This window comes from Melitaea cinxia, chromosome 1, assembly GCF_905220565.1.
Source record: "Melitaea cinxia chromosome 1, ilMelCinx1.1, whole genome shotgun sequence".
NCBI classification, from domain to species: domain Eukaryota; kingdom Metazoa; phylum Arthropoda; class Insecta; order Lepidoptera; family Nymphalidae; genus Melitaea; species Melitaea cinxia.
In genome coordinates this window covers 14,845,173-14,906,120 of record NC_059394.1, presented here as the reverse complement: position 1 = coordinate 14,906,120, position 60,948 = coordinate 14,845,173, and the positions used below count along the sequence as shown (strand labels likewise).

Here is a 60,948-nt window from a genome sequence, read left to right as displayed (position 1 = left end):
TATAAATCACGTTGTACAGTTTTAACCATTCTTATCTAATCCTTATTAATATAACCCTACTTACTTACCTACTTGACGAAACTTTAGTTAAACAAAATTATAAATAAAGAAACTTATGAATATCCAAATAAATTGTCTTACAAATACTTCAAAATATATATCTCTCGCAGTCATAAATACTAAGACAGAGCGTGTTCATATAAAATAAAGTATTATATTAGTAGAGATCTCATGATTCTTAGCTAGGTTTTACTTTAATTTAAATAACTGTACTAATTAAAAAATATACAAGTGTAGATATATCGTGAATCATATTTGTAAGCACAGTGTGTGTATCGTTATAGATCTTCCACGCTTCGATATACTACTATGTTTATAGTCTGTGGTACCGCGCCGCTAGCGCTGTGCAGACGGGGGCGACCTACTTCACGCCCGCTCGATGGTGAGCGCTGCCCGCCCGCCCAGAATAGACGGAGCACGTGCGTCCGCCGCGACAAACGTCGCCGGTCGCGTGCGGCCCCGCTTCTTTGCCGCCGACTACAACTCACTTCTGACGTGCTACGACTAGAAACATCTCTTACCAACAAACTCCACACAAACCGCGTTGTGATTCCTAGTGTTAATAGTTGCATAGTTTAATAAGTGTTTACCGCACAGATATACGACTTTTTGCCTTAGAAAACACGATGCTTATTATCTTTAAATAAACGTAATTTATTTATAACCTCGTCGAGTTAGAAAGTAAATATTTGTATCTGCTTTCCTATCGTAGTGGCCTTGCTTGTTATCTCGCACCAGTGAAAGCTTACTGTCACTTTTTCTATAGTTGTGATCGTGTTATCCCTGTGAAAGAATATTTTAAATAATAAATTATCAGAGTTGTTAAATGTTTTTAATATATATTTAGTGATAAGACGAAAAACAAAGATTCGTAACGATGTGCCTTATCAAATAATATTTTTATTTACGAAGTAAAAAGCTGTAATACGAGGTTTTTGAGTGCGTTTAAATTTGTGTCAGCTTCTAAAAATGCACTGTTACAAATTCTTCGTCCTGCTGCCCCTACTTCTGCTACCGGAACCGGCGCCTGCTTGGAAAACTGACACGTATGTAACTTCATTTTTAAGGTAGAAAGTTTAATCATTAAAAAAAAGACAGAAAACTAAACAAATTGGGACTTAACAACATTAAATAACATTTAAATGATAATATTATTTGCCAGGTTTGTTTTATTAGTCTAGTGCTATAATTTTGTATATATATATATATATATATATTTCGTTACACTGCCAATAATAATATATTAGACGGAAAGCCAGAAAACAGAAGAAGTCCGTAAGAATCGATTCTCGTAAATACAAAAATAAACATGGATTTGGCATTCTACTGTTGAAGTGTAGCTATAAACTTACAAAAGATGGATTACAGATGCTTACGTTTCGAGATTGCATTTATGAAATTTAAAAAAAAAAAAAAAAATTAAAATATTATTTAGTTACGATAGAGATGGTTTTTACTTAGGTAGCATAGGTAAAAACGAAAAAAAAGTTTAGATTGTCTTTTGTTTATAGGTATAAATTTTTCTCTATCTCGTTTAACTTAAGTATTGTTAAATTTTTCTACCTTGTATTTAAATTAAACACAAAAATTTACGTATACCTAATAACGGTAACAACTAAAGTAAGCAATTTAAAATCATCGAAACTAGAAAATACATATAAAAAGTAGAAAAAAGATATTTTGAGCCCTTTACTTTAAAAGCCCTTTAATTTAGTACATGCAAGCTTAATAAATTTAGATGAGCATTAATATTTTGAACCTGGGACTTCATACGTTAACAATGATTTAAACTTATATTAAGCTCTTTCAATCGAAGAGTTAAAAGAATAATTACCGAAAAGCAGCAGCTACATTTGACACTGAATCATCAAAGTTTTGGGGATATACTAGTCACTTAAAAAATACATTTATCACGAACTTTTGTAGGTTAAGCTTTAAGATTTATACGGTAAAAGATCGTTATTATGGTTACACTAAACGAGCTGCTTGGTTTTATAGATATGTTTACTGTTCCACCCATAATGAGTCATAGCTCGATAATGTATATTTGGTTTACTTTTCTTTATAGCCTTTCTAAGGCAGAAATAGTTTTTTATTATGTGACCCGTAGATCTTAAGCTTAGCATGTAAAGGTAAACAAAGTTAAATTCTACATGAAGCACAATTTAAAACGTCTTTTAAATAGTTATTACCTATATATTTATGGTTATTTTTGTTTTTAATGTAACTTACATTTAAATAATATTAAATATTGTTAGTTTATAAATCATATATAGTTAAATCATGATGTTTAATATTAAAAAAATAGATATACTTTTTTTCAGGGTCAAAGAATGGGCAAGAACGTTAGGTGACGAATTGTGGCGATTGAGTGAATCATTGACGGAATCCGACCAAATAAGAATTGTAAGAACCGAATCTGCCTTTTTATCTTTAACACTCGATACCTTTTATTTTTAATCCTACAATATGTCCTGTGACGAAGATAATGTTTGAGTAAAATACGAATAGAATTGGTAATATTTCAGAAATACAAACAAATGAATGCGAGTGTTAAGAAAAAGGATGGAAAACAAATATTGGAATCATCGCTAAGATCAGTCAGTACGATGCTCACAAGAAAAATTAACGCTGTCAAGGTAATTTGATTTTTAATTTTATTAATTTTTACCTTTAATAAATTAAACAAAATTTCATGATTATATTCTTTAACTCAAATGATTAATTTACTTACTTTAATTCTGTTTTCATCAAAATATTTGGTTCACAGTGCATTCACGCGACGGCAGAGCGTTTAGCAGCTGAGTTTAATTACACTATAGTAAAAGACAAAAGTTATGATTTCAAATACTGTTCGGCTAAGTATTCACAATTTTACTTCGAAGATGGTTCAGAGCTTGTTAGAGATGACACAATACCGAAGTTCGCTAAAAACAATTCAAACTATGAGAACGTTACCCTAGAAAAAGATTCACATTTTTATGACATTAGTGTTAATACTAATAAGAGCTGTGTCCATGTACCCACAAATATTTTTTATAAAGGTTAATATTATTCTTCTGATAAACAATATTTTATGCGTTAAATCGTGTATATATGTAGATAAATATGTACATTCTTTATTATTTTCAAGTTTTCTCTTTGCAGAAGATGATGCGCTAGGTGCAATTCTATGGTCGAAAGAGTTAACTGAGACTTTTATAAATAATTACAATTCCGATCCATCATTAGTTTGGCAATACTTTGGAAGCGCCCATGGCGTGCTACGTTTCTATCCCGGAATGCCCTGGAACAAGAACGAAGTCGATACGTATGATTGTAGAGTAAAGTCTTGGTATATAGAAGCAGCCACATGTTCTAAAGACGTGATTATTCTTTTTGACGTCTCCGGTTCTATGACCGGTTTTAAGAACTACGTAGCTAGAAGAACTCTTAAGTCATTGCTGGCTACTTTGTCGAATAACGATTATGTAAACGTATTCAGATTTAATGCGACTACTGCAGAAGTAGTCAAGTGTTTTAAAGGCCTCGTTCAGGCGACGCCGGAGAACCTACTTACTATCATCAATACTCTCGAGCCTACGGACAATGGCAAGAAACATAAAGTTCCGCTAGAGGGTAATGCCAACTTGACGACTGCTTATATTGCAGCTTTTACGACTCTGAAACAGGTAATGACTTTTGTAGTCTTAAGCATTCTTTGTGACATTATTAATAAAACTCACTGCCGACATTTTTTAATACTATAATATGAGGAAATGCTTACAGTACTTAGTTAGTTTTCATTTAGAAAACAGAACTGCTACTTTCAATATAGTAAACTTGATATATAAATAACCAGTATTTGACCTATTTTTTATTGTATCATAAGCGATTACCCTACTTCGCTTCAGCCTGTAATATCCCACTACTGGGTATAGGCCTCTTTCCCCATGTAGGAGAAGGATCAGAGCTTAATCCACCACGCTGCCCCAATGCGGGTTGGCGGGTATATTCCCTACCATGAGTATATATATGAGTAATGATCGCTATCAGGTGTGTATGGTAACAACTGGGACCGACGGCTTAACTGTTCTCCGAGGCACGGTGGGGAGGCTTTACTTATTACTTTTTAAATAAATTTACGTAATGGTGTACTAGTCATAGAAACTATAATGTTATCTTTAGTTATTTCAACTTACATCGCATCGTTTTATGTGACAAGTAATCGTAATCGTAAGCGTATTCAATGTAAAAAAAAACCGTTGAACACACGGAATAACAAAAAGTAAACGATTATTGACTTAAAATATTTCACTAGATTTGGGGGTTCGATTTTTGGGTTCAAATTCTGACAAACTAATTAGATTCGTGATTCGTTTTCCTTTCACCTTACAAAAAAGAGTTATAGTAGAGTTATAGTAGTAAGTAGAGCGGTGTAATGATATTCTCACTCCTTTTCACCTTATATATAACACTAGCTGTGCCCGCGGCTTCGCCCGCGTAGAAATCAGTGTGTCACAAAGTTTTTCCGGCAAACTTACAGTGAAACTATCATCAAAATCGGCTTAGCCGTTCCGTAAACCTTCCTCTTGAAGCCCTCTCTCCATTGGTGAAACCGCATGAAAATCCGTTCAGTAGATTTTGAAGGAATCGATCACATATTCTTTTGGGGGACTTTGTTTTATAATACACTAACTGTCGCCCGCGACTACGTTAGCGTGGTTATGAAGATACGCATTAATATTAAGATGTTTAACGCAAATTATTTTTTTATTTCAGTCACTTGAAATGCTTATCACACTGAGTAACATTTTAAAAGGTGCAATTTAGTATAATTTAATAGTTATTTTTATAACACCTCTCTATAGACCACATTTTTAGTTTTATTTTCACGCTGCAGTATAAATGACCTATCAGGCGAACTTATAGCTGCTGTATATGTTTCATACAAACTATTAACCCCAATTAAACCCCCTTAACGGTGGAATATCACAAAATCCGTTATTAACGGACGTCTACTAACTATAATCTACCTCCCTGCCAAATTTCATATTTGTCCATCCTGGATAGATGGACCATCCAGTGGTTATTGAGTTCTCGTGATGAGTCATATTTTTCTTTTATATATATAGATTACGATGCATTATTTGGACACCTCCTCATCATCTATAGAGCATACATTTTAAATTTCAAGTCTCTTACTTCAAAAACATAGTACGTTCAATAAGGAGCCTATCTGCCAAATTTCAAGCTTGTAAGTGTTATAGCTTCGGAGATTTCGTGATGAGTAAGTCAAACTACCATCCCCCGTTTTAACCCCAAAAAGAAATGGATTTCTAAAGACACATTATTTGCACACCTCACCATTTATAGAGCATACATCTTAAATTTCAAGTCTCTTACTTCAAAAACATAGGACTTTCATACAAACTTCCAACCCCCGTTTTATCCCCTTAGGGCTCGAGTTTCATAAAATCCGTTCTTAGCGGATGTTTACGCCCTATAAGAAACCTACCTGCCAAATTTTAAATTTGTAGCTGTTATAGTTTCGGAGATTTCGTGATGAGTTAGTTAACCTACCATCCCCCGTTTTAACCCCAAAATGGAGTTAATTTCTAAAGATAAATTATTTGAACACTTTCTCGCTATCTATAGAGCATACGCTTTAAATTTCAAGTCTCTTACTTCAAAAACATAGGACTTTCATACAAACTTTCAACCTCAGTTTTACCCCCTTAGGGGTCGAGTTTCGTAAAATCCATTCTTAGCGGTAGTTTTTGCTCTATAAAGAGCCACCTGCCAAATTTCAAGCTTGTAAGTGTTATAGCTTCGGAGATTTCGTGATGAGTGAGTCAACCTACCATCCCCCCGTTTTAACTCCAAAAGGAAGTTGATTTCTAAAGATACGTTATTTGGACACGGTCTCACTATCTATAGCGCATCCGCATACACTTTAAATTTTAAGTCTCCTACTTCAAAAACATACGACTTTCATACAAACTTCCAACCCCCGTTTTATCCCCTTAGGGATGGAGTATCATAAAATCCGTTCGTAGCGGATATTTACACCCTATAAGGAACCTACTTGCCAAATTTCAAGTTTGTAACTGTTATAATTTCGGAGATTTCGTGATGAGTAAGTCAACCTACCATTCCCCGTTTGAACCCCAAAAAGAAATGGATTTCTAAAGAAACATTATTGAGACACCTTCTCACCATTTATAGAGCATACATTTTAAATTTCAAGTCTCTTACTTCAAAAACATAGGACTTTCATACAAACTTCTAACCCCCGTTTTACCCCCTTAGGGGTCGAGTTTCATAAAATCCGTTCTTAGCGGATGTCTATGTTTTATAAGGAGCCTACCTGCCGAATTTCAAGTTTTTAGGTGTTATAGTTTCGGAGATTTCGTGATGAGTGAGTCAACCTACCATCCCCCGTTTTAACCCCAAAAGGGAGTTGATTTCTAAAGATACATTATTTGAACACCTTTTCACCATCTATAGAGCTTTCATTTTAAATTTCAAGTCTCTTACTTCAAAAACATAGGACTTTCATACAAACTTCCAACCCCCGTTTTATCCTCTTAAGGGTCGAGTTTCATAAAATCCGTTCTTAGCGGATGTTTACACCCTATAAAGAACCTACTTGCTAAATTTCAAGTTTGTAACTGTTATAATTTCGGAGATTTCGTGATGAATGAGTCAACCTACCATAACCCGTTTTAACCCCAAATGGGAGTTGATTTCTGAAGATATATTATTTGAACACCTTCTCACTATCTATAGAGCATACATTTTAAATTTCAAGTCTCTTACTTCAAAAATATAGGACTTTCATACAAACTTCCAACCCTCGTTTTATCCCTTTAGGGGTCGAATTTCGCAAAATCCGTTCTTAGCGGATGTTTACGACCTATAAGGAGCCTATCTGCCAAATTTCAAGTTTTTAGGTGTTATAGTTTCGGAGATTTAATGATGAGTGAGTCAACCTACCATACCCCATTTTAACCCCAAAAGGGAGTTGATTTCTAAAGATACATTATTTGAACACCTTCTCACTATCTATAGAGCATAAATTTTAAATTTCAAGTCTCTTACATCAAAAACATAGGACTTTCATACAAACTTCCAACCCCCGTTTTACCCCCTTAGGGGTCGAGTTTCGTAAAATCCGTTCTTAGCGGATGCCTACGTCTTATAAGGAGCCTACCTGCCAAATTTCAAGTTTGTAGGTGTTATAGTTTCGGAGATTTCGTGATGAGTGAGTGATCTTTCGCTTTTATATATATAGAGATTTACGGCCTATGACTTTGCAATCATTATATATTACAAGTATTATATTTTAGCGAAGACTGGAGTGTAATGTAAGCAGTCAACAAGGCTGTAATCAGTTAGTCATGCTGATCACGGATTACGTTCCTGGTAACCTCACAGAGGTGTTCGAAGAGTACAACAGGGAGGTAGTCGGAAACAAGACTTACATACCTGTCAGAGTGTTCACTTATCTCATAGGAAAGGAAGTCACGAACGTTCGGGAGATTCAATGGATGGCTTGCTTGAACAGAGGTGTTTTTTTATAGATACCTTTTTATTGATCTTTAAATAAGTGTCTTAAATTAAAGTACATTTAATTATTTGTGTATGTATACACACACACACTCACTTCAGCCCATCGCAATCCACTGCGGGACACAGGCCTCCACAAGTTTGCGCTGAAAATGGTGTGAACTCATGTGTGTTGCCCATAATCACCACGCGAGGCAGGCGCGTTAGTGACCGCGGTGCTGGCATTTTCGCAACGAAAACGCTGCTGCCCTTCAGTTTTGGCCTATGTATTTCAAAGCCAGCAGTTGGATGGTTACTCCACCATCGGTCGGCTTTATAAGTTCCAAGGTGGTAGTGGAACTGTGTTATGTGTCCCTTAGTCACCTCTAACACTTCATATGAAAATTATTTTAGAGCTATATTTAATTCCAATGTTATTTACGTTATTACCATTCTTAATATAGTTGATTGATTTCATTTAGGTTATTTCGTCCATATCCACTCTGTAGAGGAAGTACAACAGCAGGTATTGAAGTATATCAATGTCATCGCTCGCCCTATGATACTGGCTGGCGAAAATCCTCCCCCAACCTGGACTCATGCTAACATCGATTATACCGTAAGTTTGATCATCATTTTTACATTAAAATTTCATAAACTTATGTATGTTCTAAATTTGTTGTTATATGTTTAACATACACAGACGGTAGTCTTGTACAAAAAGGCTTAATGCCTTTGGTTTAGGTTACAGTCTCTGATAAACATATGAATGATTTTTTTTTCTTTAAAAGCTTTTGCTATATTACATTTTATTATTTATACAACTCAATTTTGAAGAATACCTTTTTCATCGATTAAGCGGATTCAATTCGTTTTTTTTCTTTTAATAGCTATCATATTTCCAATATTACTCAGTAGAAACTGTTTCTAAAATAGTATTTATTTTATGTAGAGGCTAATAAATATCTGTATTACATTGAAACAGTCTGTTTAATATTTCGAAACACTTAGAGATTGTTTCACCCCAGTGTTTTGGTGAGGGAAGAGAGGAGGGGTTAAGGCGATAGAATGTAGCAAACCACCCACAGCTACTCTTCCTACGTACGCTATTTACTTGATAAATAACCAATGCTCGTACTTTCACTCGCCAAAATCCTGCTAAATTTTTGGTTTATGTTCACTGTAAACGCTAAAATAAACTAAATTATGTTTAGTCTAAACACAATATATAGCGTAGCTTTTACAAAAACATTTTGCCTTATGAATAATAAATTTCGATGGTACGACTGACGAAAATGGACGGTAAATAAATATTAGTATAATGTACAAGATTTCGTTGCTTTGGGGATTAAAATACACTTTTTACTTCGAGAGATATTCTATTTTAAATAGGAACTGACAGTTTATTGTTTTATTTTCTTTGTACCGATGTATATTGTTTAGTTTTTCATTTGAAATTCAGTAAAGAGATCTACCAATTAAACTTTGAAAATCTCGTAATGCGTTACAAATTCTGTTTATAACGGAAATTTTGTTTTTAAAACATTATGTTATGATTTAAAATTTTAAAGGCATGAAGCAGTCATTAATTAAGTATGGGTCCCGAGAGGGAGGGGTGGCGAAATATAAAAACCTCTACCTTACATAGGGTGGGGAGGTCATATTGCCTCTTACGTAATATTTTCCAAGTTGATCACCCCACAACAGCATATAGACGATTCCAGCGCAACGCAGTAAAAATTGCGAAGCGCGACAAAAACTGCTGTGCATACAAAAATTACAATAATACAATTTGTCCTTCTACCGGTGGTGAAGATGTAGAGTGGCTAGAGAGACGAGGTTCCAATAGGCGTATCGGATGAAGTTCCATCTACCACTGCAATGAATGGATTACTAATTGTTTATGAATGGACTGCATGGCTTACTAACCCATTCAGTTAAGATGACTGAATTGATCCCGTTTTACCTGTTTAATTTATTTTATTTGAAGTTAATTGAAAACTAGTCGATCATCATTTAGTGTTATTTATTGGTTTTTAAATTATTTAGCTGAATTATGTGTAGGCTTATTTAAAAACTGACCTTTAACTACTTGTACTAATAAACTAGAGTTTTTGTGTAACTGATCATTTTCTAGCAATATTTTATTATTTTGAAACACGAAATGAAATCTTACGTAAGAATAGGAGGGTTTGAAAAATCTTACGAACCCTTACATGGAGGTAGAGAGGGTCGACAATTGCTAAAGTCATCCTTACGTAATTAATAAATAGCCCCTCACCATAAATATGGTCGTGCAGTTTCTTTGATATTATATTTGTAATAAATGTATGTTATTTCATACCATGGCGAGTGATGACGTAATAACCGCTGAGGGAGGTTTGGAACGTACTTAGCGTGTCATTTTTTTCCAAATTGTATCAACATGATTTATAGAACAAAGTACGCTCTTAAGCTTTAATAATAAATTCTAGATATTATGTAGGAAAAGATTATATCGATATAAATATATATTATACTTATTCCTTATTTGAAGTGGAGGAGAAAACCAATATACTAATAAATTTTATTTGCTTCACTTGGCAAGGTTGTTCAAAATACATATATGGCTGAGCTATAACCGGTAATTAGATCGATATGATGTCGTGCAATTTCGTTTCTTATTTTATCGTGAGCTACAAGAACAAACAAATGTGAATCAGGAAAATTTCACTCAATTTTTGTATTAAAGTTTTTCAATTAATATTTAAACTAGAAAATCTTAATAGATAAGACTTATATATAAGTTATATTATAATTGTGTTGTAATCATTTCACATCAGTGGCCGAATAATACGTTCATAATGATTGCCTGAAATAGGTTAGCTATATTTACAGCTTGTTTACTAAACGTGGCAGTGATGTTTATCGTTTTTTGATATATCATTGAAACGCGGTAGAAGTAACATTTACAGAAGCATTATCACTTCAGCCTATCGCAGTCCACTGCTGGACATAGGCTTCCCCAAGTTCGTGCCAAAAATGGCGTTAATGCACGTGATTTGCCCATAGTCACCTCGCATCAATACTTACAAATAAGAAACATAAGTAAAAAAACAAGACGGGGTACCTACAGACTAAGCTAATTATAATTAGGATATACTTATTACTTAGTCCTAAAATATGTATTCAAATACCGACATAGTTCTATATAACTTTTGTATACATATTTAGTCTTACGTATTTAGAATGAATAAATCTTTGGAAGCTCTCGTTGTGTAGTCGTGAGCAGAAGCTGCTATATCTATCTGTAGGTATTATACGAATTATACAAAACAAAAAGACTTAAGTTATTTTTATACCCTTTTGATAATTAAATAATTAGTCTAACTCTGTTCATAAAATATATTAAAATTTTTTTTTTGGAAGACTATAATCGACTATGAATACAAAACTGTCCTGGCCTTTCCTACGTCAAAATAATTAAGCGGATTAGAATTAATTTTTGGTGTGATTTGAGTGTTTTATACCCACTGTTTACGGCAGTACCTACTTTTTTATTAGAAATAAAGAAATAAAGATTTGTCTAGAATTTAGTTATGCTTGCCTTGGACGACGGGATGAAAATTGAGGTTTACTGTGAAGCTTTTTTATGTAAATATTTTAATACGTAGACTATTCATATACTTATATGTAATACATTTTAAATTTTCACAATGTCTCCCATTATATATAGATATAGCTAGTAAAGTAAAGAATTATAGTTAAACATGAAATTTTATTTTCAACAGAGAACTATAAATTGGAATGTGAGCAGCGATGTGAAAACGGTGAGTTTAAACTTTGCAATTCCTTTATTTTAATAGCCACGAGTACTTGTAGGGAGTTGTTGTCGACGAAACTTTTTTATGGTCTTTTATTCCACATTGCAAATTACCACTTCAGTTCCTTTGCGAAAATAAAGTTTTTTAGAACTTGGACTGCGTATTTTTTAAGTAAATTAAATCTAGCTCCTAGGTTTAATTTAATAGCTACTTTTTTTACGAATCTAGGTCGACAAACAAGCGTACGGTTCACCTGATGGTAAGCGATTACCACAGCTTATGCGCGGCAGCGCCTGCAACACCAGAAGTATTGCAAGCGTGTTGCTGACCATATCCTCAATCCCCCCAAGAGCTCTTGCTACGCTACTTTACGCACCACCAGAAATACAACACTGCTTTAAAGCAGTATTATATAGCGAGTGATCTTTTGTAAGGTCGAGGCTATGTAAGAAAATGGGCTGCACCATATTTTGAACAGGATATTTCCTGCTGTGACCTACTTACAAAATTTCAATTTATTTGAATGCCGGATCCATAAATCTGTATTACGATAATGACGTTTAACATGACTGTGTTGTAATTATTGATGAAACATAACGCTTTTAATTTTTTTCATTTACATACTTATATAACAAAACCTTTAATTTAGAAATAATAAATAAAAGTTTTGTTAGCAAAAGAATTGTGTTCCCGCGTGTCCAATTATTTCTTAACATGTCATATCTCTGACAGACGGCAAAATGCGAGAAGTGGTACTCAACTGTCAGACTTTATTCGTCCGCAAATTAGTGTACGAATAAAGAAAAGACGATGTTTTACAAGTACACTTCAGTTCTTTACTGTAAATTTTAAATATTTTAAAGTAAAAAATAAATAAAAATAAAATATCATAACCTAGTAGGACTCTCCTGTTATCTTTATTCGTATTTTAATATGTGTCTACTAGATTTGAAATTATATTTGACTTATTTTTTGACATGATTTGATTGACATGTTTTTAAGACATATAAATAAATGTAATCTTTTACTCCTTATAATAATGAGATTAAGGAAGTGATTGTCAATAAAACAGTAATGAAAGTAATATTCTACAGCCAGATGAAGACAAACTGGTGACGTCAGTGGCGATTCCGGCCTTTGACTACAAATACAACGATGAACATAATGACGCCATTCTACTGGGGGTGGCCGGAACCGACGTCCCTATCGATAGTATAGCGAAACTAGCGCAGCCACATCAAGTATGTATTTGTATTTACATACTAAATAATATGACTAGTGTATATATTTTTATAGCTATTTTTTATCGTTTTCTTAAGCATTTATATACTTGTCTATGGGCGTAAAGAGGTATGAGAGATGAACAAATAAAGCTTGTCACTGGCCTAAGCTACAATATTATAAAAAAAAAAGTCGTATTGCATGTAATTTGTTTCTTGATTATTTGATAAAGCTACTGCAAAATATTTGTATCTATAATTATTTATGTTAATTTTCTTTTTCTTACATGCAATTCAAAACTTAAGAAAATCCCTTTTACGTTCATAGGCGTAGGTATTAAGATTCTTCAGTTCAGTTCGTTGACCTATCAAAATTATCCCCTTAGTTTATTCCTTTCTAAAAGAGGATACAATGGACTACTACATATATTCTTCAGTTACAATTACTCATATTAATAAACTTACCGATATGTGTTTTCTAGCAAAAGTGCTTCCATTTGAACAAAAATTAATAAATTTTTGAATTTTTGGAAAAAAAAGAAGAGGTTATCAAGTCCATTTTATTTTTTATGTGCTACCTTATAATTTTTACTGGATATATCGATTTTGATTAACCTTTTAGAAAATGCCTCACGATCAAGAAACAAACACATAAATGTGTAGGAGAGAATGAGGTAGAATATATTGCACAGTATTTTATATTCTCGACGGAAAAAATCTCTCGTAAGCTACTTTTCAGAAGATTCACTTCTACCGTGTTTTGATTGCACAAACACACATACTTTTTATCAAAGCTGCCAGTTAATACTTGTCATGTAGTCCTATTTAAATTTAATCGAAATCTGACGTGTACTTTTTAGTTATCTATCCCTAATAATGCTAGGTCGTTTTACTTTTCAATCTAAATAAAATCGGTTTTTATTTCGTTTGCGAGTAAACACAATTATTTATGCACACTGTCTAATATTAAAACAAGTGTGTCTCCGTTTAGTTAAAGTTGGTAAACTAGAACCATGCACTGATTTTGATACTTGTTCCTTACTAGATAGGTTATATAATCCAGTCGTACATCGTATCGTGTATCATAGCCCATGGGCTATGATACATTATGTGAGGATTCATAGTAGTAACATATAGTGAGCATATACATATGTTGGTATAATTTAGAATGCGTGTTATTTCTTGCGTGCGTTGAAACCGCAAGGGTCGTAAAGTTATTAATATTTACAATTTTGTTCCAGCTCGGCGTCAACGGGTATTCATTTATTGTGAGCAACAACGGTTATTTATTACTACACCCACTGCTGATAACAACTGTAAGCATTTTAATTACTAGAATGTAACTTTATTTCGAAATACGGACTACAGTACACAGTCATAATAGTAATATCATAATAATAATACTTTTTACTGTACACTATTAAAAGAAATAACAAAATAATAATATACAATGAAATATGTACAAAGGCGGTCTTATCGATGAAAGAGCGATCTCTTTCAGACAACCTTTGGGTAGCACGAAACAGAAACTGCAGTTACTATAATATAAAATAATGTCAATAAAAACAAAAACATACAAAAAAGCTCACAAATGTTACTGTAAATGATAGTAGTATGAAATTAACGTGTAAAATAATAACCCAGTAATTTTGTATGTTATCAACTAACAGATAGATGAACAAACAAATAAAAATTGAAAATGTGATAGTAAGATATATCAAATTATACTTGTATATTATAGTGGTAATGACGAGGATTGAAGAAGACGTATCAAATTATTATTCAAAGCAATCGAATTTGGTCCTTAACCCGATATTGAGTCTACTAACTTTGATTTTCTCCGCAAGTTGTTTTGCTAGATGTCACAAAATCTTTTATGAAAACGTGATATAAAATTGTTTTGATATTATGTCTACATATTCAAATCAGGAAGCAACTGTCATTACATAAGTATAGCGAAGATATAAGAAAAAGGCAGATACAATAAATATTAGAATCAGTTGCATAGTATTTTATTTAATAAATGTAAAAAAAAACAATAATAACACTTTTATGATCCTTTGTTCCAAGTCAAGGGTTGACGATTCGCGTACCGTAGACAAGGCTAGAATCTATAACTTAGACAGAGCCTCGATTTCATTATTTTTTATTTATCAACTTGTTACTTTGATCATCTCATTTCGTAAGACCCTTCTATCAATAAATTCGAAAGGTAACATCGGCAAGTTTACGCGTCGAATAAGCCTCCCATAAACTTGGTATGAGACAATTTTTTTCAATTATATACAAGATACTTTGAGATAGAGTTAAGTTGGCTAAAAGGTAATACTTTACTTGTAAAGCTTTGAATATATATATCTAAGACTTAACAGTAGTTATATGAAGTTGGATATTTTAAATAATTATTGTTCTGAAGGATTAATGTATAAACACTGTCAAGCCAATACCCCTTTCACCTCACCGCGATGCTCGTCGACGATGAATCCTAGAAGGCGATGCTCTCCTTCTGCGAGACAGTAATGTCCCAGAAGGAGCGGGTGAAGGCTCCCGCAGGGGTTTTGGTCGGTATTGCACCCTCAAGTGCTGAAGCCGACATACGGTCTAGGACTGCCGTTCTGGATATCACCCGTAAATGAGTTTCCCTGCGATACCCCCCAAAAAAAATACCTTTTTCATCTCAGTAATGTTAAAAACAGTAAAAATATGTATTTTTACTTTACTCTGAAATCAATCAATCGCTTCCAATTGAAAGTGGTAGGTGTATAAATAACTGTAGTCCTGGATTATCATATAAACTGCTTTTATAGCGAGTATATTTTTAAACCAAAACTCAGTGGAAAAATATGAAATTACAGTACTTAACACTATTACACTACAGTTACAGTATTATAGTATTAATAATAATAAATATAGATAAAAGAAAATTCGAAAATATATGGTATAATAAAATACTCGTATCAATAACTTAAATATTTTTGTATAGATAAACAATAAACTACAAGAAAACTACAATAGTGTAGACTTCGTTGAAGTGGAACAAGTCGACGACGGCAAGGGACCCAGAGAATTAGGCGACAAGATCAAAGATCTCAGGCAGAATTTAGTTGAAGGGAATCACGGGAGCATGACTAACGTCGAAGTTCTCTTTCATTACGACAATATGAGGTACGTCAAAGTATATATCAACTTTATCATATTAATTCAACTTTTCCTGTCTCAATATAAAAATATTACAATACACATTACTTACAAACTGTCTTGTTTTCAATTCTTTCTCTATTTTACAACCAAGGTTCTATAAATTCTTTTTCTCGATAGCTCATTCTCGTTATACGCTGAGTACGCTTAAAATTAAAACCTTACCTTATCACTCAATTGAGACTGAAATAGCCGTAACGACTATTATTATGTACTATATTATATAGTTCATATCGATAGAATCTCTAATTCTAATACATACATATGTATATGTGAAAAGAATTGTATGGATATAACATTATTTATTTAATGTTTGGATTTTACGTACCTATTTTAAGCAAACCAATTAGGACAATCTAATATTCAGGGTAGATATTTGAGCTTGTACAAGGACCAGCTGGAGATGAATTTGAATATTTAACTAACACATGCATAATATATTTGAGGGATTTTGACGAGGAATTTTCATTGTCAGGCGGATTTCTCGAGTACATCACGACTATTTTTTCAACAAATTAGAAGGCACACCATTTTCTATGGGTATTTCTTTGCCCATGGGATACGGAGATACGGAGCTAATGTTAAAGGACAATCCATTAGAAGCGAAACAAGGTCAAGACCTCATTGGGGTCAATGTCACCAGCTTCTTCAATTTCGCCTATAGGGTACATCGTGATTGGTGAGTTAGTCAGCTTCCCAAATATCCATATTTAATCTTGATTATATTTATACGTATGGTGAGTAGGTAAAACGCATGTTTAATCAAGATTATTTTGTTTTTACTACTTAATTCAAACCGCCTTTATCAAATCATAAATCAAGTGTATCAATAACTTTTATTTAACTTACTAGCTGTGCCCGGGTTTTCGTCCGCGTGGAATTCAACAAAAAAAAGTTATTGTCAATTCGCAGTATTATAAAATAATAAATTTCTAAAATAAAAGTAACCTAAGTTACTCCTTACTACATCAGTTATTTGCGAGTGAAAGTCCCGTCAAAATCAGTCGAGCCGTTTCAGAGATTAGCCGGAACAAACAGACAGACAGACAGACAAAAATTATAAAAATGTGTTTTTGGTATATGTACCGTATATCCATACGCATTTAGTAAAAATTTGTTATTTCAATATTACAAACAGACAGTCTAATTTTATTTATTTGTATAGATGTAAAGTCATGCCTGTTGACGCTAAAGTAATCCTTCTAACACATAAAACATAAATAAATGTCACGTAAAATGTCAATAAAAGTTTGTTAAAAAGTAGATTATTGTAAAAGATTCAAAAGTTTTAATAGCCCGAAATAGAAATTCTCCAACGTCATTAACAGTATTGATCCTCCTTTTTACAAATCCTACCCAGAAAAGCTTAAAAGATAAAATTAACGAAGAAAAATTGTAACAGTTAATTTGTTGTTTGTACTTAGCCGCGTTACTTGACTCTTTTATTTTGTATTACATAAGTGAAATATATAATTTGACATTGGAAAAAAACAATTGAAGTTTATTGAAGTATTTTTACGCGCGACGACTCGTTGGCGCAACGGTTACAGCACTGGTTTGTGGCTGTTGCGCTGGCGGTTGCGGGTTCAATCCCCGCACATGACAAACATTTGAATTGGCCATACAGATGTTTGCCGTGGTCCCTACCGTGCCTCGGAGAGCAAGTTAAGCTGTCGGTCTCAGTTGTTGTCATGTACACCTGATAGCGCTTGTTACTCATAGTATAATATATCCGCCAACCCGCATTGAAGCAGCGTGGTGGATTGAGCTCTGGTCTTTCTCCTACATGAGGAAAGAAGCCAATGCCCAGTAGTGGGATATTACAGGCTGAAATGAAATATTTTTACTTATGTGGTTATATCATTAGTTTTACAGATACAAAAAAGCCTAGTTCGTTTCGGACAGAAAGACTATTATACTACACAGACATACACAGTACATGATTTACAACACTTGACATGTTGAAATGATACATTTATTATTCAACGTAAAACATGTTTCTTTGAATGAAATGATAACGGCATTTCATGTTTCTCTTTTATTAAAACCATTATTATTCAATTAAAAGCGTAAATATGTATAGGCGTTTAGGCATAATTAGGCACAGGCGAGTGGTAATTTAGCTGGAAAAAACCATTCCGTTTAACGCTCTTTAACAAGGCTAAGTCAAGATAGTTGATGAAATTCAAAAGCAATTTGAGTTTTGCTGATCAAATAATATTGTGTCAGAAACGTTTCATTTAAAGGTGATTGGTGTGTTGTTATTTTTTCAGTATTTGTTAATATTATTGGTGCGTTTTGTTTACGACAGTTTGCAAAGCCGAAACATGAACCGAAATATGAGTCGAAACATTTTTTATTCAGGCAAATCTAGAGACTAAAATTTTGAGGATGTGTGTATATGTGTTCAGTTAATATTTGTGGAAAGAAGTTCTGAGCCGCATTACAATCGGTTCTTATGGAATATTTTTGAGTCACCTTTGTTGTTCGATAAATACTGCAGAAACAACTATGGCGACCGACCTAAGTACCACACCCACACCCACTAACCACACCCACTTAATAACGACGTCTAAACCTTTTTTTTTTTTTTTTTTTTTTTTTTTTTTTTTTTTTTTTTTTTTTTTTTTTTACGCTGGAAAATGCATTTACGCACTGACCCCGCCACCGAGCTTGGCAGCAGGAGTGTGGGGGTCCCGGCGGTAGGTGCAATGCCGGACTACCCACTAAAAACCAGCGGTGCCCTCGTCGTCCTAGTGGGGCGCCACGGTACCACTATAAGTATTCGCCATGATGCCCCGACGTATGACCGCAAGTGCTGCGCGGCCGCCTTCGCTTGTAGAGCGCTCTCGGGCACCGAGAGCGCCCTATTGCCTCGAAAAGAGGACGCTACGGCGACATGGCCGCAGCTTCCTTAGCGCCTCGTTGGTAACGACGTCTAAACCTAAGCTAACTTCGTCCAATCTACTTTACAGGGTTTACTGCAAATATCATTACTTGGAAGGTCATGAATCTGAAAATGCAGAAATTGAAATATTTAAATTTCTTGTTAAAATATCAAAGAATGAACTTGATATAACTAAAAAGCAATATGGTGAAGAAACGCAAGACCTCCCTTTTAACGTCGAAAGTAAGTACTGCGTTACTTTGAATGTATCAAACGTATACTAGACGGGTTTTGGTTTGGAAGTGAGGAAAAAGAAAAATGTGTTTTAGTTTAATCTAGCTTCCCGCCCCAGCTTCGCATGGGTATTTAACAAAAATTTCGTTTCGTTTCGAAATCGCTTGTTTCGCTGTTCAAATCGAACTAACTCTGGCGGGCGACACCGAGCTCTTATATATTCAGAGAGCTAGGCTCTAGGATATTTGAGAAAGTTTGAGAATATTTTCTTTCTCACACCTTCTAGAATATTTTTGACATTATCGTCCGCCGTAACAATAGGTTCTGCAGCTTTAGCATACGTAGTAAAGGCGCGAAATTTAAAAACTTAAATTTTAAAATGTTTTTAGAACTAATTTGAATAACTAAATTTATGTCGCTTTAACTCCAAAATATAAATTAGCTACTGCTGTATAAATACATAAAATTTTATAACTTTATTATAGTAACAAATCTAATTTAAGACTTTACTGAAACTGGAATTTTAAATTTCACGCCATTACTACACATGTTGCAGTTGCTCGCAGCGCCTTTCGAAATACAACCCAAATAATCGTTGTTCTGAACGAGGTTCAAATACTCGACAACAGATGGCGCCACTGCACTTAATTTCCAAGTCGAGGGGTTGGAATAGCCCTTATATCTTTAAAAACACGCTCTTTAGGTTAAAACGGGAACTTTCTTGTTTGAGGGGGGATAAAGGGCTATCACACTATATAAGTCCCTTTATCGCGCCGGGATTCCTTCTTAAGTTTTATCGCCACGCCCATTTTATCAACTTAGTTTTATTATATATAATAATAATGATTACGATAATGATAATGTATGCATCTTCTTTATGTACTTTTGTAGTCAATATTAGGCTAATAAATTTATAATATTGATGCTTATCCGTAAAAGTTAAAGCCTGGTTTTGATGATTTTGGACATTTAATTGAAAGATATCTAGTAACCATGACCAAACAACTAAAAAACTATACAAGTAATTCACTGTTTGTAAATAATTTGTACTTACAACATAAATATATGCAAATAAAGAAAAAAAAAGTATACATTTTGGTATTAATAAGATTAATTTTACATTCCTTCAACAGCACATTGTGGTACCACACCTTTGGGAAAAGACGACTACTATTGTAACGAAGATTTAGTCAAACAGTTGGTGTTTGATGCAAAACTCTCGGCTCCCTACTTCAGGACTTGGGAAGCTACTGAGGAAGAGAGGAATTTGGCACAGAAGTACAATGTTAGCGTGCGTTTTATTGCTACATCTAGTGGTCTCACTCGCTGGCATTACATATTTGAAGATACTAAGAATGAAAGGGTGGATGAATTAGGACAAAGGACAAAAGAATATCCTGGCGAGTACGTATTCAGAAAACTATATGTAACATACACAACACGTATTTAATATTTGTCCTTAAATTGTATTTAAAAATTTAATATTCAGTTGTACGGTAATTGCTTATATTGTAAATGATTTTCTTTTTCTAACATTTCTAGCCAGTCTTTATACGTAATGCGAGTAGAATTTATCTGGATTTGTTCTGTTTGTGACTGCGAATGATAAACTATTTAGTAATGAAGACTGACGTTTTTGTTTTGTGATATAGAGAAAAAGATGTAAGCTAGTTAACCGACTTCCAAAAAAGGAGGAGGTTCTCAATTCGACTGTATTTTTTTTATGTATGTTACATCAGAACTTTTGACCGGGTGGACCGATTTCGACAAATTTTTTTTAATCGAAAGATAGTGTGTGTCAATTGGTCCCATTTAAATTTATTTGAGATCTAACAACTACTTTTCGAGTTATATCTAATAATGCGTTTTTACTTGACGCTTTTTTGGCCGCATGATGTTGGCCTAGTAATAAATAGAGAAAAAACAAAAGCCATCTATATAAGCTCAACGCAAAATAGATTCTCTGGGGACATACAAATAACTGCACATAGCCATCAATGTTTTCATAATTCATATACTGGTACCTGCAACTGTAACCACATTGACTTTGTTAAAACTCAGCGTTACCTTGGTATTACTATAGATACTAACCTCAATTGGAAGGAACATATAAACAATGTTTGTGACAAATTACGTGCCCTTTTAGCCAAATTAACCATAATTAAACCCAAAATTCCATTCACAATACTATTAATGTTTTATAAATCTTTAGGTGAATCTATTATATCTTATGGACTAAGCACCTACGGTCTTACATTTAAATCACATCTCGATAGAATCTATCATCTCCAATTACGAATCTTAAAAACAATCGTACCAATATACATAAGAAATAAATACAAAAACAACGCCTTGAAATTATTTAACTACTGCAAAGTAATGCCAATACACACTAAAATAAAATATACATTATTAATAGAACAATATTTTAATTCAAACATTCAAATAAAAATGAGTCACTATAAACTAACAAGAAATATTACAAATCACACATTAAAAATACCTAGACATAGTAATTTTTATGGAAAACGTACGCTTGAATATATTATTCCTTTATTAATAAATAATCTGTCATCGAATTTAAAAAAAAAAATTCAAAAAAATAACTATAAAAACATATTAAAAAAATTCTTTTTAGACCAACTTAAAGAGAGAGATTGACATGACCGCATTTATTATTTTTATTATGATTATTACTATTTTTTAACCACTTAATGTTATTTTTTTTTTCTTTCCAATTATATTCACATGTATAATAATCTATATTTGTATAGCTTTATATCATATTTTTATGTTAGTATAAAATATCGTATGTACTTTAGTATTATTACTTTAGAAACACAGTGCACTGTTAAACTATTCATTGTTTTTGCTGCACTGTTTATCACATAAATTGTATCTTTTTTGTTTTCTTCTGTAAATAAATAAATAAATAAATAACTTTCTACTGGATATACTGATTTGGATAATTCTTTTTTTGTTAGAAAGGGGATATCTTTAGTTTAGTACCATGATAAGGAAACCAGGATTTGATGATGGGATCCCAGAGAAATCGAGGGAAACTCTCGAAATTCCGCAATAACTTTTTGCTGGGTGTTTCGATTTTGATAATTTTTAATTTAATGAAAAGCTGATGTTCATCATGTGGTCACATTTAAATTTTATCGAGATCTGATAACTATTTTTTGAGTAGTTACTTGACTATTTATGCTGTGTGGCTACGGCACTAAAGAATTTAGCCACCCCCTCTCTTCCCGTGGGTGTCGTAAGAGGCGACTAAGGGATAACAAGGTTCCACAGCCACCTTGGAACTTAAGAAGCCGACCGATGGCGGGATAACCATCCAACTGCTGGCTTTGAAATACACAGGCCGAAGACGGGCAGCAGCGTCTTCGGTGCGACAAAGCCAGTACTGCGGTCACCAACCCGCCTGCCCAGCGTGGTGACTATGGGCAAAACACATGAGTTCACGTTATTTTTGGCGTAAACTTGTGGAGGCCTATGTCCAGCAGTGGACTGTATAGGCTGTAATGATGACTTGACTATTTTTCGTCGATCTACGTTGTATTACTTGTCGATGTAATTGAAGTCGGCTTTTTTTTTTCGTTTGTCTGCAAACACAATTATTACAAAATCAGATACAGTAATATTTTAGCGTACTCGCATCAATAGAAAGCTAGAATATTGTTTGGCTCGAATATACTTTTAGTGATCGAATTATCTAAATGAGAAGATACATGTTATTCTGACCAAATTCTATTGGAAGTAGTATTTTCAGTTTATCGAAATATTTTTTATCGTGTTTATTACATACATAAAAATTAAAATGGGGATTTTATTTATTCATTTATTTATTCTTAATGTACACCGAAACCGTACAGACACATATAAAGAAAGATACAATACAAGATGTAGAAAGGCGATCCTATCGCTAAATAGCGATTTCTTCCAGATAACCTTTGGGTACTGGACACGATACAGTAGCAGCGGTTAGAGGTGTGCACAAATTACGGAGGAAAAATCCATAATAAATAGACAAAAACTACGATATGATAGACTTAATATTAAACAAATTTTTTAACAATTAAAAATGGGGATATGTCGTTCTCAAGTGATATGCTTTTAAAGAATATTTCGTTATTAATTCAATATTAATTTTCTGTTTTAGAGTATTCGGAGACAAATATTCCAAAGCGATTGAAGAAATTTGGTACAAAGCAGCGGTTTTACAGCACATGATAGATAAAGAGTCCTTGGTTATTTCTACGAATCTTCCAGTACTCGACGATACGATAAAGTCTCCACCTCGTATAGAAAATGAGGATGGAGATATAACAGTCACATCTAGTTATGCTATATTCTATAAAGACGGCGAATCAGAAACGCCTGCTGCAGTTGTCGGATTCCAGTTTATGTATTCGAATTTTCAAGAAATATTCTTTAATATGACTAAAAATAATGACGTGAGTGCTAAGTATATTTATATATATATAAAGTAAATTAAACATAAGTTGACATTTTTTAGTTATACCAGGAATTTTGTTTTCGTTTTAGGAACTAAACTGTGAGGAGGACGGTGATTATAGATGCTATGTCATAGACAGTTCTGGGTATGTCGTTCTAAGTATAGACAAGTCCGACGTGGGAAAGTTTTTTGGTGTCATCGAAGATTTATCTGGAGTTCTACAGTCTCTTATAGATAAAAAAATATTTGATCACGTTGAAGTTTTTAATTACCAAGCTTTATGTCTTACTTCTACACTTCAACAGACCGATGGTGCCTTTTCTTTTGATACGGTAAGAGTCCGTACGTAGACATGGCTTTTAATTTTAAAGTTTTTACTTTAATAAATTTGTTTTCTTTTCAGCCTTTTAATTTACTATCGAATTTCGTCAAATGGTTGTTAACTGAGGCCTTGTTAGTAATCTTTAATATATTTGGTTTCAATAATAATGCATATTCAGCGAATTTCGATTATGGTAAGTACAAAAATAAAATAACTGAAAATTTTGAAATGTAACTGCCAAATATTAAGAAAGTATTATTTACAGTAAATGACTATCCAGAGGTACAAACAAACGTTTATGAGGACACAACCACAACTGAGACACCCTTTGAAGAGAACACTACAGAATCAAAAGGAAGCGAAGACTCAACACTATTTTCTTGCGACCATCGTATCGCATTGTACATATTAAACCAATCTTACTTTTTACAATCTATGGGCCTTTATCCTGTAGTGAAAGAAAATTCAGGGGATTGTCATCCTCCATACTGGGCCACATTGGTCACAAAAACTAATTTGCTTCTGCTAGTAGTTGAGAGAGGCCCGTGGAACTTTAAACATGACTGTAAAAAACCGCCAGATACCAAACCAAAACCTACAAGCAATTCTACAACAAGCAGAGACCCTTGTCACAAATTAGAGTTAGGACAGTTGTACAGAAGGCGTCTCGAAGGGTGTTTCACTTACCACGATAAGGTGACGATAATATTTATTTTAAATAAATATAATAAATTAAAGTTTTCTTTAAAAAAGTTAGTAAAAAATATATTTTCATTAATGTATTTTAAAATATAAGTAAACGCCTTCCTTAAAATGTATATAAGTATCGTGTGAACAATTTAAAATTGTGTTTCGTTTTTACATTGAATAGTAGAATTTTACAAAGGTTACAACTATAACACATAAATACCATCCCTATATTCTTATCTGATACAATTTCTAAAAACGTAGGGGCAATGAGGACAATACTGTATTATAATGTAAATTATATTAAGTTGTTATTCATGCTATTATTATATTGTTCACAGGAAAGAAATATTACGGAGTGCGGAATTGGAAGTCTAATGAGAGCTAATGTTGTATTATATACAAGTATGATTTTATTTTTAATTTTAGCTTCAAAGTTATTTTCATGATAAAATAAAAATGTTTGGTACTAACGTCCTATAGATTTCTACCTTTCTTACTTTCACAATAAAATTATTTATCCTTTGAGTTGTTTTTATTTTACCCTATATTTACTCTAATACTATTAATACATACAAGTGATATAATTACTTATTTATAAAGCAATAAATAAATTATGTATATAGAAAATAAGATAAGATTCGTCGACATACGTAGTATCGCTAACCTGCACAATCTATGATCGACCCTCTGACCTAGTAAAATGATTTGTACGAATCGATGTACTTTGCAGGTGACTAACAGAACTACAAGTAATCCTTACACACGTACATCACACGCATACAACGAAAGTAGTGTAGGCGACTGAGCGGGCAATAGCAATCACAACGCGCATGAGGCGCGGAGCGCATGCTCGGGCCTCTCATTACGCGACTGCGCCGTGGGTCTGGCTGTCTAATGCCCTTATCAATGTCGGGAGTTTTATAGAATACGTGGTCCAAATACGTTGATTATCATTGAATTCGCCATTAAACTCGTTATAAGTAATTGGGATCTATAAAAAGAAACATCTATTTAAAAATGTATTAAATATAAACATTGTGCACAGTAGGGGGCCAAACTAGATTAAGTGTTTCTGATGTGTTACCGTACTGGTATTTTCGTATTACTACTTCTGTTATTATCCTTGGATTCCAGGGATTGTTCTGCTAGTATACAGTATGATGTCGCAAATAAAATATCGTTTAACACGTAAGTAGATATAAAATAGATTTATATATTTTGTGTATTACAGTATTTAGACAGCAATAAAATTATAACATAATTTAATTGTGTACTTTTATTAATAACAAATTATTGAAAAATTGTAGCGTACAAGCATGGGCTGTTAAGCTCGGAACAGAATTATATCATTTCGGTGAATTTATTACTAGAAAGAAGGAAGTTCAAGACGTAAGCATATAATTATTATACCGTTTTTCTTCTTCATTGTCTCACAAATATTCAATATTTATAACTGTTTTTAGAGCTTTAAATCGGCTCAAATTGAACCAAGAGATGGGGAAAAGTTAGTTCAGAGTATGGCAGACGATATACGAGCGATGATGGAACTTAAAATAAGTGCTGTTAAACGAATTGTCGAAGCAGCGGAGAATATGGCATTTGATAAACAAAATGAACCTGTACCTGAAGATTTTCAATTTTATAACAGTAAAGAAATGGAAGATCTTTATGCAGATCAATCGCTGACAACGACACCAGAACCAGAATTTACTATGGAAAACTGGATAATACGACCCCCTTCTAAAAATGCTTATCTGCTACAAAATCCTCACTTTTCTAATATACCTGTCAATATAAACATCAGTAGCGTACACGTCCCAACAAACGTATACACTTGGGGTAAGAATGTGTGTAAAACTGTGTGTAATTTTAACAAAATTAAATTAAGAATGTAGATTAATAATAAACATTCCTTTTAGCACCCGAAGTTATTAAAGGTATTCACTGGTCAGAGGGCTTAGACACGCATTTTATTAATAACTATCAAAGTGACCCTACATTATCATGGCAGTATTTCGGCAGTTCAACAGGCTTCATGAGACACTATCCCGGTATAATTATTTTAATTTGTAAAATTAATAATTAAATTACTCATAAAATTGTTACTTATACATATTTACGTTTAATTTTATCGTGATTAATAGCAATGAAATGGCGCGCAGATCCAGTAGATATATATGATTGTCGCACGAGAGCGTGGTATATGGAGGCAGCTGCTAGTCCCAAAGACGTTGTAATTTTAGTAGATCGGAGTGGATCGATGACTGGTCAAAGAAGAGACATAGCCAAGCACGTTGTCACTAATATTTTAGATACACTTGGGAATAACGATTTTGTGAGCGTAATGACTTTCGCTGATACTGTAGAAGAAATAGTTCCATGTTTTGAGGACTCCCTAGTTCAAGTACGCGGAAAATACAATATGAAATACATAAAAATGTACATTAGATTATTTATGCTAACGGTATATTTACTATATTTTAGGCAACTTTAGCAAACTTACGAGAACTAAAATTAGCATTAGACAATTTTGAAACAATGGAAATAGCAAATTTCTCAGCAGCATTAACAAGAGCCTTTGAACTTTTAGAAATTTATAGAAACAACAGTGGTGGAGCGAACTGCAACCAGGTATATATCATTTGGACTTTTATTTCTATACAATGAAATATACGAAATGTTTAGAAATACTTTTACGTACCAAAATAATTTATTATTATTCATTGTTTACATTAAGTAGTAAAATTAATATCAAATAAAGTTTTAATTTATTCGTATACGTACAGAATATAATTAAAATAAGAATATATTTATCGTATCATCGAAGTATTTTTTTTTGTAATTAAAAAAATTTTTAGGCAATAATGCTTGTCACTGACGGTGTGCCATATAACTACAAGGAGCTATTCGAAAGATTCAACTGGAAGTACGACACTCCAGTGCGGGTGTTCACTTATCTGATAGGTCGCGAGGTAAAGGTAGTAACCACTCCAGGTATTACTGTGTGTCGTAGTCATTGTGGGACCTGCATAATGTATCCCTTGTACCTTATACCAGTACACCTTGAATGTGGTACTCTTATTACCACTTTTTTCCTCTATGGTATAATATATGAGTAATTAGTGTTTTGTCACTTGTATTTAGTTCCTTATTCCATTTTCCATATATTTATGTTGCTTTGCTTGTAGTCTTGATATTGTAGTTTTTGTTGTAGTGTTTTGTAAATAAAGAAAAATATTTTTTCTTTCTTTTAACGTGTAATTTGTCATTAGATAACTATATCGTAGTTAAAAATTTATCTAATAATTTTAATTAAAGTTTAACTCTTATATTTTTTTATTTTGTAGGTTAGAAGTAATAGGCAAAGATCTAGTCATTTTATTTTTATTTATTAAAGTAGATTCGAAAAGAACATCATACAGCTTTTAGATTCAACCATGTCGCCTTAATTTGTAGCCTTTTTAACGCTTAATTGCAAGGCTGCGTCAGAACTCACATCATTTTTATATAGCATAAGCAAATTTCATTATGAATGGAACAATATCTATTGAGGTTACTCCAGGTGGCGGACGTCAGGGAGGTTAAATGGATGGCCTGCGCAAACAGAGGATTTTACGTGCATTTGAGTACCTTGGCGGAAGTTCGCGAGAGAGTACTGGAGCATGTTAACGTATTGGCGAGGCCGTTAGTGCTGCAGCGAGAAAAGCATCCTGTTGTTTGGACTCCTGTATATGCTAATGTTACGGTAAATTTTTTACATATATTTTGCATTTACACTACGTATGGCAAATACTGTTTGCATACTATTATTGAAATTGTAAATTAAAAGTAATTGCCACTAAATTTTAAATATAGTTCAATACCCCTAAAAATATACGGCTTAGGTTGACAAAATTTTAAAAATAATATTCAAGCAACGCCTGTTAAATTGTATCAACAAAAAATTAATAACTGAATAAATGTCAGGATCCAAAAGTAGCGGACTATTTATGGGAGCAACGAGAAAGAGCCGAGCAAAAAGAGAGATTTATGAGCCAACGGCGAGATAAGGCACTCTTTAATTCAGAGAAGGAACAAAACAGAAGATGGAAAATCACTCAGGTAATATACGAATAAATATAAAAAAAATTGTACCAGCAATGATAATAATTATATTATCCCGTTTCAGATGAAACAGGGTCAATATAGTGAACTTGGAAATTCTCAGTACCAACTGATGACGTCAGTATCCATGCCTGTTTACGATTTACGGCACAATGAGGTGTGTTACTGTCTTAAATTTAAAACGTTATGACTTTTCTAAAAATCTTCTAAATAGGATGACTCTTAAAAAGAAGATCAAAGCTCACATCTTTGTTCATATTAAAATATTGAAGCTTTTTTCTTCTTTTTAAGTGATATTAAACCAACTATTCCAAATTCAAAATTTATTTTTATGCATGACCAAAAATAATCTTTTTTAATATAAATTTTTACAGATTGGTTTATCTTTCCTAATAAAATTGGACGTGAGGTGCTCCTACTTTTTATTGCTATTAATAATTTTTCTGAATCTTTATATTTCTTCTTCATAAATTGTGTTTAATCAAGTGCCTTTTAATAATATTCAGTTTTGTTTGATGGTTTCCCTCAGAACATCACAGAGAATGTACTGATAAATGAAGCTTACTGGGTATCAGTTACAAAAGAGGTACTACACTTAGAAAGTTTTGATGATTTTAATGTAAAGTTTTTGCAAGATACAAGAAAGTTTTTATGATTTAGTTTTTTGGATTTCAGTAACGGTAAAATCTTATTTGGCCCCGTTAGCGATGCATCTGTCCTCGATAGATGTGGACCGTCCGCGGTCTCGGTCGCTAGACGACTGACGATGTGTTGTTTAACCCTTTTGGCTTACAGTAGTATAGTAGTTTTCTACTAGATAGTAGGCGTAGACCACTAGGGTGTTATGGATTAACTTTTCTATCAATTATCAAAGTTAGTACTTTTGTGCAAGAATGACCATCTATATTATGCACACTATCTAATCAATAACAAGTATTTTTGCCTGAACTTAGCGATGTCTTCGTAGAGACATTTTTAAACATTGACTTGTATTACGAAAGTAAATGTAAATATTTTTTGATTAAGAGTTTCCTACAGCCCGCCACAAGAGACGAACGGGGCTTTTGTTACTTGAGTATTTGTTAAATTAAAAGTATTGTATTTAAGAATGAAAAAACTTTTGCTATATTTAATATATTTAGTGTAATTAAGTTTTCTCATTTATAGAGGAAATATTTTGATTACTAGTGGAGGTTGTTATAATGCATTTACCTATATGTTGTTAATTTTATTGCATTCGTACGTCAACAACCAATCGCAGTCCGTAGAGGAGAACGGCCAGAAGGAGGTAGGCACTCCCTGTCATCAGACCGTGTGAGAGGTGATGAATGAGCGACGAGGAACGACCGACTGTTTCAAACTGATGGCACGGAATCGTAACGATTCGTTTTCATTATTACAAGCTTAAAATACTTCACATATACATATAAATACAAAGAATACTATGCAACGACGAGGAGTTTTCCTATTTCCTGTATAAACTATTTAATCTTTTGTACGCTTCCGTGCTGTTTCTATAATTTAACATGATTCCTAATTTAATAAATTATTTTGTCTAATTAATACATTTATTGCGACAATAAATATGAATTATCTGACACTGAAACATAAATATGATTTTTAAAATATTAATTAATATAACTTTGATTAAACGTTTGAAATAATGCAGGTACTTAATTTGATCAAAGTGATGAATGCTACGTCTTGTGATGATGACTATGATTTTTCACGTTTGTTCACTTTCATTTAAAAAAAGTATTTATAATGTTAACAGATTCTTGCAATGGACCGGAAAGGGTACCAGCCCATCTAGATTGTAGTGGGTTTTAGTATAAAGTGTAGTGTTTTTTATACGATAAAATCGTAATTTTTACTCTGTAGAGTGCTAGAGATTGTTATGAAAAATCATTTAAATTAGAATTATTCAGATTATGTAGTTCGTAAACATTTTACATATCTAACGGGGCGTAGATGCTAGCTCAAAAAATTAACTATTTGCTAGACTTAAGAGAATTTTAAATGTTTATAATATTCAGTAGATACCTACTATGATATATAATAATATGGGTTGAGTAGTGGTAATCATTAATTGTGCATTGATATATAAATTTATTTAATACATTATAACTATCATTACAGCCTATACAGTCCACTGCTGGACATAGGCCTCCACAAGTTTTCGCCAAAAATAACGTGAACTCATGTGTTTTGCCCATAGTCACCACGCTAGGCAGGCGGGTTGGTGACCGCAGTACTGGCTTTGTCGCACCGAAGACGCTGCTGCCCGTCTTCGGTCTGTGTATTTCAAAGCCAGCAGTTGGATGGTTATCCCGCCACCGGTCGGCTTTTTAAGTTCCAAGGTGGTAGTGAAACTGTGATATCCCTTAGTCGCCTCTTACGACACCCACGGGAAGAGAGGGGGTGGCTAAATTCTTTAGTACCGTAGCCACACAGTACAATATATTATAACTATAACTTACGCCATTTTGATTGTTTTTACATAACTTTTTTATTTTTAACAAATTTTAGATTTTATTATACAAATATATATTATTCTATGGTAGATTAATATTTATAATTTAAAAAAAAAACTTAGAAATTTTCAAAACTTTCAGATGCGAATAGCCAGATTACTGGGAGTGGCTGGTACTGACGTTCCACTTTCAGAAATTCAAGCTTTAATGACTCCATATAAGGTAATAATTTAAAACATATGTAAAAATATAAATAAAATAGGTTTACTAATTATATATTCGTTTACTGTAGATCGGCGTCAACGGCTACGCGTTTATCGTCACAAACAACGGATACATCTTAATACACCCGGATTTGAGGCCTGTTGTAAGTAGTTGAAATGTAATTATTTATTATTTTTCGACCGCCATAAGCCTATGAATAATTTCATCATTTTATACCTTAAATCTTAGGAGAACGAACTGAGTGATACTTAAATAAAGGTGTTGTTTTATTTAACGTACTTATCTCTGAGGGTGAGGTTAGTTAATCTTTTTTAAGAACAACACATTACAATTCATATAAGTGAAGTAGCAACCTTAATGTAAATAAAATATGGTGGAAAGACGAAATACATTTAAAATATAAATGAAATAACTAATGATACAGACAAAGTATCTCTTTTTTCAGTTTCAACAAATATTAAAACCGAGTTACAATAGCGTCGACATGATAGAAGTTGAATTGTTTGATGACGAAAGAAGCCCTAGGAACTTCAGCAAGGAATTGACAGCGGTATACTCACACCACTTGTCACTTTAATAAAGAATATTATTAGTATTATAAGCCTATTTACAAAATTGAAATGCTGAATATCGTATTATAGTTTTAAATTTAGAGATTTCTTTTTAATCTAAATTTTTTATGCAGCCTTATGCTTTTTTTTAGCTCCGTAAAGAAATAATTGATCAGAAAACTGGAAACAAAATAGTAAATATAAAATATCATATGGAAGACATGGTAAGACATAATTTCATAATAAACACGTATTTTGTTTCGTTACGTCTTGTAAAATTAAAAGATGATGCTATTTTCTATATTATAATGAAAATAGAACAGTTTTCATAGTAATTGAAAATGATTAGCAATTACTTTATGTTTTCAGAAAAGAGTATCGCGCGGAAAAAGACACTATTTTTGGACTGGTATAAGTGATTCGCCGTTTACTCTTGTTGTATCCATTCCCGAAAACTATGGCCGTCATCGTATAACGCCTCCACCTACTGATGATATCCATCGAATAACTTTAACGTCTAAAAATATATCCGCACGCCAATATCTCTCGGATAAATGGAGCATTCATCCCGATTGGTACGTAATATACGATACGAACAAAAATAGAATACACTGATCTCATCATTCATGTTTATCGATAATTTTAACATAAAATACGGATATAATAAAGATCTTCGTGTAGTTTGAATATTGATATGTATAATTTATGTTTACTCTGTATAATATGTTACTAAATCTTTTTAAAGATGATATTGTATTAAAATATATTTATTTATTTGCACGGAGTAATCATGGACACAGTAGTTCGAAATTTGAAACACTATTTGCGCCATAAAAGCCATTAAAAGCGTTGATTTTAATGTTTGCAGGCAAACGAAAAACAAAAATCGACTTAACTTATATCGACAAGTAATACAACGTAGGTAGACGAAAAAATAGTCAAGTAAATACGCATTATCAAAGATTACTCCAAAAGTTGTAATCAGATCTCGATGAAATTTTAATGTGACCACATGATAAACATCGGCTTTCGATTATAAAATAAATTAAAAAATCATCAAAATCGAATTTCCCTCGATTTCTCTGGGATCCCATCATCAGATCTTGGTTTCCTTATCATGGTACCAAACCCAGGAAATCGCTTTTCAAAAAAAAAAATATCAAAATCGGTTCATTAACGACAAAGTTATCCCCGAACATACATAAAAAAAATATATATATACGGTCGAATTGAGTAACCTCCTCCTTTTTTGAAGTTGGTTAAAAATGACGCTGCAACGAATAGAAGGGGAGTAATACTTAAACTTGAAAGCGGGTGAAACTGTTGATCGTCTATTGTTGTATTACAAAATATTTTTGTTCATTAAATAAACTTGACGACGCGTTGGCGCAACGGTCACAACACTGATTTGTGGCTGTTGTGCTGGCGGTTGCGGCTTCGATTCCTGCACATGACAAACATTTGTATTGGCTATACGGATGTTTGCCGTGGTCTGGGTGTTTGTCCTTGTGGGTCTTCCCACCGTGCCTCGGAGAGCACCTTAAGCCATCGGTCCCGGTTGTTATCATGTATCCAACCCGCATTATAGCAGCGTGGTGGATTAAGCTCTGATCCTTTTCCTACACGGAGAAAGAGGCCAGCAGTGGGATATTACATTATGAAGCGAAATAAACTTTGTTACTGTATGTTAAAACTAGGCTATATTGCCGTCACTACGAGCGGACATTTTCATCACCTGAGGAAGAGTTGCTATACTTCTTGGAGAGGGTTGCGAAACCTGGTTGGCGCTGGCCAGCAAAACCGCGACCACCTGAACATCACAAGAATAAAGGACACGAAAGGCACGGTGAAGGTAGGAACTTTTATTAGCAGTTTCGATTAATCTTTTACCTCTTAAATTTGGTATGAAATTTTTAATTCGACTATCGATTGTTTCCTATTGCACTGACAAAACTATAGGTATAGGAAATCGCGAATGATGGAACTTGTATATATGTATATGTATATTCGTATTTATCAGTAGTTTTGTAGCAGGAAGAATTCAGCATACTCTGTATTAATTTTTTTTTAACCCATTTTCAGGTACAGAAGCGAGAGAACGAAATAAATCGCCAAATATTGCTCAACGAAATGAGTACTATTGTGAGTCTTTAGTCTAGCATTTTAGTACTGATTATGAGTTTAGATAAGTGAACAAAAACTATTTATGAAACTTAAGCCTTTTAAAATATATGTAATTTTGTATCTATATTTTACTTTTTAGGCGATCATGGACTAATGCAAGCTCTGGTGTATGACGCCAGAAACACAGCGTGGTTTAACAAGAGCATATCGGATTCCGCATCGGATGACAAGGCGTAAGTTCCCATTTATCATTTTTGTTAAATATAAAAAAAGATAAATTAAATTGCAAGTAAATATAAACTATACACGTGTGATGCAAAAAAAAAACTAAATGTCCTGTCGGACAATATTTGAATTTGAATCGAACACCAACTCTACATACTATAACAAATTCAATAATAAAAACAGTCACTACAAATATAAGTAATGCATATGACGATCCCATTGATCAGATATATTTTACTTTTGATAAAAAAAATTGACTATTCCAAACATTTTATGTTGCTATTTGCCCGGATAGCCCATTGACTAAAGTGATTGGATTATTACCGAGGTAAAGTATTACGCATGAAATAGAAATAATCTTATGTACAATCTATTGTATCAGCCTCATTATTAGTAAAATATGGCCTAGTTATCGCGATATTTCCCGCGAATATTATTATTCTGAGAACTTAAATATAAAAAGTAGTCTATAGGTTCATTTTGCCGTTGACTTTATTCAGGATTGAACGTTACGAAATTTCTGTTTAATATATTTGTTATTATTAATATTAGTAAGATTGTATGGCTACAAACTATGGGTTTGTAAAACAAAAAGAACTTTCTATAGTACTCGTATATACATGTATTTTTATAAATAACACGTTATATTAAGTGATATTGATTATTCTGATATTGTAAGATCTTATGTTATTTTCGGTAACAATTTTTATGCAATCCAGGAACAAGTAAGTATAAGGAGTTAGGTTTGTTATCCCACAAATGCTAAGTGTTCATGCAGCCAATGGATGGAAAGTAAGATCAGAAAATTTCAATGAAATTTTGCAACACTTTCGACGATATAAAATTTTGATTTTTCTATATTTACGTGAAAAGAGACTGTATCTGGTGTAACTTAAGCATAAGAAAGAGTCCAAAATACAGCCTAAAATACTAGCCAATATATGTAGAACAAGTTCGTAAGACTAAAATTAATGCTTATTTATTTATTATCTGTCTAATAAACTGTAAAATTTTATTTAAATTGATAAACAATTACTAGTTGGGAATATGATTCAACTACCTATCTCAATTGAAAATAAATATGATCAATTCCAAGGCTAAGTTTACTAGGTAATTCACATTATTGCTCTATCGAATAAGTGAGTTATGCTCGCATGATGAATTACGAAAAAAAAATATATATATATATGTTGTGCCACGAAGTTCCTTCGGATAGTATAGAAGCAACACAATTTGAAAAAAAAAAATTTTTGAATTTTATATATATTTTCTAGTTCTTGATTTTTTTTTAATTTTGTTGATTTGTTTTTAATTAAGTACATAAAAGTATTTAGGAAATTTAGTATTTTAGAAAATAACAAATACCGTAAAATAAAATAAATCAAACATAATAATAATAATTCAAACTATTAAGTGAAATAAAAAAACATATGGCTTTATTTATTTTTGTCGACAGTATAAAATTACATAAATAATTTAAAAAAAGTTTACTAGTGAAATTTAATTTTACAAACGTCATATTATACAGTCATGTGACTGATATTACGTCACTTCCGTTATATATTTTTCTTACGGTTTTAGTATCACATTTTTTTTCAGTTCGCTCGCCCAGCCAAATGTCAAGCTTGCCGTAAGGAACTTCGTTCCAAAAATAATATATTCATCTCACAGATTTTGCTCACATAGATTGCCTACGTATTACATTGTAAATCAATTTTTTTTTTCTTGATTGGGTGTATACGACTGAGTTACGTAAAGAGTTAGGCTTGACACTAATAATTGCGATTGTCCATAGGGCGGAATTTATACAACGTTTTGGCTACATAGTTGCTTTCCTCGCAACTCATAGCGGTTTAACACGTTGGCAAACTCATCCTCCGAAGGACCGCGACGACAAGTAAGCTTATTACTGACCTTACCTATAGAAATAAATCATTTATCTATTTCAAAATAAACTTGTCACTGTTTTTCTAAAAATTTTCAATTCTCAGTGAGACAAATTATTTTTCTTTGTCTTAAAACTGTCTTCTTATTTATGTAACTTAAATCTTTTTTTAAGCGATGTAATTACCGATGGATAGTATATTTTTTCTACTTAAACATACACAGTATTCATAGTTTTGTAAAATAAATTAAAATTTATTTGTCAATTAGACCCGAGTTTGGTAAGCAGTGGCCTCGCGCAATAGACGAGGTGTGGTACCGTCGAGCCGTAGAGCAGCACTATGTGGATCCCCTTAGTTTCGTGTACAGCGTGGACTTAAGTACGGAGAAGTTCCCTCTGAACGTCAGCTCGGCTATGGTGACGGCCGCACACGCCGTGTTTCATGGCGATGGGCATAAGAAAACGCCAGCAGCCGTTGTGGGTTTTCAATTTAAGCATGAGCGTTTGAGCGAGTGGTTTGAAAATATTACATCATCGGTAAGTCTTTCTTAAAAATATTTTGACGATAGCTTTAAAATCACGAATTCGAGCTATACCAAATAAATATTATAGAAAATATAGTTTAGGGAAGTGTTGAAGTACTTATTAGAAATTTAAACACGGTTAAATCATAAAACCGAAAGCTCAGGGAGGAAGCGAAATAGTAATAACAAATGCGTCTGAAACCGAGTGAATTTTTTAGTTTAATTTAATTATACTTACCTAGTTGATAGTTGGCACTAATGACTTTGTTTCATTTCAGTGCGAACATAACAAGGAGTGTGTAACTTGTTTGTCAGATAACTGGGACTGTTTCTTAGTAGACAGTAATGGATGGATTGTTGTTAGTAAAGACACCAGTCAGACTGGACAATTTTTTGGAAAGGTAAATAAGGTTAAAAGAGTTGTTCACGTTATGTTCGTTTAACATGCAAAATATTTAATATTTTTTGTAAAGGTAAGACCTGATATTATGATGAAGCTGGTAGAAGATGAAATATTTAAGCCGATCCACATTATCGACTATCAAGCAGTTTGTTTTAGAGAGAAAAAAGTCACAAATCCAGCAAACAGTTTGTTGACGGTACGTATTTTTTATATATATAGATAGGTATAATAAGTGTTTTGTTAACATATATCTTAAATTTATTCTACAGATATATGAACCACATTCTATTTTGATTTTAGCCCCTGGAAAACTTACGTCTTATAATGGCATGGTTTCTTGCTACCACAGTGTGGATTTACAACTCTATAGGTGTAGGGTTAGCGCAAGCGTCGAGTTATTCTTTCGACTATGGTATGTTTTTTTTAAATAATGTAATAAATGTTTGTGTGTTTAATATAATTGTTTATATGCATTATAATTAATTACCTACACAAAAAAAACAAGATAAATGTTATAGTGATATTGTTAGAAATTATATTTAAAAAAAATATATTAGTCGATGTCGTTATTGCGAGTTGTCAGCATGTTCTGTGAAATTTTGCATGACAACGAGCATTAAGTCAGTCTATGTTGTTGATTATATATATACATATATGTGTTATAACTTGATGTGCTTTGACTTAAAAAGTTACTGACTGACATAAAATTAATACATCCTATTGTTCATAATTAGAAATGAACACTATTTTCAATTGTTCGAAAACAAAAACTGTATAAGGATATTTCTTTTCATCTCTCAATTCTATTCTTCAAACTCACAATATTATTCCGAATCACTGTTGCACATTTAGGATTAAACTACTCGAGTGCATGTTCTGATCTTATATTAACGCGGGATACTTTTAGTACCTATTTAGTTAATATCAAAATTCTCTCATGGAGTCAACAATTGGATGTAGCCAAAATGTTCTATGACAGTAGTAACGACTCCATCTTGTTTTCAGAGTTTCTTACACCCACTGGTGAGTTTCTAGATCGAGCACAGTAGACAGTGTTGTTCAAATGGCACTGATGGAATTTTCGACCATTTCAATGTTAAATCGTAGATTAATATTCGGAATGTGCATGTTTAATGATTTTTTTTAATTCCCACATTATTTGTACGGAAATTATCCTTTTGATTACCGTTAGAATATCGTTCAACGATTACAATGGCGGATTTATTACTGTGGCATTGTTTTACGTCTGGTAGAAGCTGTTTATTAGTCTTGCGCAAAGTAGTTCGCGACCGGGAGCGCTCTTTCTAGTTCGCCTCTCCTTCGCGAACTAGTTCGCTCTTTTAGTTCGTCAGCTCCCGTCTCGAACTAGAAAGTGGCAGATTTTTCGCTCACATTGTGACTTCATTCACGCGTTCTTGTTCTTATAAGTGATTGTGTGATATATAGGTATATCAAAATAATCAACACAAAATCTTTTATTGATTGGTTTTACATAGCACACACACTTCAATATTGCCGATATTATAAATATTAAAAAAAAACTCAACTTTAATTTGTTAACTAAAAATTATTAGTTATACATAAAAAATAACGATGGTTTGAATGAGATCGAGTAATAAAGCTATTCTTTGTACTTATAATTAATTATACTTTTATCAATCAGTAATCAGTATATAGTTCGTATTATTCGTATCTAAGGAGCACTCTTAAACTCAATCAGTACCAAGCGGTGACGCGCTCTCGCTCATACATATGACGAACTAACGAACTAAGGAGCGACGCATTTGGGAACTAGTTCGCGTAGTTCGCATTTAGGAGCGCTCTTAAGAACTAGTTCGTTCGCGAACTACACAAGACTACTGTTTATTGCATGCAGACTCCACAAGGTGGTGTGAAAAAGTAAAATTCGGTGCTTTTCATTTAAAATATGTTTTATTTAAATGTCGCATTCAAGTATCATTGTCATTTTAACCACTTTCAGGAAGCATTTAAATTCTTCCTGCTTAAGTCATTTCAACAATTTCATTAAAATCTTTGAGTAATACTGCATGAAACTCCTAAAAACATTTCCTTGATTAATTGAAATAAAACACTGTTCATTCAAAAGGCTTAACGGTTTTATAAATTGTTTGTACTTTTCTAACATATTTAATTGTATATAGTTGTATTTATAATTTAAGTCTTTACGCTGCCAATTATATTTTTTTCTCCAGTTAAATATAACAGGAATGTATTAGAACCTTTGCATTTTTAAATACAAATTCTAAACATCGAAAAAAAAGTGTGTGTACTTATGTACGCACCTAAGAAGTTATACTTCATTGGCTAGCTAACTTCACGTTGCTAACTTCGTCTTCGTTGATTAGCTAACTTCAGGATGTCAGTTTTTTTCGTGACGGTGTGCGCGCGCATTGTTAAAATTTACTCTCATAATTTTTCCCTAAAGAGCCTTTCCCTAAGCTAAAAGAAGTATAACTTCGAAAATCTTTCATCTGCATGTAGGAAAAATATGTTTATTAGGTCGTTTTAATATACCCATCTTTTTTTTAATGTAGTCGCCTATCAAAATTACGAGAATGACGAAGATACAGATGATCCATCAATGTCGAAACCACCGACACGTATGCTGGAGAGAGATTTCGAGAAGCTCGTCCTTATAAACCGGACACGCCCAACACCTTGCGATAGGGAAATGTATCTCTACCAAATGGATTACAAAAATTTGGACGAGAAACTAAATAAGCCAGTGCACGAGTGCGATAGGCCATTCTACGCACAGCTGGTAAACTACACGAACATGCTACTAGTGGTCGTCGATGCGATGTGCGCAAAGGTCGAAGTGCCCATATTTTCCATCGACGCGACTGAAGTCCAGTACAATGAGTCGCTGCCCTGTTTGAAACACATGCACCCGTTCTACAGGAAACAACCTAATTCCTGCATACGAAATCATACAGAAGTACGTACTATTTTTACTATTTGGTTTTAGTTTAGGGGATATATTAATTTAAAATCGACTAGATATCTCGCACATAAGTTACAAAAAAAAATTCCAGCAGGAGGTAAAACAGGCCAATAGGACTAACAACCTTTCACCTCAAATAATAAGCTACAACCCTTGTCTTTTTTAATATTTAGAATAAGTTTAGTATATGACTGCCATGTACATATGAATAAAAGGTCCCTAAATTAAGATATATAAAAAAAAACGGTTGGTTCCACAGATAGTGAACGTAAATATGCGACATTTAAAAAGAGATTGATACTTAAAAAAAGTGTGTGTACTTATGTACGAACGTAAGAAGTTTTACTTCATTGGCTAGCTAACATCACGTTGCTAACTTCTTCGTTGACATGCTTACTTCAGGGTGTCGGTTTTTTTAATAGAAATATAACTTCAAAAATATATCATAAAATTTCATCTATTGGATACCCGTGGTCAGTCAGATAGCATTATCGGCGATTGGTTAAACAGGCCTTTCAATTATAGCACATTCAGTCAGATCCTTTACGTGAACTTTTCATAAACTGTTCTATAATAGTGATTATTTTAATTTTTACCCAACATCCAATAAAATTTATGAAGCAGAAAATGTATTACAGCGAGAATTTACTCGTGCAAGTCTTTATAAAATCTTCTTGAATATTTCCAGGAAAGCAACATCGACATGTGCGGACGCGGCAGTTTACAACAAAAAAACATTCTATGGATACCTTTAGGCATTATTTTATTCATTCAGTATTACTAATTTTTAAATGAAAATTTAAGTAAAGTATTAGAAAAGTACATATTTTCTGCAAATTAGTTACATATAATTTTATTGTGAACTCAATAGTTAACATTTAAAAATAGCTTTTGTTATAACTCCGTTACTTTATTTTGAGATTATATTAATGAAAGTTAACATATCAACAAGTAATTATTGTATTCCTATTACATATTTTAATTAATGCGTCTCAAATTGGAGCATACTATCATATCAATTAGAATCATAAGATTTTCTTATCAATTCTTGAAATTTTAGAATTTTATTGATTTTAAATGTAAATAAAAAAATATTTAGGATTATTCGAATTTCAATGTGACAAATAATAATAAATAAAAATATCTAATTAATCTTATTTGATGTATACTTTTTAATATGTGTAATAAAGATATAATAAAGATATTAATGTTTTAGGGCTATCATCTAGAACAATATTTCACATTGTTTATTTATTCCGTCCTATTTTTTTACTTATTTTAAGTGAAGAAAACCATGTTATTTAAAGTTGTATATATTCTCTTCTTGTTATTTTCATTAAATGTTTTTTTGATATTATGCTAAATTGTAATATTCTATTATTGCCCTATTCATCATTATAGATTTAGATAATGCTTTGAATTTCTCGTCTATTTAAAAATTTATACATTAAAATATTTATTTATTTATAAAAATTGTGATTGATTTGGTACAAAATAAAAGAAATATCATATTTCATGATTTTTTTATTTAACAAAAACGATATTATTTATAATCTTATTAACTTATGGACTTTTTGTATAGTTCCTTATTGTTATTTATGTATTAATAACATTTTTGACATTTATTTTAAAAATTTAATTTATCATGAATGATATTAAACTTTAATGAATTTCTATTCAAAGAAAAGAAAAATATTAACTTTAACTACTAGTTTCTGCTTTATATCTAGCAATGAAATCACTTATCTCAGCCATTACAGCCTGATACCGTTGATGTCGCAGCAGAGACTCCTGTAATGTTTCAAGTTGTTCGCCACCCTCCATAAAGGTCTTCAAGCTATGAGTGGTACCACCACCCTCTCTATGTTCTGTTACTCTATCTTGGGGATAGTTGTATGTTCTTATTTTCTCATTTCTATTACTGGAACCAATCTAAAATTAAAAATTTTGTTAGTAAAATAAGACGCAATATGTAACGCTTTTGTAATATATCTCATTCCCTTATTAGTATTACTGTTGTTGTAAGTACAAAAAGGAATAGTACAATGATAAAAATATTGTGGTAGTAAAAACACTAAAGCAAATTCATAATCTTATACAATAAGAACAAATTCTATACCAAGAAAATATATCACACCCTTTCGTTCTGGCACTGTCAGACAATTTTATCAAAATCAATATAATATATCAATATATATATTTTTCCTTTAAACATGGTCAAAAATATGTTAAAATGTCAAAAAAGTTAGTGTTAAAAATGGGTCACTACTATACAATTACCTGTGATTTTCTTTCCTTGTTGATCTTTGACGATTGTTCTTCTTCTTGCTTCTGAAGTAACAATGATCTTAACTTTTGTAAGGCAATTTGTCTGTTTTTAATTTGCGATCGACCTTCTTGACATTCAACTACTGTACCGGTAGGAATATGGGTTATACGGACAGCACTGTCCGTGGTATTCACATGTTGCCCCCCTGCACCACTAGCTCTCTTAGTCTCTATACTTAAATCTTTATCGGGAATATCAATTTCAACTTCTGTAGCTAAAGGTAACACTGCCACAGACACTGTGCTTGTGTGTATACGGCCGCCTTTCTCTGTTACAGGTATTCTTTGGACACGATGCACGCCCGCTTCTATTTTCATTAATTCTGGAACTCCATACCCTTGAACCAATAAAGAACCTTTCCTGATACCACCAATGTCAGACTTCTCAAACGATGCTATGTCGACTTGCCAATTTTTATACTTAGAATATTCGTGATATAAGTCGAATAGTTCTTTCGCGAAAAGCATTGCTTCTTGCCCACCAGCACCTGCTGTAACCTCAATCATGACACCCCCCTCGCTTAAATTAGGCTCTAAAAGTATAGACTGCAGATCGACATCAACCTCTTTTATTCTCGATAAGTATATCTGAGCTTCTTCTTTGATCATCTTTTTTATTTCCTCATCTTTACCGTCTCGTTTGTTAAGCTCTTTGAGCGATTCTATACTGTCGAAAAGAGCAATTCTTTGCTCCAAAACATTCACTATAGGCTTTATTTCATGCAGACGTTTTGTTTCTTCAACGCTTTTACGTGGTTTGGTATGCAAGTTATCGTGTTCGATTATCAAATGTTTTAAATATGTTTGTATTGCCGGGTCGGACAAATTTATAGCAATCTGTGTTGAATATCGTCGTAGCAACTTAAAATTATCAAACTTGCAGAATGATCGCAAAAACGTTAATCTTGATAATGACATATTATATAATTTGAATGGTTTGTGGTTATAATTAAATAAAATTTCGAACTTTTTAAAATTTACAAAACCAATTTCTGATTGTCAAAACATTTATATAATTGACATATGACAAATCACCATAGATAAATCACCATAGTTAACTAGATTAGAAGACAGATAACGTAGCTTAAACATTTTTCCAATGAATTTTTAATGACAAAAAAATTTCATACTTCTTTGATAAAAATAAATTTATTATTATTGTTTTAATCATTAATTATAATAAATCGACCTTTGTTTCAAAATGAATTATTGAAGCAGTGGCACCATCTCGTGATGGATAGCTCTACCGTGTGATGTAAATTTGTCACTAGATGGCACTGATTTCAAAACTAAGTATATTAGATTAAATAAATGCTTATGCTTGTCTTGTATATAGTCATTCAAATATGACGATCGTCTTTTCTTTTATAAATTCATGACTACCTACTTAGATATGGAACATTCTGTAGCGCTTTAATACCGCGCATACCTAAATCTTAGTCTGCAAAAAAATCTACCAAAATTCATCATCATTCACAGCGATATATCAGTAACTAAGATCTGTAATATGTAAGTTATGGTCCAGATGTTTATTTTGTTTTAAAAATTTCTTACTAAAGGAACTAAATTGTATAGTTTGTACGGTACCTACTTATGTAGATTTAGCGCAAACATAGCTAGCTATAAAAGTTTAAATGATTTTTTTATAATTTCTAAAACATATCATAAAATTAAAAGTTTTTTTTTTATTCATGATTTTTATTACAGTCTATTGATACCTATACTTTTTCACTAATAATAGATAAGAATGAACGGCAGTGCAAATCAAGCGGAATGCGGGGAGATTTACTGATTAATAGAATATGTAATAGGTACCTATATAATGGAAAATTAACGCTGAATGTATAATAATCATTACGATAAAGTTTTCACCACTAGTTTAACTTTCTATATATCTGCAGGAGCATACGGAGGCAAAATAATGAAAGTCTATTAATAATAATAAAAAAGTAAAAGAAAAACGAAACGGTAGGTACCTATGTAATAAATGCAGTTGTCCAACCATTTTCCAAACAGAATGTTCGATTAGTCACTTGATTACTTTATGAATTACAAAAATTCTAAGTTACAATTTTCTTTTCTTTTGTCAATTGCTTACGTTTATCTCACTTTAGACAAATATTCGTCCAACTGTACTTTTTGATATCTGTGGATAAGTTTCTGTACTGTGTCTTCCATTTTTCTTGTCGCTTTCATTGGTTCTTACTTTGATATTGGTAACAGCTAAGATAACATCTTTGGCTAAACATAACTTGAATAAACAAAAATATTACTATTCGTAAGTTTAGCTGTAATTGTTCGAATCAAGAATCTTAAAACATGAAACAAATATCCTAAATTAAAACTCTGCCAAACTGTTTAAATATGCGGTTTACATAGATAGGACATGCAAGGTAACTTCACTAACGAACTAACGTTAATAGATTAAATTAACACACGTTATTTTTTTCACATAAGTAGGTAGCTACTATATGAAACTTGAAAAAGCACCTGTCTAAAAAAAATGGTGCAATTATTTTCTAGTGTTTATTTATAGCAAATCTTCGTTAAATATTCAGATAAACTTATTTTTCTACTAGCTGACCCGGCGAACTTCGTATCGCCTAACAGTCGATTCTTTAATTTTATTAATTTTTTTTTTAGAATTTTTCTCTCCGTAAGAACCATCCTCGTACTTCAAGGAATATTTTAAAAAAAGAATTAGCGAAATCGGTCTAACCGTTCTCAAGTTTTGCGCTTAGCAACACATTCAGCGACTCATTTTTATATTATAGATGTCTATTTATGTAAATTAAAAATGTTATAAACAATATTGAAATCGCAATATTCCTTAATGGACTGAAAATATAACGAATTTATTGAATACAAATAGACGAAGTTAATTACATATCTAACTAGCTGACCCCGCAAACGTTTCTTTGCCATATATGTTATTAACCCGCTTAATCCCCCCCCCCCTTATAACTTAGGGGTATGAAAAATAGATGTTGGCCGATTCTCAGACCTACCCGATATGCCCACAAAATTTTATTAAAATCGATCGAGCCGTTTCGGAGGAGTTCAATGTTTAACACCATGACACGAGAATTTTATATATTAGATTATAATTACAATGACATTGCGGTAACAAATCAGTTATATGTCGGTATTCAAGCTACACATGGGCAAAAATACGTTTTTGACAAGACATGGCCTAATCATATACCTACATGGTCCGCTATAAGCACTTAAGTGCATATTAATTTATGACCTTTTGCCTCGCATGCGGGTAATGAGGGGTCATTTCTATGTCAAATGTGATAGGAAAGTGAATTATAATGGGATTCCAATTTAAACATTTCTTTAGACGCGCGATTACCGCATTAACCGCAACGATTCGGCTATTGATAGAATTATTAAGTATATAAAAGAGGTTCGTTCTGGCGAACCGCAAGGCCAGAATTTTTGCGTTATCCCACATTCTCGCGTCGGGTTATTAGTGCTAATGACTAGCGAACCGACGGACAGCTATTGTTATCGTACAGACCACATAACTTCCTTTCAATTTTGCATGTGTCCATGTATTATAAGGCATGCCATTAAAATAGTATACATTTTTTTTTAATTACCTATATTTCGTCGAATCGACGTAATTTGTTTTAAATTATTAAAAAATAACCCGAGTAGAAATTTTTTGTGTTCCTTAGAAGGACCGGACCAGACATGTCCGATCTGGACCGAATAAAGTATGTGACACAGAAGATTTGTCTCGACCTGATCAGGATGACATGAGATTTTCTGATCGGGTCCAGATCAATCATCTGCATTAGGTACATACTTTGCTTGGTCCGTGTCGAGTATGCCCGGTCCGGTCCTTTTAAAAAACATGACTGTATATTCTTCAAAAAATTATTTAGTAAAAAATAAGTGAATCGTTACTATAAAAATGTTACTTAACTAATATTTGTTTTCGTTTATTTTTTCCAATGTATTATTTATTTTTGTTTTTACTTTTAATATCAATTATTTTTATTTATTTTTACTATCGCATTATTAATTAATGATATTTTATTTATACGGAAATCGTAATGCAATAGAATGGGTTCAGATAAATAAAATAAATGCAACATATTCATAGATAAACAGGTAAGTACTAATAATTTTCGTGCATACAGTTTTTTTATACTACTAGGTCGGCAAATAAGCGTACGGCTCACCTGATGGTAAGCGATTACCGTAGCCTATAGACGTCTGCAACACTACAAGTATCGCACGCGCTTTGCTGACTCTAGACCCAATCTCCCCCAGCACTCTCATCAACTTACACACCATAAGAAAACAACACTGTTTGAAAAAATTATTAGTACCTACCTATTATTCTATAGTTGTGATCTTCTGTAAGATCTCGTACTTCCCCAGGCGGGCTGCTCCATATTTTGAGCAGGATAATTCCTGCTGTGCCCTACTTTAGTTATCGATTTAATATATAAAAAAGTTGATATTTACTACTGTTATATAGTTATTAGTTTAGAATAACTTCTTTTAGTCTGCGACTAATAAGTAGGTAGTTAAAAAACATTTGATTCTAACAGCAAAATACAAAATTAAAAAGAGCTTTTCCATGAAACGATTATAATGAAAACTGGAACAATTTCTACAAATATCATTAAACGTTAGCATTTTATTATATTTTGTGGTTATTGTGCGTGTTCCATTATACTCTGAATGTGAATAATATGTAGGTAACATAAGTTAAAGTAATTTCGGACTAGCTTCGTGTAGCAATAATAGAAGTGAGCAAAATGACTTTTAAAATGATAAAAACGAAACTAAAAAATATCCAAATTTTATTATTGTGTTAAATTTTTAAAGCTAGCGTTAATAAAAAATATTGAAACTTTATAGAAATACCATTACTTTGTAAATCCTATGAAATATAAACTTGATTTATATAAATTAGTCTGTTTTAGGATATAAGTAAACGGATTATCGGAAATCAGTAAATAAATACAAATTTTTGTAAATAAGTAAGTCATAAGTAAGAGTATTGTACATATTTTGTAAAACTATAGATAAGTTAAGATACCCTTTATAGACATATAAAATTCAATATCATTATATCAGTACTTATTCTTGTACCTGAATAGTTTTTCCCATCAACTATTAATACGCCCGTCATTTTGACGCTATCGTGATATGAAGCCCGGAGCTATTTAGAGACCGTATCAAAATCGATACATCATATTTATTACATAGCACTAGTTACAATGACACGGTAGCTGCGCTGTCTGCTCACTAGTTTACTCAAACGGCATTGAATTAAATTGATAGCGTCTTATACGCGATAATGGCGCCTAATGCTGCATAATTACAGGCAAACTAGTTTTTGGCCGTATTTACATGATATGCAACTTGCGACTAAATTGTCTTTCTAATAGCACGCTTAAACATTGTTAATAGTAACGAAAAAAAGCGTGTGTGTGTAATTCACGCAGAAACGACATTTCTGAAAAGTCATAGGCAGTTAGGCCGTTGCGATTTGTTTTATGGACTATGATCAAGATCTCGTGAAAAAGGTCGTAAGCGCCATGCAAAACGCATTTTGAATTTTCATAAATATATAGAAGAGAATGAGCAAGCTAGTAAGCTGGGCCCCGCGGTTTCAACCGCGTTAATTTGACGAAGAATGTACTAAAATATTTTTGAACCATAACTGTGCAACTCGGACGACTTACAAAAGCGCGCGGCGCGACGTGACATATATTATATTCTAAATGTGACTAAATACAATTCAATACAAAGTTTATCTTCATAAAATTGCCTCGTTGGTAAAGTATTTTTTATTCGTAAGGATTCATATGGTTGATTAATCTATGATAGATCTTTTAATATCGCTCAACTCTGTCATCATTACAGCCTATACAGGCCACTGCTGGACATAGGCCTTCACAAGTTTACGCCAAAAATAACGTGAACTCATGTGTTTTGCCCATAGTCACCACGCTGGGCAGGCGGGTTGGTGACCGCAGTACTACTGGCTTTGTCGCACCGAAGACGCTGCTGCCCGTCTTCGGCCTGTGTATTTCAAAGCCAGCAGTTAGATGGTTATCCCGCCACCGGTCGGCTTTTTAAGTTCCAAGGTGGTAGCGGAACTGTGTTATCCCTTAGTCGCCTCTTACGACACCCACGGGAAGAGAGGGGGTGGCTATATAACTCTGTCATACATAATAATTATTGGGAAGCTTGAAACGTTTACGCGGCGCACGCAACGAAAGCTCTCAAGAAAAGAATATTTCTTCCTGTAGTAGTACCTCTTCTTATTAATGCTCAGCTTCTATTGGTCGTAGCGTGATATTATATAGCCTATAGTCGCCCTCGGTAAATGGACTATCTAACACAAAAAAAAATCACATCTAATCAGTACCTAGTTCCTGAGATTATCGCGTTTAAACAAACAAACAAACTTTTCAACTTTATAATGTTTACTAAACATATGATATAACAAGTTTTCTAATCAAAGTATTTTGAAAATCGGTCTACTTAGTAGGTTTTAGTTAATCCATTACAAAAAATTAAATAAAAAAAAAACTAAAAAGAGGTCCTCTAAAATTTAATATACCTACTAGTATAGAAGACGTAGGTAGGTACTAGAATCTACTCTCGACTTCTTTTAAATGTCTTCTGAAATACTTAGATATTTAAAAGTACTGTATATTAGGTATATACACTACATAACATAATTGAGTCTTCTTTAATAAAGATACATTTAAAATGAAAAATTTTTCAATTCATCAAATGTCGTACATGCGTTTCATTCCTTAGTGTCTAAGCTAGCAACTCCATTTATAATATTAATGAGTAAATTAGTCTTGTCAGACTCGTAAAGAGTTCCCAGACGATTAAAAATGTCTTTATATGAAAGCAGATAACGTGTTAGACACTTGTTATATGTTTGACGATCTGTGATCTTTAATCCAGAATTATGCTTGTTAAGTTATTTTTATTTCTAACTTTTGTAACAAGGAGTAAATGTAGGAGTTATTTTAAATTTAAACGAATTTTATTTAGTAAATTAGTATTAATTTTTTGCTATAGATTATTACTTCTCGTTAATTATGAAGTAGGAAAAACCTTGGCTTTACAGATTAGGTACTTCTTTAAATTTGAAAAAAAAAATACAAATGTTCATAAGATTGATAGTTATTTATAATACAAATTCGTTTAAACACGGCTGACTGATTTATTATCGCTATATTTATATTTTTTAACGTAGAAATAAAGTCTTGTATATATGGCTCTTTTGCAGTGTATGAAAACGCCCCACTGTTAAGCAAAATACTCTTTTCACGTTTTCATGAAGCATTAACGCTTTGTCTCCCACACTTCGCTTCATAACTATATACGAATAAGTTTTCAATCTCAAAGTATTTTTAAACAATGAAAAAATTAGTAGGTACTTGATATTTCAGCGGTAAAGAGTCACGTAAAACGTGACAGAAGTTAAAATAAAAACTTCGGTAATGACAATTGCATTTTTAAATATATTTATGATATTCAAAAGAAAGTATTAAAATGTATATGTAGGGATACCTTGCATAGACTCTTATTTATTATCTAAGTTTTATTACAGAAAATAATGATTTAAAAAGTGCGGAGCGCGTAAGTTCTTTAACTTTTTATACGACTTCACTGCTATTTGATTAAAATTAAGCTCGCGTAATGGTACGTTATTACATTTCGGTTCCTTTGAAGTTGAAAATGATTTTCGTTAGAAATAGGTAACACACGTAACATCTAGACGACGTTAGCCATTAATTTTCTTAACTTGTGTTGTTTTAGTTTATTAACTTCGCGTTAATGAAATTACCCTTAACTTGTTAGATCGCATAAATGAGCAGTTTGACGTAGCTTTAATTTAGGATTTCTAATTCAAATTTTTTGAAACGTGATTGGCTGAATCAAGTGACTAAACTTACTGATTGTGCCTTCTATTTTTTATTTAAACTATATGTAGCCACAGACGTTCTTGGCTATTTCCCTACCTAGGCAGAAACCAAAGATAGCGGCAGATAATCGGAATTGTTTATTACAATACAGAAAGCTATCCACCGATATCAGAAACTAACTTTGATAGTCTATTTTTATATTAGGAAACATACATAAATGCAAAAATATATATATATATATATATATATATATATATATATATATATAGTTGTTTAGAATGTTTACCAATATTGTTTATATTTAAATATCGTTGTATGTTTAATTAGTCCAGCGCTCGACAGATGGCGTGCGGATCAAAATAGATCGCGCTAAAACTTTATTTACGTGGTTATAGTATGTAAGATTAGTAATTGAAATAAACGAACGATCGAGCTATCGGAAGTCGGTGTCGGTGGTCGATACGTAGATCAGAATACTGTCGTGGTTTTATTTATTCAACCCTTCAAGTAGTTCATAACTAGTCCAAAGTCGACCCCCAGCCGCCGTAACACACCAAGTTATATACATTTGGTTCATCGAGCCGGACGGATCTGTTCCTGGATTTTTGATTAGTAACCCGTTGTTGGTTACACCCCCACGTACTCGCAGTGGATCGCTGCACGAGAGTACGTGCAAAATCCAGTTTCCAGGAGAAGACAGTACAACCGACGCGCCATCTTCCGGAGGATAGAAACGTCCAGTCCAAGCTTTCAACGAGCCTCAATAGTGGGCACCACCAGTCATTTGTATAGTGACAGATCAACCAACATCGCAGTGAGTCAGTGAAGTGCAATTGTAAGTACATTTAATATTCCTATCAAATAGTGCAGTGTATTAAAATCAAGTAATTTTGAACATTAAATACATCAAGATTTTAACTTAGAAAATATTTAAAGAAATTTGGACTTAGTAAATTTTATAAACTTTTATGAAGAGATCAAGGACTTAGTAGTTTAAAGTTAGTTATTAATTTAGTTGTAAGATTGTTTGCATGTTAGACTTAGAATTATTTTAGAAAAAACGAGGGAACGGGGAACCTATGCCCGATTTTTTGCCGAGTAACTTTATTATTTAAACACTTGTAAAATTTTCGGTAATTTTTAGACATATGTATTTCTACCCTCATTATTTTAGTTTTATTTTGTTGTTGTGATTTTAAGTTTATTTTGTTTGTTATTTTTACTACTTCATTTCATCAAGTTTACATTTATTGTAAACATTTTTAGGGAATATTTATAATTGTTTTAGTAAATTAAATATATAATAAATATCGTAACAATGGAGGGATTAGTCAATGTTTTGAAAGACATCCAAAATGTTATCCAAAAAGGTTTAATTAACTTTAAAAAGAGTCCTAAGGATAGGCTAACTGTAGAGTATATGGAAACTAGACTTGAGTTATTAGAAAATGATTGGGCTTTGTTTAAAGAAAATAATACAAAACTTCACGAAAATTACAAGGCTCAAGAGGTTAAACCTTTCGTTGATATTTATGATAGTGCTGAGGACACATATATTACTTATAAATGTTTAATAAAATCAATGTTAAATAAATGTAAATCAACAAATGAGCATAAAACTAATGAAAAATCTAATTTAAAATCAAGTTCAGTTAAGTTACCTAGAATAGCCATTCCTACTTTTAGTGGTAAATACAGTGAATGGACGACATTTCGTGATTTATTTGTGTCGCTAATAGATAAAAATGAATATTTAGACAATGTTGAAAAGATGCATTATTTAAAATTACACTTAACGGGTGAAGCTGAACAATTTGTAAGGCATAAAGAAATTTCTGATTTAAACTACTCTCAATGTTGGTTGCAGTTAGAAAAACGATACAGTAATAAAAAATATCTTTCGAATTGTATATTAAAAAGATTGTTTGGTCAGAAACGTATTTCAGTCGAGTCAGCTACAGGTATAAAGGAGTTGCTCGACACAACTAATGATTGTTTGAATGCGCTCACAAATTTAAAGGTTGATGTATCTACATGGGACATTATCATCATCCACATAATCGCTTTTAAACTCGATCCTGAAACACGTAAACAGTGGGAATTAAGTACAAATAATTACGACTCTAATGAATTGCCTACTTATGAGCAGTTTGCCAACTTTTTAGAGAATCGTTTTCGCGCTCTTGAATGTATAGAACCAAAAAAAGTTCATCATGCCGCCGGTCCACATTCGTCTAAAGCAATGGTAGCGGTTAGTGCCGGAGGGATACGTTGCGAATATTGCACCGAGTCACACAAACTTTGTTTCTGCAAGAAATTTGCGAAACAAACAGTTGAATTTAGACGTGATTTCGTTGTAAAAAATAATATGTGTTTTAACTGTCTAGGTAGTAACCATAATGTGTACAACTGCCGAAAACAGACAAAATGTAAAGTTTGTCAAAAACGTCACCATTCGTTACTGCATCCAAGCGGTGACATTGTTACTCAAAATCAAGATACTAAAGCAAATTTGACTACTATTAATGCTAGCTCATCAACTAGTACTAATCATGTAGTTTCGTGCTTATCTACAGATAAAGTACTCACGCCTCGACAGGTTTTATTAGCCACAGCGCTTGTAAAAGCCGAGTCCAAGGGGGGTGATTACAAACTAGTTAGAGCCTTGCTCGATCAAGGTTCTCAAGCGTGTTTGATAACAGAGTCCACAGTACAATACCTAAGACTTACTAAAATTCCTGTTAAAGGAATAGTATCAGGATTAGGTAATAGGTCAACCATTTCTAAGTATATGGTACATTTAAATATTCAGTCGCGTATAGATCCAGAGTTCAAATTACAAGTAACAGCTTATGTGCTTAGTAAAATCACATCATACTTACCTGAACAGAGCATAAATAATAATGTTTTTGAGTGGATCGACATGAATAATTACGATTTAGCCGATCCTCAGTTCAACCAATGTAATAAAATTGATATTTTATTAGGTGCAGATGCCTACAGTTGCATATTAAAAGAAGGCATAATGAGAAGTCCAGATAATGGTGTAATTGCTCAAAACACCAGCATAGGATGGATATTATCAGGTGCTATAAACAGATCAAACGATAGTTCATGTAGGACCCATTCTAATATAGCCGTAATGCATGCCCAAATGAAAGAAGATGAGATTCTTAAGCGATTTTGGGAAATCGAAGAAAAAATCAATAATAAAAAGATGCTTACTCCAGATGAACAAAAATGTGAAGAATTCTATAAAACTACTACCTCGAGGCAAGAAGATGGAAGGTACGTAGTAAGATTGCCGTTCCGTATCGAAGATCCTCAATTCGAAAATACACGTGCTATAGCTGAAATGAAATTTAAGTCATTAGAAAAAAGATTACAAAAGAACAAAAAATTAAAACAACAATATACAGATGTAATAAATGAATACTTACAGTTAGATCATATGAGACTTGTAAAAGAGGGTGACAACAAAAAGAAAGTGGCGGTTTACTTACCTCATCACGCTGTTATTCGAAACGACAAAACCACAACCAAAGTTCGAGTAGTATTTAATGCCTCTGAAAAATACGGTAAAGGTGTTTCGTTAAATGATACCTTGATAGCTGGTCCAACGTTGCAGGCTGATTTGAGATACACAGTGATGAAATGGAGAGTTTATCCTATTGGTCTCGTGGCTGATATTGTTAAAATGTATCGCCAGATAAGGATAGCTGAAAAAGACACTATGTACCAAAGAATACTATGGCGAAACGACCCTAAAGAAGAAATTAAGGATTACGAGTTGCTAACGGTCACATTTGGTACGGCTTCAGCACCATACCAGGCAGTTAGAACTCTGCACCAGATCGTGTATGATGAAGGTGAAAAATACTCAAACGCTGCTGATAGGGTTTTAAATAGTTTCTATATGGATGATTTGATGACAGGATGCTATAGTATTGAGGAGGGTTTAGAAATATATAAAGAAATGACAGAATTATTAGGAAAAGGTGGAATGTTATTACAAAAGTGGAATAGTAATGATCAGGAGCTATTAAAAAGGATAAGTTCAGTACGAATTGAAAAAGGTCTAAGGAAAGCGGAAACAGCAAATAAAATAGAAACTAAAGCAAAACCAGGACAATTAGGCAATGACAAGGAAAGGGTTATAGAAGATAAGGATGTAGATATAAAAATAGATAACATTATTAAGATTTTAGGACTTACTTGGAACCGTAGTAAAGACACATTCCAGTACACGGTGAATCTCCCGCAGCTAACAAATACACCTGTAACAAAAAGAGCTGTAATTTCAGACATAGCAAGATTATTTGATCCTCTGGGATGGTTGGCTCCAAGCATCGTGTTAGCAAAAATATTTATTCAAAAATTATGGCTTGCAGGAATCGGTTGGGATGAACAATTAAGCACGGATCTGGTACAAGAATGGCATACTTACCGTCAGGAACTATCTCTTCTTACCAAGGTTATGCTACCACGATGGCTTGGCACTAACCCAAACGATGATCTTGAGCTTCACGGGTTCTGTGACGCTTCCAAGGCTGCCTATTCAGCGGTAGTATACTTGCGAATGATTGATGTCACAGGTAAGATCAAGGTTGCTTTGTTGGTGGCGAAAACTAGAGTTGCTCCTATCAAGCAGATCAGTATTCCTCGCTTAGAATTGTGTGGGGCAGTTCTTCTTTCAAAGTTGTTGATAGAAACCGCAGAAGTATTGAAGGTCTCATCCAATAATATTTACGCTTGGACGGATTCCACTATTGTTTTGGCTTGGCTTAACAGTCACCCAAGCAGATGGAAGACATTCGTGGCAAATCGCACGTCAGAAATATTGTCATCCATGCAACCAACTCAGTGGTTTCATGTGTCAACCACAGAAAACCCAGCAGACGGTGCTTCACGAGGAGTTTTACCCAGCTTACTTCTTGGGGATACACTTTGGTTTTCTGGACCGACATTTCTAAGGGCAAAATTAAATATAAAAAGTAAAGGATCAGAAGAATTTAAAACAGAATTAGAACAAACAGTTAAAGTTCACGTTGCAGTAACATCAACTAACGATTGTGACATATTTACAAGATTTTCATCTTTATCTAAACTTCTTAGAGTAATAGCATATTGTCGTCGTTTCTTGAATAAACGATCTATTAAAACAGAGTATTTACAGAAAAAGGAAATAGACCAGGCATTAGAATGCTGTATTAGAAAAACTCAAGAAAGTATATTTACAGAAGAATACACGCAATTACAGGAAAAAGGATTTTTACAACTAAAATCAAGTAAATTAAAGTCGCTCTGCCCTTATTTGGATGATAAAGGTTTGATTAGGATTCAAGGGAGGTTAGAAAAGTCTTCTTTAAATGAGGAAATGAAGCACCCAATAGTGTTACCAAACAATGCTCATTTTACTCACCTTATAATAGCGGACGCACATACTAAAACCCTTCATGGAGGTCCTCAGCTGATGCTGAACTATTTAAGAACAGCCTATTGGATCCTTGGAGTTAGGAATTCAGTGAAGCAACACGTTCGAAAATGTGTAACATGTGCCAAACAAAGAGCCAGTACCAAGGCTCAATTGATGGGCGACCTACCGTCTGTCAGATGCACACCTGCGAGGCCATTCTTGCATAGTGGGGTTGATTATGCGGGCCCTATAAATGTTAGGATGACGAAAGGGCGTGGTCACCATTCGTATAAGGGCTATATATGTTTGTTTGTTTGTATGTCTACTCGCGCTTTGCATCTCGAAGTAGTTAGCGATATGAGCACACAAGCATTTCTAGCAGCATTTCGACGATTTGTGGCTAGACGGGGTCATTGTGCTAAATTATATAGCGATAACGGCACCAATTTTGTAGGTGCTGCTAGAGAATTGCAACAATTAACTCATTGCCAGGCTTCTATAGCAAAACATTTAGAGGCTAATAATACAGAATGGCATTTCATTCCTTCTCATGCACCTAATTTTGGGGGTCTGTGGGAGGCAGGGGTGAAATCTACCAAATTTCACCTAAAAAGGGTCATCGGTGATGCAACACTCACCTATGAGGAGCTAACAACTTTTCTTAACCAAGTTGAAGCGTGTCTAAATTCGCGACCGATTAGTGTGATTAACCTGAATGATCCTGACGAACCGATACCATTGACACCGGGACATTTTTTAATAGGAGAACCATTAATATCAATTCCCGAATATAAGGATTATGAAAGTTCAAATGTATATTCTCTAACACGTTGGCAATTTGTTCAACGGATGCTGCAATCATTTTGGAGACGCTGGTCTCAAGAATATTTAAGCAACTTGATGCATCGATACAAATGGTCTTCTAAAACTCAAGAACCGAAGGTCGGAGACATAGTTCTCATAAAGGAAGACAATTTGCCCCCTAGTCGATGGTTAATGGGTCGTATTTTGGAAAAGCATCCCGGTGATGATAAAGTCACGCGTGTAGTTACATTACGAACCAAATCCTCAATTATTAAAAGGCCAACCAATAAATTATGTATTTTACCAATCGCAGATCAATGAAATATATGTATATTTTAAGTATTTTTTATTGTGTTAAACTTTAAAAAAAAAATTATGTATTTATAATTTTTACAATTGTTAATTTTATATCTTAATTTTATATAAATGAACTTTACAATGTTTTAAAATTAAAAGGTTAAACTCATTTATAGTTTATGTAGCAAGTATTAAAAAAAAAATGTACATCATCTAGTCGAATTCATAGTTGTCATAAATCATGATTTTACAGTAACTTAAGAAGGACATTCTGTCACTAAATGTCCTTGGTGGGCGCTATGTTTAGAATGTTTACCAATATTGTTTATATTTAAATATCGTTGTATGTTTAATTAGTCCAGCGCTCGACAGATGGCGTGCGGATCAAAATAGATCGCGCTAAAACTTTATTTACGTGGTTATAGTATGTAAGATTAGTAATTGAAATAAACGAACGATCGAGCTATCGGAAGTCGGTGTCGGTGGTCGATACGTAGATCAGAATACTGTCGTGGTTTTATTTATTCAACCCTTCAAGTAGTTCATAACTAGTCCAAAGTCGACCCCCAGCCGCCGTAACACACCAAGTGTTATACAATAGTAGTAAAGTAGTAAAAAATTAATATAAATAGGACATGGAAAATGATAACATACAATTTTTGTATTGAGCCCAGTAGGTAGTCGGACAAATAGGCATACAATTTGGTAACTCGTCGAGCAACTAATTCGGTTCAAGCAAGTATTCGGATTCGATTATTAGTATTTGGGCTTTATGAAATTACATTATAAGTATTATGTTTTATTTGGAAAGCTATAAGCGGGCATTTCATGATATTTTGAAATAACAGTTTTCTTAGTAAGGACGAAATAAAAAAAAACAAGAAAAACTTTTCAAAGTAAAAAGTTATCCATTCCATTACTATAAGTTTTTCAAGTAGGTACAAAAACTATAAAGTAATAATAAAAATAAAAAGTACATATCCATTATTAAAATGACTAGCCCGTTGGCGCAGTTTGTAGTGTAGTCCTGCTTTCTGTTCCGCGGGTTGTGGGTTCGATTCCTGCCTGAGTCTGGGTGTAATATATGTATTTATATATGTTATATATATACATATATATATATATATATGTTTTATTTCTATGTACTTATATCTATACTATGCCGTGTGGTGTCGGCCGAATAGACTAGCACCACCCCCTTTCTTCCCGTGGGGGTCGTAAAAGGCAACCGAGGGATAAGTCTGGCTCAAAATCATCAGGGTCCTGGAGAAGGAAAACTTCATTTGAAACCCGGAAAGGTGTCTCTGTCAAGCATTCGTGGCATAGCTCTAAAATGCGAAAGACTCCTGCAGTCGAACTGGCTCCACACGTATAGACTCGTCGTTCCTGTGGGCCTAGCCAGTGAGGTCGAGAGAGTAGCGCAGAGCTTTGGAAACTCTGCGTTTTCCTGAAGAGTGTCCTAGTCGACACAGTGTCTGGCTGACACTGTCTAAATCGTCTGCAATAGACGGACTAAGGCCAATGATGATGATGATGATGATATCTATATTAATATTATAAAGAGGCAAAGTTTCTAACTTTGTTTGTTTGTAGGGAGTAATCTTCACAAATACTGATCTGATGACGAGTAACATAGGCTATTTTGCCTGCTGGGTTTCTGTGCTGATGTGCTGCAGTGATGCTGTGCTGCAGATCTGCAGGGCTGTGGTGCTGCAGTTCTGCAGGGCTGCTGTGCTGCAGCAGATATCATCAAAAATGATTATAGTTTAAGTAACTTTTAACTTAATGAAACACCACCATTGAATACTTTTAAGTCCAGTGTTGGTTACAATCAGTTTAGTTTCATAATATAATAGGAGAAGTTAAAGTGTAACACAGATACAAAATACTTGTACATTTTTTACACTTTGAACGATAGTTTTAAATAAAAAAAAAGAAACTCCCTGTTAAATCACCATTTTAAAAGCTTTATCTCACTTCCTATTGCCAGCTGGAAGGGGCTTGATGGCTCTTCAGATATCAATAAAAAATATTCAATTTGTATGATTGAATATATTTAAGTTAATGAAGTGAGTATTAAAATATTTAACTGAATTATTACATATTAATAATGCAGTCTTACTTTTTGCGAGTTGAATATCTAGGTACTAGTTATACATTTTTTTTGTTCTATAGCCTTAAATACCGTGTTTACTTACCTACCGGTACAGCATTGAAGAAAGAAGTTTTTTGGAGTTTAACTCCTTAAGAATCGATTTTCATATAAGGCCCCCGGTATGAAAAAAATACGAGGAGTAAAATTTACTGAACGAATGACCTCGTTACGTTTCTCGTAATGCCTACTATAGGGTTAGGGTAGCGTTGTGTTAGCGTTATTTGATTCGTTTATTTACATTTGATATAAGAGGCCGGCTACTGGCTTCACGCGTACCCTTCAACAAATACAGGAACATTTCTTGAGCCTGACACGCTCCGAATCGCAACCTGTCTACGGCTTGGGGTTCCGGTCTGCGCTCCTCATAAATGTCCCTGTGGCAGTGATGTCGATAAGCTAGGACATCACGGTCTGTCATGCCTAAAAAGTGCAGGCCGCTTCTCGAGACATGCCGCACTTAACGATATCATACGCCGGTCCCTTGCCACCGTCAACGTGCCAAGTCTAAAAAAACACGCTAAAGACACGCTAGCTCCTTCCCATCTACATGGAACAAACAACAGAGCTGGTGCGGCTTGTGAAGCGGCTGAAAAAACAAAAGCAGACAAATACAGGGGTCTTGGCTCCGATTATGATTTTGTCCCATTCGGTGTCGAGACCCTTGGTCCGTGGGGTCCTAGTGCTATAACACTATTTAAGGAAATAGCAAAAACGTTAGTCGACGTCACAGGAGACCGAAGAGCTGGCAGCTACTTCGGACAAAGAATTAGTCTAGCTATTCAAAGGGGGAACGCTGCCAGTATCTTCGGAACCTTGCCTAAAGGGACTCCTTTTAATAATATTTTTTAGTTATTATATTATGTATATATATACTTAAGGTTTTTTTTTTTAGTTTAATGTAATTTATATATTATTAATTCAAAAATTTTAAATCTTTAGTTTATGCACTACTATTTTTAAATTATTTTACTTTGATATATTATTAATCTTTTTCTTAGACTAGGAAGCCTTTTTTGTGCCTTTCAGACAGTCGATCTGAAGGAGTAAACTGCAGTTGTGCGTCAGAGGCGACACACACACCTTTTTTTATAAGTCTAAGTCAGCAAACATCCCTAGCTTAGTTAAATCACCTCAACAACGAGCAATTCAAATGCAATATCAGTTGCAGCGGGTATAGCAGGAAATATCGTGCTCATAAAATAGATCAGTCTGTGGAAGTACTTCGACCTTATAAAAGATACAGCTAAATAAATTTTTGCTTTCGAGAAATATAATATTCCTGTGGTTAGAAGGTGACCAGAGGTGATCCCTCCTAGAAGGGATTGGGGGGAAGGTCAGCAACGCGCTTGTAATGCTTCTGATATTGTAGGCATCTATAGACTACGGTAATTGCTCCCTAGTTGTATAAAAATATAAAAAATTTGTTTTTATATGTATTATTCGATTTCTCCGACCACATAAAAACCAGATTGTCCACCATATGCCAACAACGCATTTTGTCGTACTTCGACCACACGATACGTAGAGGCGATGAAAAAAAGAGACTGATTGTGGTTGGCAACACGGAGGGCAAAAGATCGCGCTGTCGTTCACCAAAGAGATGGGCAGACTAAGTCAAAAGCTCATTTGCCACTAATTTTACACGGTCGTAAGAGACGCCATGGACAGAGACCGGTGGAGGCAAATTATCCGCTCCAGATGCAACCCTGATGCTGACCACGATCCTCAGACATGAGGGACCGACAAAAGAGAGAGAGAAATTCGATTTCTGCATATTATTTCTATAGTGTTACGATTATAATTATGTACATAAATAATATGTACAAAAAGTTTGGTTGTTTTACCAGTATACATACTTAATACTTTTTTGCAGTTACGTAAAATATATTGTTTCTAATATTTCTTTTCTGGAGAGCTTTTAACTCTGTAACGACGCCGAGGGTCACACACCATTTCCCTTACTTGAGTGGAAATCTTACCCGTAACCAGCAAATATTGGCTCACTCGGTTTATTTTATTACACAAATCATAGAGTTAAGGGGATTGTTCTAGTGGAAAGTCCGAAAAATTCTATCGAAATATGTTGAAATTTAATTTAAAAAAAATGTTAATTCTTAATATTGCTTGTTAATCG

The 60,948-nt window shown here is 33.3% G+C and overlaps 4 protein-coding genes across 4 annotated transcripts; 3 read left to right on the top strand and 1 right to left on the bottom strand.

Moving 5' to 3' along the window:
- Positions 1–388: 388 nt before the first annotated feature.
- LOC123657572 (voltage-dependent calcium channel subunit alpha-2/delta-3) lies at positions 389–24,931 on the top strand. The gene is made up of 19 exons (XM_045593100.1): positions 389–1,106; positions 2,385–2,466; positions 2,589–2,699; positions 2,831–3,104; positions 3,208–3,731; positions 7,392–7,611; positions 8,073–8,209; positions 11,361–11,399; positions 12,488–12,634; positions 13,855–13,929; positions 15,597–15,778; positions 16,287–16,490; positions 18,787–18,941; positions 20,066–20,336; positions 23,101–23,395; positions 23,487–23,729; positions 23,801–23,873; positions 23,973–24,415; positions 24,748–24,931. Exons 1-19 carry the CDS (start codon positions 1,030–1,032, stop codon positions 24,853–24,855), a joined length of 3,660 nt encoding a protein of 1,219 aa, XP_045449056.1. The 5' UTR covers positions 389–1,029; the 3' UTR covers positions 24,856–24,931.
- Positions 24,932–25,484: 553 nt separating this feature from the next.
- On the top strand, positions 25,485–40,837 carry LOC123657583 (voltage-dependent calcium channel subunit alpha-2/delta-3). The gene is made up of 28 exons (XM_045593108.1): positions 25,485–25,597; positions 25,717–25,798; positions 25,873–26,248; positions 26,329–26,460; positions 26,554–26,813; positions 26,894–27,040; positions 27,268–27,387; positions 27,972–28,154; positions 28,376–28,510; positions 28,578–28,670; positions 29,043–29,099; positions 29,775–29,801; positions 31,129–31,209; positions 31,280–31,354; positions 31,658–31,762; positions 31,916–31,987; positions 32,133–32,338; positions 33,461–33,615; positions 33,846–33,905; positions 34,027–34,120; positions 35,908–36,009; positions 36,267–36,534; positions 36,800–36,922; positions 36,995–37,120; positions 37,225–37,336; positions 37,930–37,947; positions 39,480–39,883; positions 40,578–40,837. The coding sequence occupies exons 1-28, from the start codon at positions 25,485–25,487 to the stop codon at positions 40,671–40,673; spliced, it is 3,822 nt and encodes a 1,273-aa protein (XP_045449064.1). The 3' UTR covers positions 40,674–40,837.
- Positions 40,838–41,395: 558 nt separating this feature from the next.
- LOC123670083 (peptide chain release factor 1) lies at positions 41,396–43,205 on the bottom strand. The gene is made up of 2 exons (XM_045603596.1): positions 42,170–43,205; positions 41,396–41,821 (listed from the first exon to the last, which is right to left on the bottom strand). The coding sequence occupies exons 1-2, from the start codon at positions 43,133–43,135 to the stop codon at positions 41,591–41,593; spliced, it is 1,197 nt and encodes a 398-aa protein (XP_045459552.1). The 5' UTR covers positions 43,136–43,205; the 3' UTR covers positions 41,396–41,590.
- Positions 43,206–51,460: 8,255 nt separating this feature from the next.
- LOC123654111 lies at positions 51,461–56,683 on the top strand. The gene is made up of 2 exons (XM_045590075.1): positions 51,461–51,652; positions 51,755–56,683. Exons 1-2 carry the CDS (start codon positions 51,461–51,463, stop codon positions 56,681–56,683), a joined length of 5,121 nt encoding a protein of 1,706 aa, XP_045446031.1.
- The last annotated feature ends 4,265 nt before the right edge of the window (positions 56,684–60,948 follow it).

What these genes read in the sequence shown, in the direction of transcription:
- LOC123654111 (XM_045590075.1), top strand. Translation starts at nt 51,461, where the DNA reads ATGGAGGGATTAGTCAATGTTTTGAAAGACATCCAAAATGTTATCCAA. An exon ending in AAAATTACAAGGCTCAAGAG is followed by an intron (nt 51,653 to 51,754) that starts GTTAAACCTTTC and finishes TCAACAAATGAG; the next exon opens with CATAAAACTAATGAAAAATC.
- LOC123670083 (XM_045603596.1), bottom strand. Translation starts at nt 43,135, where the DNA reads ATGTCATTATCAAGATTAACGTTTTTGCGATCATTCTGCAAGTTTGAT. An exon ending in ACAAGGAAAGAAAATCACAG is followed by an intron (nt 41,822 to 42,169) that starts GTAATTGTATAG and finishes TTTTAATTTTAG; the next exon opens with ATTGGTTCCAGTAATAGAAA.
- LOC123657583 (XM_045593108.1), top strand. Translation starts at nt 25,485, where the DNA reads ATGTGTTACCGTACTGGTATTTTCGTATTACTACTTCTGTTATTATCC. An exon ending in AATAAAATATCGTTTAACAC is followed by an intron (nt 25,598 to 25,716) that starts GTAAGTAGATAT and finishes GAAAAATTGTAG; the next exon opens with CGTACAAGCATGGGCTGTTA. An exon ending in ACGATTTACGGCACAATGAG is followed by an intron (nt 28,671 to 29,042) that starts GTGTGTTACTGT and finishes GGTTTCCCTCAG; the next exon opens with AACATCACAGAGAATGTACT.
- LOC123657572 (XM_045593100.1), top strand. Translation starts at nt 1,030, where the DNA reads ATGCACTGTTACAAATTCTTCGTCCTGCTGCCCCTACTTCTGCTACCG. An exon ending in CCTGCTTGGAAAACTGACAC is followed by an intron (nt 1,107 to 2,384) that starts GTATGTAACTTC and finishes ACTTTTTTTCAG; the next exon opens with GGTCAAAGAATGGGCAAGAA. An exon ending in AATCCGACCAAATAAGAATT is followed by an intron (nt 2,467 to 2,588) that starts GTAAGAACCGAA and finishes GTAATATTTCAG; the next exon opens with AAATACAAACAAATGAATGC.